Raw genomic sequence first — 72,089 nt, 5'->3', positions numbered from 1 at the left:
ATGACATGTGAAAAGCAAATCTTGAGAGCCGTAAAGACAGAGCTTCATACAAAGAAAACAAGAAACATATATTACAAACCTGTCCACACATCCAAAATACATAGATAGGGTTACATTACACAGCCATATGAAAGCCAAAAGCGAGGTACAAAACACTAATACATATTTAGTTCTCGTTAACTTTTTGCCTACGAATTTTAAGAGCGGATGAAAATGACTGGGAGCTACACAGCTAAAACGATGGGTTGTGACCGTCTGGAATTTCAAGCCGCTTCTTTTTGTTGGTCAGTAAACCATTTAACTTGTGTTTCATTGTCTTCGAAGAGTGAACATTCATATTTATCTTCCCTTGTGCAAAGTTTATATCCACCTTCCCTATACCATCACCTAACATATTAGGGCCAGAATGATGAGATGCACAAGTAAATACATTACCTTTCCCAAGAGAGCTTACTACGCTTTAATTTCCACCTCACACTCAGCCTCTTCATCGTCCGATGTAAGGTCTATGATTTTGTTATGATCCGATGTGAGGTCTATCACTTTTTTATTGGCCTCGCTATCAATTAGAACAACATAATACTTGCTTGTAACAGTAGCATCAGAAGAACTATCCAGGTTCTTAGACATTTTTGAACCATATACAGCTGAGTACTTCTTTGGTCTTTGTGGAGGGGTATGATATGTATGGTATCAGTAAATAGAATGCAAAGTAGTCTTTAAATAGAGCAATTTTCTAACAGAAAACAATTGTATCATTGTGAGCATTAATGTCTAATACACCAACCACGTATATGCACAACAAAAAATTTATTATCAACAAATATGTCAAAGTGCAATAATTGTTCATGATAGAGGTCACCCATCTACAGTGGGAGTCATGTCGACATAAACTGCAATAAGAGATTTTAATGTAGACTCTTACCTTTTCAGAATAATAAAAATGAAGGGTATACATATTAAAAAATTAAACAAATTGAATCATATATCATTCGGGAGTAGTAAAAAGTATATAGCAACAAAAGTAGATAGCAAACCAAATTTATATTAAAATTATGTCTCATACAAGCAACACAAAACAAAACACTTACATAATATCCAAATTATACAACATACCATGTATACTACAACAAAAAATATCATACCAATTGATGATCATATGACACAGAAACACCTGATATGCATGTTTTTATTTTGACACAACAAGGCACAAAATTAAAAATAGTAATACGCAGAGAAAGAAACATATACAACCAAAGCAGCAACAAATTTTTTCAGTGGAAAGCCTTTGGGAATTGGTGTCATTCAAGGGTAGTTTGATGATGATAGTGATGTGTGTTTGTTGTTAGATGTATAAGTGTCGACCGTGGATGACGAGTACTGCGTGGGCCGTTCGGGACTAAATCCAGCTCTATTCATGCATGTTTTCGTGGTATGACCGCTTGTTTGACTCATGTTTTGCTCATGTGTCTGCATGTTATCATTGTCACAGGTTGTATTATATTCATCGTACCAAATAAATTTGTTAGGGTGCTTCATAGAGGCCGGGTCAATGTAGTAATGCTTCCCTGGACGAGTGGCAAATTCACCTGCCTAGCGCAAAAGCATGACACCATTACCACATTGGCATTGTGGTGGCCTTCTGAATTCCATGACAACTACAATACCAAACATGTCGAAGGTGTCATTCATCATGGGCAATAACCTCATACACAATAATTAATTCTTACCAACACAACATAATATTTTATTATGCTAACATCATTTCACATAATCCACATTACAGAGAAATTGAAATAAAACTAAAATCAGATTTTAATTTTATATATTTACATGTAATCTCTACTTCAATACAATTATTAGGTGAAAAGATAATCAAACAAAAGAAAAATAACAATCATTTCTTTTTAGTTACAAGATATTATTTCTAATAAACAAGATTTATGACTTTGCACTAACCTTATTTGGTAAATGACACAGGAACGGTGAAAATTTTGTGGAAATCGGTATCCAACAAAAAATAACAAACCTATTGCAAATGAGGAAATAAATTAATAAATCGAAAATCAAGGACTTGCAGATCTGTTAAAAAATAAGGCAAAAATATGTCAAAAGTTGACCTGTGAAATCGGACGAAGTTGGTGAAGTCGGCTACCGTCTCCGAATGAGTAGATGTTTTGCAGAATCTCAATACCGTTAAATTGGACGAAGTTAGTGAAGTCGATTACCGTCTCCGAATGAGTAGATGTTTTGCAGAAACTCAATTTTTTTATGCGAAGGTTTTTGAAGAGACAGTGAAGTTTTCTTCTGGCCTTGGAGACACGTGAAGGGTTGGGTAGTTTCTTGTGGGTAGGTATGGGAAGAAGGTTTAAATGAGAGCAATTTTGGAAATTAAGGTATATTTGTAAATTTTTTACTTTTATAATCAATCACAACAAACAATAAATTATTTATCCCAATTTTCTAATTATTCATACCAAACACCGTATATTTAATCACATTATATTAACTATCTTTATATTTTTATAAATAATCATTTAAATAGTTTTTTACTCGGTTATCTCATCACACAAACCTAACGAAGCCTAAGAGTAACTTTAGTCCCCGTAACTTTTTGAAAGCTCTTCCAAAAATGAGATGCAAACCTAGAATCTCTATCTGATAGTATGCTAGCTGGAACTCCATGTAATCGTACAATATTATTCATGTATAAGGTGGCCAGTTTATCCATATTATAGTTTATGCGGACAGGTAAAAAGTGCACATATTTCGCGAGTCTGTCGACAATTACCCATATTCCATCATGACCTTGTCTCGACTTTGGTAAACCGACTAAAAAATCCATAGAAATATGTTCTCATTTCCATTTCAAGAGTTCTAATGGTTGAAGAAGTCCTACAGGTCTCTGGTGCTATACTTTGATTTGTTGGCACACATGACACTTAGTGACAAACATTGCAACGTCCTTCTTCATTCCACTTCACCAGAAGCTTTTCTTCAAATCTCTGTACATTTTGGTACTGCCCGGTTGGACTGAGAATTTTGACTTGTGTGCCTCAGACATCACTTCTTGTCGAAGATTTTCAATGTCAGGTACACACAATCGTCCTTTAATCCACACAACTCCTTTGTCATTTGTTTGGAGATCCGATTATTTTCCTTCTTCAGCTTGTTGTTTTAGTTTCACCAAAGTAGTGTCTTGATCTTGACTTATCTTTATCGTTTCTCGGAGCAGTTGAAGTATTTGAACATCCATAAACTTATCTTGTATATTAACTGCTTAACTGTGTTTTAAACTGACTTGATCAGTTTAGCTGATATCAATTCAGCTTTGTCTATAGCTAAACTGATAGAAGCCAGAATTGATTCCTCGTATTTCAGTACGATCAGTTTACACAAGTCATTAGATTTTAAAATCTTTCATTTTTTCTTAACGAATGATTACTTCGAGTGTTTTTCACTTGGTTTGAAACCAAACTCTATCTAATTCATCGGTTTATACATTCTTAGAACACGAGCTATTATAGCTCAGTGAGATTATTGTGTTTGAAGCACCCTCGCAAGTGCCCGAACCGATCCACCAAAACTGATTATTATATCCCACCGCGTTTGGGTAAAAAAATATCAAATATCGGAATTTCCTTTCCATTTCTAATTCGAATCATTACATTACATTTCAAATATTTCAAACATGCTTTCAAATAATTAATATCCAACAACAAATTGTTCAAGAATGTTCATAACAAATATGAACTAATATATCATGACGATCTAATTTCAAAAAACATACATAACATATTTGTAAGAAAATGTGGACACACTTATGAAGAACAAGTATGTCATTATATATATATCACGTAGTACACTTATGAAATGCAAGCGTACATAAGAGTATAGCCTAAAACTCACTTTTCTATTCTTTGGATTAAACCGTGAGAAACTTGTGGGATGAATTCCGCTCGAACTCGTATAAGACTTGGTTGTGCAAGCCCAAAGCAAGTTGCTGGAATTTAGAATAGTGGTAGCACTTGAGCAACAACTTTAGCTCGAAATTTGGGATAGAATGTGGGTAGGACGGAGGTAAATCGAGACTCAAAAATAGCAGCTAGGGAGTTTGAAAAATTGGCTAACTTTGTGCCTTGTTTTTGTGTGGTTTCCTTCAAATCTTGGGGGGTATTTATAGGTTAAAAAAGAAGGAGATTACACACAATTTCCAGCCATGTTTATGGCCTTAAACATCATTAAAAGGCTGTTATAGGTTGGTTATGGGCTGTTCAAATTTAGCTTTGAATTCATGGCTTGAATGAGATTTAAAGACTTGGTAGAATCTGCATTTCATGGCTTTGTGTGGCTACTTTTGGGTCTTCACATCCTTGCCTCCTTGTTTAAAGTTTCGTCCTCGAAACTTGAATTAACTTGGTCTTTGAAAAGGCAGGGGTGATGTTTGCGCATTCTTTCTTCAAGTTCCCAAGTAGCTTCCCTTTCGGTATGATTAGATCATTGTACTTTGATATATGGAATGGTTCGACGTCTTAGTACTTGATCTTTGGTATTTACTATTCAAATTGGAATTTGTTTGTACTTCAGTTCTTCATTTAGATTGCTCTCAACCAGAAGTAGTCCAGCCTCAAGAATATGACTTGGATCGAAAATATATTTTCTTAGCTGCGGAACGTGGAAAAAATTGTGGATCCATCACATATTGGGTAGAAGTGCTAATTTGTAAGCAAATGTTCCCACTTTATCTAGATTTCAAAAGGTCAAACATATCTGGGATTCGGTTTTCCAGCCTTATTGAATCGGATTACACCTTTCATGGGTGACACTTTCACATATGATTTTTCGCCCACTTCAAATTCCACGGGTCTTCTTTTCAGGTTAGCCCAGCTTTTCTGTCGATCTTGTGCAGTGTTTAGTCTCTCCTTGATAATAGCAACTTTATCCACTATTTCTTGGATCAGCTCGGGTCCAACGATGACTTTTTCTCCTAGCTTCTTCATCGTAATATAGTGGTGATCGACACTTTCGTCCATACAGAGCTTTGTACGGTGCCATTCCAATAATGTCGTGATAAAAATTATTGTATGTGAACTCGATTAATGGCAGATGTTCACTCTAGTTACCACTGAAGTCTGGAACACATGCTCTGAGCATGTCATTAAAAGTTTGTATTGTCCTATAAGTTTGGCCATCAGTTTGAGGGTGATTTTCGTACTAAGAGTAAGTTTAGTCCCCATACCTTGTTGAAACTCTTCCAAAAACGGGATGCAAACCTAGTATGCTAGCTGGAACTCCATGTAATCGTACAATATTATTCATGTATGAGGTGGCCAGTTTATCCATATTATAGTTTATGCGAACAGGTAAGAATTGCGCAGACTGTGTGAGTCTGTCTACAATTACCCATATTCCATCATGAATTTTTCTGGTAAACCGAATAAAAAATCCGTGCAAATATGTTCTCATTTCCATTCCGGGAGTTCTAATGGTTGAAGAAGTCCTTCAGGTCTCTGGTGCTCTACTTTGACTTGTTTCCACACGTGACACTTGGAGACAAATATTGCCACGTCCTTCTTCATTCCAGTACATCAGAAGCTTTTCTTCAAATCTCTGTATATTTTGGTACTGCCATGGTGGACTGAAAAACTTGTATGTCTCAGACATCACTTCTTGTCGAAGATTTTCAAAGTCAGGTACACACAATCGTCCCTTCATCCACACAACTCCTTTGTCATTTGTTTGGTGATCCGATGATTTTCTTCTGTAGCTTGTTGTTTCAGTTTCACCAAAGCGAGGTCTCGATCTTGACTTATCTTGATCATTTCTCGGAGGCATGGTTGTGCTGAAAGTGATGCTAGGATTACTTTGCCCATATTTTTCTGACTCAAAGCGTCAGCTACCTCGTTTGCCTTACCCGGATGATAGCTTATCGTCAAGTCGTAGTCTTTCAAGAGTTCAATCCACCGTCTTTGTCTCATATTTAGTTCTTTTTGAGTGAAAAAAAATATTTGAGGCTTTGATGATCAGTGAAAATTTCACACTTGGCTCCAGAAAGATAATGTCTCCAAATTTTCAGTTCGAACACCACTGCAGCTAGTTCGAGGTCATGAGTCGGATAATTTTGCTCATACGGTTTTAGTTGTCTTGAAGAGTAGGCAATTACTCCCATCTTTCATGAGCACATAACCTAAACCTCCTTTTGAAGCATCACTATAGATGGTGAAATCTTTTCCTTCAGTTGTCAATACCAATACCAGAGTAGAGGCAAGTTTCTTCTTCAAAGTTTCGAAGCTTTGCTCACATTATTCACTCCATTGAAATTTAGAGTTCTTTTAGGTGAGTTTAATGAGGGGTATGTCTATTGAAGAGAATCCTTCAACAAATTTTTGATAATAGGCCGTTAGTCCCAAGAAGTTTCGAATTTCTGTCACATTCTTTGGCCTCGACCAATCCATGATTACTTCTACCTTCTTAGGTCCATAGATACTCATGCTGTTGATATTATATGTCTCAAGAATGTGTCACTTTTTAGCTAGAATTCACATTTCTTGAATTTGGCGTATAGTTTCTTTTCTCTAAGCGCCTGGAGGGTGAGATGAAGACGTTTTTTGTGGTCTCATCACTTGATGAATATACAATAATATCGTCGATGAACAGCACAACAAACTTGTCAAGAAACAGTTTGAACACCCTGTTCATGAGATTTATGAACATTGCCGGAGCGTTTGTTACTCCGAATGGCATTACCATGAACTCATAGTGTCCATTCCTCGTTCTGAAGGCTGTCTTTGGAATATCATCTACCTTGACCTTCAGTTGATGGTAGTCTGATCTTAAATCGAGTTTGGAAAAGATCGTAGCTCATTTGATTTGGTCAAATAGATCATCTATCCTTTGAAGCGGGTACTTATTCTTGATTGTGATCTTATTCAATTCTTTGTAATCAATACATAACCTCATGCTTCCATCTTTTTTCTTTAAAAAGGCAAGGGCTCCCCACGGAGACGCGCTTGGTCGGATTTGCTTTTTATCCAACAATTCTTGAAGTTGTTTTTTGAGTTCTTTCAACTCTGCCGGATCCATTCGGTATGATTCTTTTGAGATTGGTGTAGTATTGAGTACTAAATTAATCTCAAATTCCAGTTCATGGTCGGGGAATGTGCCAGGGAGTTCTTCAGAAAAGACATCTGGAAACTCTTGTACTACCTGAATATCTTCTAATGCAAGTGCGGTTTCTTATTTTACCTCGCTGAACATATCTAGGTAAACTTCTTCTCCGTTCATGGCTTTCCACGTCTGGGAAACAGACAATAGGGATTTTTTTTATTGACTTTGCCATAGTAAATGACTTCTTCTTGGTTTGGAGCTCGTAGTTTGACGTTCTTCATGCGACAATCTACTAATGCATGTTTCTTCGCTAACAAATTCATCCCTAGGATGGCGTCGAACTCCACCATGTTTATTTGAATCAATTCAGCTTGAAATAGGTGTCCATGGATACAAATTTTACAATCTCGGTGCACCTTCATTAGTCTTACTAGTGGGAGTTGCTACTCTAAAGGGTTCAACAAGTATTTTAGGTATAAGCCTTAATTTCTTAGTGAACCTTTTAGATATGAACGAATGAGTGGTACCACAATCAAACAAAACATAATTTGACATTTCATTGATTAGAATAGTACCTGCCACGACATCGTTCGAGTCATCTGCCTCTTCTTGAGTTATTGCAAACACATGAGCGTTAGGCTTATTACCGTCGGCTTGTTGGGGGTCGTATCAGTATTTGACCATGTCTCTTTCTTAGGCTCGAGACAATCAGCAATTTGATGTACCAACTTCCCACAATTGAAGCATGCACCAGACTTCTTACAGAATTCCCCAGATGGCGGTTATTGCATATGAGACATATTTTGACCTCTTGGTAGGTTGGGCTAGACGAAGTGCTTTTGAATGATCCACTGGACTGGTTTGGTCTTTTGAATGGTTGTATCCCTTGAGATTATTGCCCAGTCAGAGATCGCTTATTCTTATTCTCGTTCTACCGACGCTTGATGTCTGTCTCGGCTCTTATTGTTGTGCCCATCAGATCAGCGAAGCTCGTGAGTTAGTAAACTGCTAAAGCCGATTGGATACGGCTACTCAGACCACGCTTAAACCGATGCATTTTCAAGGTATCATCAGCCATGATAGTGGGTGTATAGTTCCAAGGGAGTTGAACTTTGAAGTTGTAGTGACCCGTTCCAGAATCACCTACTAATCAAGAACTAAGCATGCAATTAACTTAATTAATACCAATCAGAGATAATAGCGGAAAAGGTCAACAACTGATAGTTATACAACCCAATCGAAAATCCGAATAACTCAATACTAAAATAAAAGTATGCGGTACAACCAAATCGAAACAAAGAGTACAGAAGAAATAACTCCACCGTCTACTCAACGTCCTCCTCCTCCTCCTCCTGAGCCATCCAACCTGAGGCCTGCCCCGTGGGAATGGGGTGTCCAAGATAAACAAAACCGAGGACGTGAGCGATAAGAACGCCCAGTACAAAAGCATGAGTATACAAGCCTATATGAAATGCACATGCTATGATATGATACCAGGGTAGTCAAGAAAACAGGAGTCACAAAAAGATCTCAATATGCTCAGTCTAGAGGCGCCAAGTGGATAGTGCCGCGCGGTACTCCTCTGGGTCACTGCATCCACTATAAGATCAGACGTGGACCTAAAATGTCCCGGATCACCGAAGCCCTCCGGACCCGTCGGCCACTGTGTACTCTCGATGTCCATGCGTCCACAAGACAGGGCTGAGCGGCCCCACAAGATATAGCTTATCTCGAAAGAGATACAGCTCAACAATAAAGGCTATCTCGAAAGAGATACGGCTCAACATGAAATGCAACATGCATCATAAAGCGTGACATAATAGCATGCATTATATAACATATAACAATGCAGCAAATAATCATGCAACACATATAAGAATGTATACTCAACCAGGATATCTCGGATAGTACTTTCGTACCTCAAACCAGCAGATCCCAACAATCAGCCCTAGACTCACGCCTGCGTCCGTAGTCCGCCCACTGATGCCACTAGCTCCCAACTAGAGCACAGCTCCGCTACAACACCAGTAGCTCCCCGCTAGTGCCTGAACCTCGGGAAAGACTAGAAACCTCTCAGAAACGACTAAAACGCTCTGGACTCCTCTGAAATGGCGAGTAAATGTGAAGCCTCGCACCTCTATTTATAGCCAATGTTCGGACGCTCCGATCCGGTACACTTCGGACGATCCGAACCTTGCATGTGTTCTACGTGTCCAGCCACCTGTCTCGGACGATCCGAACCCTTGCTCGGACGATCCGAATTCTGCATGTCTGCCACGGGTCCAGCCACCTGGCTCGGACGATCCGACACTTGGCTCGGACGATCCGAACCATGATCGGACGATCCGAACCCTGTTCGGTCCTTCCGATCCCACCGAAAATATAATTAATCCAATAATTAACTCAAATTAGGAATCGGGATACTACATTCTCCCCCACTTAAAAAGATTTCGTCCTCGAAATCAGGTTTATAGTATGAACAAAACGGAATAACAACATTGTTATTACATCTCAATTGTTGTTGAACACAACTGATATTTGGATTACAACGGAAAAACACACACACATCCATATTACAACCACAGTACAACTCAAAAGAGCCCTGGATGCTCTGAACGCATACGACTTTCTAACTCCCAAGTGGCTTCTTCAGTACCTCGGCGCTGCCACTGCACTAAGACAAGAGGAATGATCTTATTCCGCAACACCTTGTCTTTGCGATCTAGAATCCGAACTGGTCGTTCCACGTAAGACAAATCCGAATCAAGTTGAACTTCAGAGGGATGCAAGATGTGAGACTCATCTGCTACATATCGTCTCAACAAAGATACGTGGAATACATCATGAATATTTGATAGGTACGGCGGCAATGCAAGTCTGTAAGCCAAATCTCCCACGCTTTCCAATATTTCAAATGGACCAATAAATCTCGGAGACAGCTTACCTTTGAGACCAAATCTCAAAACCCTGCGAAAAGGCGAAACTCGGAGAAACACTTTCTCACCTGGCTGAAAATGAAGAGGTCGACGCTTGGTGTTCGCATAACTAGCCTGTCGGTCCTGAGCAATCTTAATCCGCTTCTTGATTACTGCAACCTTATCAATAGCCTGCTGGACTAACTCCGGTCCCTCAACATGTCGTTCCCCAACTTCGTCCCAGAATAATGGAGTACGACAACGTCGCCCATACAACGCCTCAAATGGTGCCATACCAATACTACGATGATAGCTGTTGTTGTACGCGAACTCAATCAAAGGCAAATGATCCTGCCAAGCGGTTCCGAAATCCATAACACAAGCTCGCATCATATCCTCAAGTGTACGGATAGTCCTCTCTGTCTGACCGTCGGTCTCTGGGTGATAAGCCGTACTCAAACTTAGTGAAGTACCCAATGCTGACTGGAAACTACCCCAAAATCGTGAGGTAAAACGAGGATCTCTGTCACTAACAATACTGACTGGCACTCCATGCAGACGTAAAATCTCTTGAATATACAAGCGAGCCATACGATCGAAAGTGAAATCACGGTTATATGGCAGAAAATGAGCAGACTTGGTGAGTCGATCCACCACTACCCAAATAGCATCACTGTTCCTCGAAGACAATGGCAAGTGCGTAATGAAATCCATCGCGATATGCTCCCACTTCCATTCGGGAATAGGTAAGTTCAGCAATAATCCTCCCGGTCGACGGTGCTCTGCCTTAACCTGCTGACAAACTAGACACTTGGAAACAAACTGATAAATGCTGCGCTTCATCCCTTTCCACCAAAATCGTGTCCTCAAGTCTTTATACATCTTGTTGCTTCCCGGATGGACACTCAACTTGCTTCGATGAGCCTGAGACAAGATCTCTTCCCTCAAAGTATCATCCTCTGGTACTACAACCCGATTAGACAAACACAGAAGACCATTAGACTGATAATGGAAATTACTATCTCCCCCAACCAACCGAGCTAATCTCTGAGTCTTAAGATCAGACATCTGAGCATCTCGAATCCGAGCGAACAAAGTTGGCTCAGATAAAATGGTAGCAACACGAATGCTCTCCATACCTTTCCGATGTTTGAAATTAAACCCCAACGAGCAACAATCCTGGATAGTACTAGACATAGCACTGGTCTGAAGTGCAGAGGCTCTCACCTTGCGACTAAGAGCATCGGCTGTGAGATTCGCAGAACCTGGATGGTACTTGATCTCGCAGTCATAATCTTTAAGTAGATCCATCCAACGACGTTGTCTCATGTTCAACTCAGCCTGAGTGAACAGATACTTCAGACTCTTATGATCAGTAAAAATTTCAAACTTAACCCCATACAAATAGTGACGCCAGATCTTTAGCGCAAACACAATAGCAGCTAATTCTAGATCATGAATAGGGTACTTCTCCTCGTGAGATTTTAATTGCCTGGAAGCGTAAGCGATCACATGACCATTCTGCGTCAACACACACCCTAAGCCTTGAAAAGAGGCATCGGTGTAAACACTGAAACCATCAGACCCTGTCGGTAACGCCAAAACAGGTGCAGAAGTCAGAAGTCGACGAAGCTCTCTGAAACTATCTTCGCACTCAGATGACCACTCAAATGGAACATCCTTCCGAGTAAGTTGCGTCAATGGTCTAGCTACCTGAGAGAAATTCACGATGAAGCGACGATAATACCCTGCCAGACCTAAAAAACTACGAATCTCGGCCACCGTCGTCGGACGTGACCAATTCAGCACTGCTTCAATCTTGCTAGGATCCACAGAAACTCCTTCCTTGGAAATCACATGACCAAGGAATACTACACGATCAATCCAGAACTCGCACTTACTCAGCTTAGCATACAATTGCTTTTCGCGAAGAATCTGCAACACAATCCTCAAGTGATGGATATGCTCTTCCACACTGTGAGAATAAATCAAGATATCGTCGATGAAAACCACAACAAACTGATCTAGAAAATCCCGAAAGACTCGGTTCATCAGATCCATGAACACCGCTGGCGCATTTGTCAATCCGAATGTCATAACTAGAAACTCGTAATGCCCATATCGAGTACGAAATGCAGTCTTGGGAATATCATCATCTCTAACTCTCATCTGATGATAACCCGATCGCAAGTCAATCTTGGAGTAAACAGAGGTACCCTGAAGCTGATCGAACAAGTCATCAATACGAGGTAATGGATACTTGTTCTTGATCGTCACACGATTCAGCTGGCGATAATCAATACACAGTCGCATTGATCCATCCTTTTTCTTGACAAACAAGACTGGAGCTCCCCAAGGTGAAACACTCGGGCGAATATAACCTTTATCAAGAAGATCCTGCAATTGCTGCTTCAATTCTCTCATCTCTGACAGAGCCAGACGATAGGGGGCACGAGAAATCGGTGCAGTCCCTGGCATTAACTCGATGCCAAATTCCACCTCTCTAATCGGAGGAAAACCAGGAATCTCATCTGGGAAAACATCAGGAAATTCACAAACCACTGGAATATCCTCTATACCAACACTACCTGTGGATGAATCAATCGCATAGATGAGGTAACCTTCCCCGCCCGACTCTAAAGCACGACAGGCTTTCAGAGCAGATACCACTGGCATCGGAGGTCGCGCTCCCTCACCATAGAAAAACCAACTAGAGTTCTCAGTCGTACGAAACTGAACAAGCTTCTGGTAACAATCCACAGTAGCTCGGTAGGTAGTCAATAGGTCTATACCCAAAATACAATCAAAATCTTCCATCTCTAGGATCATAAGATTCGCAGTCAATTCGTTACCCTCAAAATCTAAGGGACAACCCATCACTAGACGCTTTGCTAACACCGAATGACCCATCGGAGTAGAAACGGAAAGAATGACGTCTAGAGAATTATACGGTAACCTATGACGCTTAACAAATCGTGCAGAAATGAAGGAATGTGATGCTCCGGTATCAATAAGAACAAAAGCAGGAATACCGCATAAACGAAAAGTACCTGCTATAACTCTCTCTGTCTCATCTGCAGCCTGATCCTGGTTCAGCGCAAATACCTGACCCTGGGCACGAGGTCGAAGATTTGAACTACCCATTGCCTGACCCTGCCTCCTCTGCTGAACAGTCGTCTGAGATCCGGAACCAGATCCTGCTCCACCTCGCAACTGAGGACAATTCTTCTTAAGATGACCCATCTCTCCGCACTGAAAACAAGCTCCCACGGCTGATCGGCACTGCTCCGATGGATGGTTCTTCCCGCAATGCACACAAGAAACCTTCTTCTTACCAAAGCGAAAAACACCGCTAGACCGAGATCCAGATCCAGAAGAAGAAGAACCAGATTTCTTGAAAGACTGAGATCGAGGGCTCAAAGTACTCGGAGGTCTAGAAGAAAGAATAGCCCTACCACGCTGGAGACTGATCTCTGCCTGGCGACACCGGTTCACTAACCCATCATAAGAAGTAGGATTATCGCAGACAGTGACTCGATCAAAGATCTCCTGGTTAAGACCCTGAAGAAAATGGTCATACTTGGCCTCAGAACTGCCACTAATATGAGGAGCAAAGGGTAACAACTCGAAGAACTTCTGTTGATATTCATCAACAGACATACTACCCTGCTTAAGATTCAGGAGCTCAATCGTCTTTGCCTGACGAAGGGCTGGAGGAAAAAACAGCTGCGTGAAAGCTGCACGGAAATCGGCCCAAGTCACCCTACCCTGAGACTGGACTATCGGCGCAGAAGTCGATCGCCACCACTTGCGCGCACGGCCCTCGAGGAGAAAACTAAGGGTCTCCATCTGCTGCTCCTCGGTGCACTGGAATGCACGGAAACAACTCTCCATGCGCTCTAACCAATCCTCAGCATCATCAGGAGTCTCACCACCGACTAGAGGCTTAGGCCCCATCTGAATGAAACGATGCAACTCAAAACGCCTAGGACCATCCCGACGATGACGATGTTCACGATGACGCCTACGATCGTCCTGGTCACCCCAACGACCTACACTTCCCTGACTACTCTCATCACCAAAGTGGTCAGCCATCGCTATAAGAATGAGGAAAATGGTAAAATGGTCAACGAAAATCCCAAAACAGAAATCTATATCCCAAAATCATAAGCATGCTCTGATACCATAAATGTAGTGACCCGTTCCAGAATCACCTAATAATCAAGAACTAAGCATGCAATTAACTTAATTAATACCAATCAGAGATAATAGCGGAAAAGGTCAACAACTGATAGTTATACAACCCAATCGAAAATCCGAATAACTCAATACTAAAATAAAAGTATGCGGTACAACCAAATCGAAACAAAGAGTACAGAAGAAATAACTCCACCGTCTACTCAACGTCCTCCTCCTCCTCCTCCTGAGCCATCCAACCTGAGGCCTGCCTCGTGGGAATGGGGTGTCCAAGATAAACAAAACCGAGGACGTGAGCGATAAGAACGCCCAGTACAAAAGCATGAGTATACAAGCCTATATGAAATGCACATGCTATGATATGATACCAGGGTAGTCAAGAAAACAGGAGTCACAAAAAGATCTCAATATGCTCAGTCTAGAGGCGCCAAGTGGATAGTGCCGCGCGGTACTCCTCTGGGTCACTGCATCCACTATAAGATCAGACGTGGACCTAAAATGTCCCGGATCACCGAAGCCCTCCGGATCCGTCGGCCACTGTGTACTCTCGATGTCCATGCGTCCACAAGACAGGGCTGAGCGGCCCCACAAGATATAGCTTATCTCGAAAGAGATACAGCTCAACTAAGCCTTACTAAGCCTTTGTTTGAAGGACCGGTCTGAAAGTGCAAGACTAGCTGGAATAAAGGCTATCTCGAAAGAGATACGGCTCAACATGAAATGCAACATGCATCATAAAGCGTGACATAATAGCATGCATTATATAACATATAACAATGCAGCAAATAATCATGCAACACATATAAGAATGTATACTCAACCAGGATATCTCGGATAGTACTTTCGTACCTCAAACCAGCATATCCCAACAATCAGCCCTAGACTCACGCCTGCGTCCGCAGTCCGCCCACTGATGCCACTAGCTCCCAACTAGAGCACATCTCCGCTACAACACCAGTAGCTCCCCGCTAGTGCCTGAACCTCGGGAAAGACTAGAAACCTCTCAGAAACGACTAAAACGCTCTGGACTCCTCTGAAATGGCGAGTCAAATGTGAAGCCTCGCACCTCTATTTATAGCCAATGTTCGGACGCTCCGATCCGGTACACTTCGGACGATCCGAACCTTGCATGTGTTCTACGTGTCCAGCCACCTGTCTCGGACGATCCGAACCCTTGCTCGGACGATCCGAATTCTGCATGTCTGCCACGGGTCCAGCCACCTGGCTCGGACGATCCGACACTTGGCTCGGACGATCCGAACCATGATCGGACGATCCGAACCCTGTTCGGTCCTTCCGATCCCACCGAAAATATAATTAATCCAATAATTAACTCAAATTAGGAATCGGGATACTACAGAAGTATACCCCACCACAAAAATATCCAAAGTTTGAGCGAAATTTTCGAATTCACTCAACTTTGTAATCTCACTTCAGGTAGGTAGTACTATTTCAAGAATACCTCTCGAAACTGTTGCCATGTGATTGGTCCGGCTGTTGTCATAGCTGGTGAGACTGTCTCCCACCATTTGGCCGATTTTTCTTCTAAAAATGGTGGCACCACATCCACCTTTAACTCATTGGAAATCTCGAGTAGACGGAGTTGGGTCTCGATATTTTTGATCCAGTTTTGGGCAACTTCGGGGTCTGGGTCTCCTTTGAATCTTTGAGTTCTATTCTTCCGGAGAGACTCGTAGTGGTACTTGACCCCCTGTGCTGGAGGTCCCGGTGGTGGTGGTGGATTGCCATTGGCGTTTATGTTTCTCAACCCTTGGATTGTGGTGGCCACGATAGTTGCTATGGCCATTAAGTCAGCTTGACTTAGGCCCAATCCTGGCGGTGGTGACGGAGGTGGATTCCCTTCATTGTCGTTGTTATTCTGGTTGTTGTTGCGATTTCCATAGCGCGGGTTGCGGTTGTTTCGTATTGGTCTTCCGTCCACGTCCTACAAGTGTACAAGTTTCTAAGATATTTGTTTGCTAATATATATAATTGAGTTAATAATGATCACGAAATCCTAATGGTTCAAACATGAAATGGAATCAGCCAATAACGAAAACGGAAATCAATACAAATCAAAGTTTTAGGAAGCACAAAAGGAAACAAAATGCATAAGAAAGCTAACGGATTATAAATCCTTATCACAAGAGTTCGATGTCAGAATCTAGTCTAATCGTCTAAAATTTCTTTATCTCTCACCGCTTCATCTTCTATAAGCTCTACTTCAGGCTCTTCCTCAGGATCCTCAACCAAGTTGGCCAACGCATCCTGAATATGATTAACATGGTTTTCCAATTGCTTGTTTTGAGTATTCAAGTCCTGCACTGAATTCCGCAGCCCTTGGATGGTTGCCTCATCCTGCTGACGGCGTTGATTTTCTGTCAGCATAATCTGTTGAATTTTGGCCTGGAGTTCCTGGGCTTCCTTTAGCATTTGTTGGTGTAAGCCATGCAGTTCATGGATTATTGTCCGGGAAGCCTCTAGTTTGTTCTTGGTCATCTCGTGTTGTATTTCTTCTGAGTTGAGATAGTATGCAAACTTCTGTACGTCAGCCTGAAGATGGTCCTCGAGTTCTTCTAACTCTTGTTTCTCCTTCTTCAAGTCTTCATATGCCAAGTTTTTGGCCATTAATTGTTCTTGGTGCTCTTGTTTCTCTTCATAGAGTTGAGCCCTAAGGTTTGCCATCGCAATCTCATGTTCGTTGAGGCAAGATCATGCATACATTGGGGTATTCTAGCACGAGTACGGGGAGCCATTTCCTGAAATAAAAACATATGGAAAGGCATAGAACAATAGAATAAGATGGATAGCAACATTAACGGACAGTTTAAAGTATTTCGACACCCGGTAGGATTTCTCGAGAAAATTTCCAAGAAAAGAAAGTTCGGAATTTTTTTGGTATGAATTTGGTCGGGCACGCCAGACAATTGCGTTGTCAAGATCGTACAAGCAGGATTCAAATCAGCATGCATAGCACTAAAGTTGGAAGATGTTATTCATGTGCTAGATTATGAAGAGGAGGCCAAAACAAGACTGAAATTGAGAACCCCACGCTAGGGAGGCAAAATAATACCGCCCCAGCGCCACAAATGCTGTCCAAGGTCACAGATTTCCAGAACCCTCCGCGCTAAGGCGGTCAAACTATACCGCCCCTGTAATGCCCGAGATTTTGTTTCTATTAATCTGATATTATTGATTTTGAATTGATATGATTATAGACAGATCATTTCGAGACCAGATTGGGCAAAGTATATGAATTACACAATTTTGGACAGAACTATTGGTGCCCGAGCGGTAGTTTTTGAGCGTCCGAGCGCCAATGTTCAACAAGGATATGTTTCGGACAGAAGCTCTCGCGCCCGAGCGGTACATTACAACTGCCCGAGCGCCGACCGAAGTTCAAGAAAAGTAGACATGTTTCTTTGACATGCAAGTAGGATATATATACATAAATATTTCATTCCTCAGAAAAGAAACTAAGGAAAGGAAATCGAGAATCCTTCAGAAAAATCCTTACGCCTTTATATTTCGATCCGTCCGCCTGATTTTCAATCCGACTGCGGTACCGTATTTCTATCGATGAGAGCTTCAACTGGACGTAATTTTTATTGATTTCTACTATGATTTGAAATTATGATGTTGAAAGAATCGGATATGATTCATATATGTTGTTCTTGCGATATCAGACATCGTATAATTGAAATCGGATTGAAGAACGTATACCGTATGAATTGTTATGAATTTTCAGAGTTGATTTGATTGTGATTGTACCTATTTGATATCAGAATTGTGTTGTTATCGATTATGATATGTTGGGATTGATATCTGATTGATATGGTATCATTGGGTACATTGATATTATTCAGATTTGGATTAGATGAGTTGTTGAATTGTATATACTGATATTGTATTGCCGGTATTCGAGGTTGTACACTTATACCGTTGAAACAGAATTTGATTGAGTTCTGATTATATCCAGTACTTATTTGGATGATGTATATTGATATCGTGTCAATTCGATATTGTCATTATCAGATTGAATATGGACAGATTTGAATTCGAGACTTCGACTTTGTCAGACCGAGAAGAGATATGTATAAGTCAATGTCGAACCGGGAGAACGACTCGAGTATGATATACTTGAGTTTCCCTAAATCACATACTTATTGTTATTGTGTGCATTGATTTGAATTGATATGCTTGTTCTATTGATTTATAGTAAGCATGTATTAGACGAGTATTAGACGAGTGATCTTGTGACATAGGTGCCAGATAGTGATGGAATCGTCACTGGCACATTGCACTTTGTCACAGGATAGTGATTTGGCGAAAGTGCCAAAGTCTGTGACGGATAGGTCAAGACACCGGATGTTTGGTTATATCGATGTTGAATAGAATTGGAGTTTCTTCTATTACTGATATTCGATATGGAATGCCAACGTCTGGAAGCCGGGATCCCTAGACTAGGATTGAGTCTAGTACGAGACATGGAGTCACGAGTCGGATTGACGATTTTATATTGATTATGTTTCAGATTTTGATACATGTTACTGATATCTGTTACATGCTTTTACATTGTTTATATGATTGTATGTTTCGTTGATTTATACTGGGATGTATTTCTCACCGGAGTAATCAGTCTGTTGTCGTGTTTGTATGTGTGCATGGCAACAGGTGGGACAGGATCGGGGTCGAGGAGATGAAGAGAGATCGTGATTAGAGTGGAGACTACGGACCTTGATTAGAGATAGGGTTTGAACACTTGATATTTAGTTGTTAAACCTTAGTTTGAATAATTGTATACAGTACCAGATTTGTACGTTTATGTTTAACATGTATATCAGATTGATTTACATTACATTTCCGCAATTTGTATTTTAAAAAAAAATTTATGTCTCACATTACTTAATTGTTTCATTTGATATTAATAACGATTAAGGAAATGAATTAGCATCCGGGTCTCCACAGCCCCAACGCCCCTTGCACTGTCTAAAGTTGTAGATTCCAGAACCCTTCGCGCTAGGTCGGTCAAACTATATCGGGGCTGGAAAGTCTAATTAAGAGTTCTAAGTTACTTGGTAACTAGATTTTTCTTTTGATATCCTTTTTATTTGTAATATATGCACGTCGGGAAAATCCCAGCCGGATTTTGGATCTGGCGGCTCTGATACCACTAAAATGTCACGTCCCGAAACTGAAACATGTCATCAGCGTTGTTTAAAAATTTAAAATTGTGTAACAACAAGTCATGTAGTACATCAAATAGCCAAAAGCCAGTCTATTATATAAATCAATAATGCGGAAGCGTAATACACGATAATACAACTAAAAACAGAATGACAAGACTGGTCTTGAATTGGATTAGCTTATTCATCATCCTCAAAAATATTCTTGTTCTTTATCTTCGATTTGTTCCTCATTCTTATCTAGGGTGGGAATGTAAAGGGTGACTATTTGAGGAAATAGTCAGTAAATGGGGGTCGATCGTGCACAACAAGTACAAAGGTTATAATTATACGAATACATTATCATAATTTCGATCATAACCATATTGAAGTGAATACGAACAAAATACAAACATAGCACTGGAAATCATTTCGTTTTCATGGTTTACTGATCAATCCCCTATATATTACTCCTCTAAGGGATGAGGTCAAATGAACGGTTATTATATCCCACCGCATCAGGATGAAAAAATATCAAATATTGGAATTTTTTTGCCATTTCTAATTCGAATCATAACAACACATTTCAAATATTTCAACCATACTTATGTACGCTTGCATTTCATAAGTGTACTACGTCATAGAAAGTTGCTGGAATTTCGAATAGTGGCATCACTTGAGCAGCAAATTTGGCTTGAATTTTGGGACAGAATGTGGGTAGGACGGAGGTAAACTGAGGACCGAAAATAGCAGCTAGAGAGTTCGAAAAATTTGCTAACTTTGTGCCTTGTTTTGGTGTGGTTTCCTTCAACTCTTGGGGGGTATTTGTGGGGACCCGGGCTCTAACTCTATTCTTTTGGGATTTAATTGGATCTTTTTTCGAAAATGTGGGTCAAAATTTTGCTTTTAACTTTAATTCAAATGTATTAACTAAAGCATAACATATCTCGATAGAAATTAAACAACGTAATGTACATACAAGTCTGTTCGTACAAACATACACTAGTGTTCAAATGACAACTACAAACATAAGTAGTACAAGTTTCATAAGAAAACACTAGTAATCTGCAATGCCCGAGATCTCCACGCTATCATCATCTCTCATCTAGCTCGTGACCCCGATCCTGCCCCACATGTTGCCATGCACACATACAGACACGACAACAGCCGGATAACTCCGGTGAGAACATATCCCAGTATAAAACATGTATGCATGCAATGTCATAATCATGTACAAAAGCATAGAATATATCAAGTAACATGAATAAAATCTAAACATGTAGAAGAATACAAATCTGTATTCAACATTTAAATCTTGACTCGACTCATTTCTAATCTAGGGATCCCGGTGTGAATAAGACGGTCTGTCACCTACCCAACCACTCGGGGCAACGGTACGTCTTATTCCTAGACTTCGGTCAACTCTGTATCGAGGGTCTACACATATAGCAAATCTGCTCCTATGCGTCGATACACCGAAACGTCTAGTTTTGGCAAGTCTGCCAATCTCTCCTATCTCAGGACTCGAATATAAATCAATAAACAAGGCATTACATAATCAAATTTAATAACAATCTAGTATGTGATTTAGGGAAACTCGTATCAAATCTGAATCGAGTTGTGCAATCCCGTGACCACATGAATTATACCTTTCTTGCCGAATCGTCGGTGTCGTCGTCGAAGTCTCGAGTTCACAATAGCCAATACAAATCTGAAATGGCATAGTCCAGGTGCACTCTATCAATATACATCTCAAACAACTCAATAAACATAGCTGAAATCGGTTTCAATACAATTTGACGGCGTAACGGTGTAATTCTCGGTACCGGTCAACTCAATCTCAACAAAACAATATATACAATAGCCACAACTCATAATCTTCATAATATACTCATCAAAACACAATATAACATGCTCAATTCTTCCAATCAATATCGATAAACATGCTGGAAATTCTCAAGGCTCGTATACGGTGTCCGAAAATCGTTCTGATAACAAATATACGATGCTCGGTATACCAAGAACACATATTTCTAACAAAATCATAATTTCCCCAACATATGAATTTCGAATCATGCTGAAATTATATCAAACTTACATCCTTTCGTAGCCAACGATGCAAGGATCAATAATCCGGACTCGGACTTAAAATCAGATGAACAAATCTTGCACAATCTCGAATCTAAAATGGAAAATCTTGAAGGAACAAGGCTTGCTCTCGGTTCTCTCTTCCAGTCTGAATAAAATGAAGACTCAGCAGCTTAGGTATTTATATAGCATGCCATGTGTCAACATAAAAATCGAAGGTGGCACTTCGCATGCAGCACCGCGGGTGCGGTAGCTCAGGAGCGCGGGTGCGCTGTGCTCACGGCGAGTTCATCCAAAAATGTAGCACCTAGACCGCGGGTGCGGTCCTTACATGACCGCGGGTGCGGTCTCACACTGCGGGGGCGGTCTTGCTAACACCGCGGGTGCGGTGTCTGTTCGCACACTTTCACTAATTTCCTCTCAATGCACCGCGGGTGCTGTATCTCTAACACCGCGGGTGCGGTGTGGCTTCGGCCCTGGTGCTCAAAATCTCATAATTCATGCATTCTTATCTATACAAGTCTAACATCAATGCCAATTGGCAATTCTCGAGCCTTACATTTCTCCCCCTCTTAGACAAGAGTTCGTCCTCGAACTCATACACAATAAATCATGCAAGTATATACAAAATTGTAAAGTCAAAATGGGAAGAAAGACTCACATCATAAAAATAATTCGGGATGCCTCTGTCTCATCTCAAACTCCGTCTCCCAAGTTGCTTCCTCGATGCCATGACGACTCCATTGAATCTTCACTAACGGAATAGTCTTGGTTCTAAGCTGTTTCTCCTTCTGATCAAGAATCTGTATCGGTCGCTCAACATAGCTCAGAGTATGATCTAACTCGGCTTCGTCAGGGTGAATGACATGAGAATCATCCGGTATATATTTGCGCAACATCGATACATGAAAAACATCATGTATACCGGACAATGAAGGAGGAAGAGCAAGTCTGTAAGCTCGATCGCCAATCTTCTCAAGGATTTCATACGGACCAACGTATCTAGGAGACAACTTTCCTCGCTTGCCAAATCTGACAACGCCTCTGAAAGGTGAAATCTTCAGAAATACTCTGTCTCCCTGTTCGAATACTAACGGTCTGCGTCTAATATTGGCGTACTTCGCTTGCCTATCCTGTGCCGTCTTCATTCGCTTCTGAATGATCTTCACTTTCTCTGTCATCTCACGAATCATATCAGGCCCCAACACTGGTACCTCAGAAATATCATCCCAGTACAACGGAGATCTGCACTTCTTTCCGTATAAAGCTTCGAACGGTGCCATCTCTATGCTCGTCTGATAGCTGTTGTTGTATGAAAACTCACACAACGACAATGAATCCTGCCAACTAGTATCAAAGTCTAGTACTACAGCTCTCAGCATGTCCTCTAAAGTCTGGATAGTCTGCTCTGACTGTCCGTCTGTCTGGGGATGATAAGCAGTGCTCAGGTGTAAAGTCGTACCCAAAGCCTGCTGCAAACTGTGCCAAAATTGAGAAGTGAATCGTGGATCACGATCTGATACGATCGACTTCGGCACACCATGCAATCTGACGACCTCTCTGACATACAACTCCGCCATCTGATCGTGTCGATATGTCATTCTGTACGGAATAAAACACGCTGATTTGGTCAGTCTGTCTATCACAACCCAAATCGCGTCACAGCCCCGCGAAGATCGAGGTAACTTCGTCACGAAATCCATGGAAATGTGGTCCCATTTCCATTCAGGAACAGACAAACTCTGAAGTAACCCTCCGGGCTTCTTTCTTTCTGCCTTCACCTGCTGGCAACTCAGGCATCTAGACACAAATTCTGCAATGTCTGTCTTCATCTGTTTCCACCAGAATTGTGTCTTCAAGTCGTTATACATCTTCCTGCCACCAGGATGAATGCTGAACCGACTACAGTGTGCCTCCGACATGATCTGTCGTCTCAAATTTGAAATCTCTGGCACTACTAAGCGGTTATTCACATACAGAACAGAATCTCTGACCTGATACTCTGAGATATGTCCAGCTCTGACCATATCAATCGATCTCTGCACACTCGGATCAGTCCTCTGCGCTTCTTTGATCCTCAAGATCAGATCTGGTTCAATCTGAATCGCAGCAAGTCGCAACGGTCTACTATCTGTATCAAATATCAATCCAGACAAGCAACAATCCTCTACTAAACTTGATACACCTACAGTCGATAAGGAAAGAGCACATACCTTTCGACTCAAGGCGTCTGCCGCTGCATTCGACTTTCCTGGATGGTACTTGATCTCACAATCAAAATCTTTCAGCAGATCAAGCCATCGTCGCTGCCTCATGTTCAACTCTGACTGAGAAAAGAGATACTTCAGGCTCTTATGATCGGAATAGATCTCAAATTTCTCGCCATACAGATAATGACGCCAGATCTTAAGTGCAAACACAATCGCCGCCAATTCAAGATCATGAATCGGGTAACGAGTCTCGTGCGACTTCAGCTGTCTAGAGGCGTATGCTATCACGTGCCCTCGCTGCATAAGAACACATCCTAACCCTCTGTGAGATGCGTCACAGTATACAACGAACTCACCTGTACCTGCAGGAATCGTCAAGACAGGCGCACTAGTCAGCCTCTTCTTCAGCTCTACAAAACTGGCTTCACAATCTTCGGACCACACAAATGGCATATTCTTCTGTGTCAACTGGGTGATAGGCTTCGCTATACTGGAGAAATCTCGGATAAAACGACGATAATACCCGGCTAGACCCATGAAACTGCGTATCTCAGGCACAGAAGTCGGTCTCGGCCAACTGATCACAGCCTCAACTTTACTCGGATCTACCGCAATACCATCTCCAGATATAATATGCCCAAGAAGACAACCTGTCTCAGCTAGAATTCACACTTGGACAGTTTGGCATACAACCGCTCATTTCTCAAAGTCTTCAATACAATTCTCAGGTGATCTGCATGCTCAGTCAAATTCTTCGAATACACCAAAATGTCGTCAATAAACACAATTACAAACTCATCTAAATATCTCTGAAAAATGCGGTTCATCAAACTCATAAACACCGCTGGTGCATTCGTCAAACCGAAAGGCATAACAACAAACTCGTAATGTCCATACCTGGTTCGGAATGCAGTCTTCGGAATATCAACATCTCGAACTCTGAGCTGATGATAACCTGATCTCAAATCAATCTTCGAATATACCGAAGATCCCTGTAACTGGTCAAATAAATCGTCGATGCGCGGCAACGGATATTTGTTCTTCACTGTTGTCTTGTTCAACTGCCTATAATCAATACACAGTCGCATCGAACCATCTTTCTTTCTAACGAAAAGCACCGGAGCACCCCAAGGTGATACACTGGGTCTGATATATCCCTTGGACAGAAGATCCTCCAACTGTGCTTTCAACTCTTTCAGCTCTATCGGTGCCATCCTATATGGAGCTCTCGAGATAGGAACACTGCCTGGCACAAGATCAATGCTGAAATCAACCTCTCGAACTGGAGGCAACCCTGGAATCTCATCAGGAAAAATATCTGCAAACTCGCAAACCACTGGCAGATCTGCCAATGCTGGGCTCGACTTCAGTAGATCTACTGAATATACAAGAAAGCCCTCTGCTCCTCTCTGAAGCAATCTACTCATAGTCAGAGCAGATACTAAGGGAATCCGAGATCTGGAACCCTTGCCGTAGAATTTCCACTCCTCTGTCATTTCAGGTCTGAATCTGACAATTTTGTGGAAACAATCTACCGTGGCCCTGTACTTGGTCAACATGTCTATACCAACTATACAGTCAAAATCAGCTAAACCAAGTACTACACAATCAAGATCAATCTCATGCCCCTCAAACTGAAGCATACAGTGTCTAACAGTAGTCACAGATATCAAACCACTTCCCAACGGAGAAGCTATAGACACTACTGTCGACAACGACTCAACAGGCAATGAATGTCTCAATGCAAAATGTTCAGATATAAATGTATGAGATGCCCCTGTGTCTATCAACACATATGCAGGATAACCGCAAAGAAAACAGTTACCTGCAATGACGTCATTTGGCGCCTCCTGCGCCTGTTCCTCTGTCAGGGCGAAAACACGTGCCTGCTGTCTGGGAGGCTGACTCACCGTCTGACTACCTCCTGGTCTCTGCTGGGTCTGTGTAGAGGGTGGCTGAAAGGAGTGCACAGAGGATGCATGTCTCTCCATCTGTGGCGCTGGTGCTGATGATCCGGTGCTCTGGAATCGTTGTGCACCTCTCTGGGACAAACTCTGGCGAAATGTCCCTGTTGCCTACAGATGTTGCAGCGTCCCAGAACTCCTTGACACTGCTCCGTCGCATGTCGCCCTCCGCACGAACCACAGTATGCGCCACTATACTCTGACCCCTGACCTCTCTGTCGAGATCCACTCGAACTCGATGAACTACTCCCAGATTTCTTAAACTGTTTGCCTTTAGCCTTCAGAAATTCCTTCTTACCACTACCACTAGCTCCGCTGTCAAAACGAGGAGGAGGTGGTGGAAATTGAACGGTGGTAGGCTGTGGCGGTCTCTGCCCCTGAACACCGTAGGAAGCCCCTCGCTGCCTGATCAAGCCAGCCTCTGCTCCCTTTGCTCGGTTCAGTGCCTCTGAAAAAGTACTAGGCCGTCCCGTGTTCACCAAAGTAAAAACATCCGGATTCAATCCGTTGATGAACTGATCGGCCACTGCCTCGTCGTTCCCGGCCACATGCGGTGCAAATCGTAGCAATGCAGAAAATTTCGCAACATACTCCTCGATGTTCCACTGTCCCTGCTTCAGATTCGCAAATTCAGCTCCCTTATCTTTCCGGTAGGAGACGGGGAAGAAGCGCTGATAGAACTCATCTTTGAAGACTTTCCACGTGATATCAATGCCTCGGTGCTCCAAGGCTCTCTTCGTCGTCAACCACCAGCTCTTTGCAACCTCTTGCATCTGATGCCCTATCAGTTTCACACGTCGCTCATCAGAATATGCCAAAGACTCAAACAACATCTCGATATCATCAAGCCAGCTCTCGCACTCTACTGCACTCTCTGTGCCCTTCAGGGTAGGCGGATGGAAAGACTGGAATCTCTTCAATAAAGTCTCCATCGGCGTAGCAGTGACATCCATCTGTGCACCGGATGTGCTACCCTGCTCTGGCTGTGGCACTCATCTAGGCGGCATAAATCTGATTACCAAACTGATTAGTACACAAATTATGCAATCTGTCTCAGCCCTCCTCTGATCATATACCTCTGATCAAGAATCGGTTCTGATTCAGGCTTGAAATGCTGTAAATCAATTCAGATAATACAACACCACATATAATAAGGAAAGCAATAAAGCATGCTAGCATCTCAAAAGCAAGGAAGATGACTCGATCTACCCCGCTCATTCTATTCTATCTCAGTCTACAAAACCTACTGCTCTGATACCACCTGTTGTGGGGACCCGGGCTCTAACTCTATTCTTTTGGGATTTAATTGGATCTTTTTTCGAAAATGTGGGTCAAAATTTTGCTTTTAACTTTAATTCAAATGTATTAACTAAAGCATAACATATCTCGATAGAAATTAAACAACGTAATGTACATACAAGTCTGTTCGTACAAACATACACTAGTGTTCAAATGACAACTACAAACATAAGTAGTACAAGTTTCATAAGAAAACACTAGTAATCTGCAATGCCCGAGATCTCCACGCTATCATCATCTCTCATCTAGCTCGTGACCCCGATCCTGCCCCACATGTTGCCATGCACACATACAGACACGACAACAGCCGGATAACTCCGGTGAGAACATATCCCAGTATAAAACATGTATGCATGCAATGTCATAATCATGTACAAAAGCATAGAATATATCAAGTAACATGAATAAAATCTAAACATGTAGAAGAATACAAATCTGTATTCAACATTTAAATCTTGACTCGACTCATTTCTAATCTAGGGATCCCGGTGTGAATAAGACGGTCTGTCACCTACCCAACCACTCGGGGCAACGGTACGTCTTATTCCTAGACTTCGGTCAACTCTGTATCGAGGGTCTACACATATAGCAAATCTGCTCCTATGCGTCGATACACCGAAACGTCTAGTTTTGGCAAGTCTGCCAATCTCTCCTATCTCAGGACTCGAATATAAATCAATAAACAAGGCATTACATAATCAAATTTAATAACAATCTAGTATGTGATTTAGGGAAACTCGTATCAAATCTGAATCGAGTTGTGCAATCCCGTGACCACATGAATTATACCTTTCTTGCCGAATCGTCGGTGTCGTCGTCGAAGTCTCGAGTTCACAATAGCCAATACAAATCTGAAATGGCATAGTCCAGGTGCACTCTATCAATATACATCTCAAACAACTCAATAAACATAGCTGAAATCGGTTTCAATACAATTTGACGGCGTAACGGTGTAATTCTCGGTACCGGTCAACTCAATCTCAACATAACAATATATACAATAGCCACAACTCATAATCTTCATAATATACTCATCAAAACACAATATAACATGCTCAATTCTTCCAATCAATATCGATATACATGCTGGAAATTCGCAAGGCTCGTATACGGTGTTCGAAAATCGTTCTGATAACAAATATACGATGCTCGGTATACCAAGAACACATATTTCTAACAAAATCATAATTTCCCCAACATATGAATTTCGAATCATGTTGAAATTATATCAAACTTACATCCTTTCGTAGCCAACGATGCAAGGATCAATAATCCGGACTCGGACTTAAAATCAGATGAACAAATCTTGCACAATCTCGAATCTAAAATGGAAAATCTTGAAGGAACAAGGCTTGCTCTCGGTTCTCTCTTCCAGTCTGAATAAAATGAAGACTCAGCAGCTTAGGTATTTATATAGCATGCCATGCGTCAACATAAAAATCGAAGGTGGCACTTCGCATGCAGCACCGCGGGTGCGGTAGCTCAGGAGCGCGGGTGCGCTGTGCTCACGGCGAGTTCATCCAAAAATGTAGCACCTAGACCGCGGGTGCGGTCCTTACATGACCGCGGGTGCGGTCTCACACTGCGGGGGCGGTCTTGCTAACACCGCGGGTGCGGTGTCTGTTCGCACAATTTCACTAATTTCCTCTCAATGCACCGCGGGTGCTGTATCTCTAACACCGCGGGTGCGGTGTGGCTTCGGCCCTGGTGCTCAAAATCTCATAATTCATGTATTATTATCTATACAAGTCTAACATCAATGCCAATTGGCAATTCTCGAGCCTTACAGTATTTATAGGTTAGAAAAAGAGGGAATTACACACAATTTCCAGCCATTTTTATGACCTCCTTAATGGCCTTAAACACCATTAAAAGGGCTATTATAGGTTGGCTATGGACTGTTCAAATTCTGCTTTGAATTCATGGCTTGATTGAGACTTAATTCTTGGCTTGAATGGGATTTAAAGACTTAGTTGAATCTGCATTTCATGGCTTTGTGTGGGTAATTTTGATCTTCGCAGAGGGGCTTAAATTTACGATTAAGAAATGATTCGAAGTTGAATCTGCATTTCATGGCTTTGTGTTTTAAGGTGTTATGGTAAGTTTAGAAGGATTCGACTCGAAGTTTCAAAGTCCAAGGGTAAAATGGGAAAACTAGGCTTTCAGGGACAAAACGGTTATTTTACATATGAAAATGGTTGGGAGTTCTGGCAGTGTCCTGAATTCTATAATGAATGTTAAAATATTTATTTTGAAAGGATATGAAATTTTATGATGGAAAAATGTTAAATGCTAAAAGACGTGTTTCATGCTTGGTTTAAAAGGAAAAAGATATTTATGTATGTATTTTATAAAGTGGTGAAAATGCTAGAAGTGTTTTGAATGAAGTGACTTAATTGTGACGGTAAGAAAATAGGGATTCGTGAGGTACTAAGCCCCAGTAGAACCCGTTTACGGGCTAAGCTCCATGAGAACCCAATACCGAATTTCAATAGGCCAATGCCAGTAATGGAAAAGTGGTTGCTGGTGTCCCCGCCAACTATAAGCCAAGGCACAGAACAGAAAATTGGTTACTGTTGCCCCGCCATTTGGTACCATGGTTACAGTTGATATTGATCAATCGACCAGAAAATGAAAAGATGCTCACAATTAACAAACTGATTTCACCCAAAAGGAAATGTATATATGTATATGATGAAAGAAAAAGTTTAAGTTATGCATGTTAATGAAAAAGCTATTTTTATCAAAAGTATTTTCGATATAGCATGCAGATGTATATGTATTATTTGTTACTATGGTTAAGGTTTGCTGAGTCAATAGACTCACTAGGTGTGAATGATGCAGGTGAGGATTTTACTGTTGAGGCAGGAGAGTTGGATGACTGAATTGGCTGGACTGATGGTGCACTAACACGAAGACCTTTGCTAGTTTTTCTACACAATTATGATTTTACAGTGCTTCAAAGATTTTCATGACTTTTGGAAGTAAGAATGGTTTTTGAGAGGATTGATGACTTTATGCAATTTTTTAAAAATGTTAGTTTTAGATTTGATTTGATGTTTATGATTTTACGAATTTTACTGCAGTCATGAGTTTTGAGTAAAATAAATGTTGAGTTTATTTTAGTGGTGCAAAAAGTATATACATAGGTACGGACGAGAGTTGTTTAAGAAAAAAAAAATTCTAGTATATTTTAAAAGAAAATGAGTTAGAGAATTTCAATATAAGTTACTTAAGAAACATTTTCTTAGCGTTAAAAGCTTTTACAGCTCATGAAATGTTTAAGATCATTTTAGCCAAAACGGGCTCTTAGACGTTGTGGGAGCAAATTCATTATCCATTTGTTTCTGTGATTAGTCTCTGAAAACTGGCTTGAGTGCTTGTTTGATTTCCTCTCTCTGGCACTAATTAAGTGGACTGTTTCTTTACTGTCTGCAGATTCATGTGAGAATCTGTTGATAGAAGATAGTTACACAAGTGTGGGCGACAATGGAATCGCAATCAAGAGCGGGTGGGATCAGTAAGGAATTGCCTACGCTCGACCTTCTCTACCAACATTCTCATAGTAATGTTGTTGTCCAGTCGATGATAAGGTGAAAACATCGTATGATGTCATTTGGCTTATGTACACTGGCATGGTTGTAAAAGTCATGCAATGCAGTGCATCAGCGACCGCTAAATATGATGCAAGACTTCGTGAATCCACTGTTGTTACTTTTCCTTTTGTTGACACCTTTCTTAATTAACAGCGCAGGAGTGTCGATTTGCAGTGAAATGTCTGGTGGAGTCTCCAAAATAAATGTGGAGAATCTCCTTGTTTGGAACTCGAGAAGGGGTATTAGAATCAAGACAAGTCCAGGCCGGGGTGGATATGTTCGATAGATAACATACAAAAACATCACTTTTGAAAACGTCAGAGTGGGCATTGCTCGACTGATTACGACGAGCATCCGGACGAAGGATATAATGCAGACGCCCTTCCCATCATCGAGGACATAAATTTTTATGGAATACATGGACATGGAGTTCGGATTCCAGTCAGGATGTATGGCAGTGAGCAAACACCAGTTCGGAATGTGACCTTCCACGACATGTCTGTGGGTGAAACGTACAAGAAGAAGCACATTTTTCAGTGTTCTTTCGTGCAAGGACGTGTAATAGGGAAGATCTTTCCGACCCATGCATGAATCTTGATGTGTATGATGTGGGACGTCTCGTTAGGAAGGCGACGTTTGAAAACAATTCAGACACTGATTATGATTCACAGAGGTGGAATCGTCACAATTTAAAGACACTTCTGTTGTGATGAGCGGGCTTCCTGTGAAAGATCACCTTCTTCCACAACCTGGATCTTGAATTTCGGGCACGTTCACTTCGATTCAATTGACCTAATGAAGGGAATGCTTACTGCTTGTCTAACTGGGAGTGAAAGTGGTTGATGTTCATGTTCGAATGGGTGCTGATTCATCCTTGTGACCTGGAGCTCAAACCAGGAAAGACCTTGTGCTCGAATGACACGAGCTTCTGGTCTTTTTCGCTGCGACTTCACGAGACAATCATTCAACGTACAAAAAGTGACTGAAATTTGAAATGGTGAAGTTGTGAAATAAATATGGCAAAATGGGGAGAATGTTGTGTTGGACTATACGGAGCAGTCTTTGCTTACATTTCTCTTTATGGCATCTCTATGTAAATAAGTGGAATTTTAAGCAAAATATAGAATTACCAAACAGAGTATACATACTTCATATGTAATCGTCATGACCAGATCAAAATGACTTCTTCTACTACCAGACATGGATTTGCCACTACTATTTTTCTTTTTCAAGATTTCTAAAACATCGATACATACAAAAAGAATAACAATCAAAAGGAGAGGAGGGGAAAAAAGTATTACACCCCATCATCCGGTTCGTCCTGAACGATGGCATCGTTATCCTGCAACATGTCCATTAGCAATGTAATCTGGTTCTGCAACATGGTGTTCTGTCTTTCGACTTCAGCACGCTTGCTCCGTTCATCCAGCAGCTGAAGTTGAAGGTGCTCCAGGCATCGAGAATCCTCTTCTAATTGCTCGTTAAGTCCATCGATCTCTCTATCCTGCATTGCAATAATTAAATAAATACACAATTTTATCCACGCCACTGATGTGATTCGAACCCAATACATGTAATGATACACCAACGGTTCTACCACTCTATATTTGGTCTTAGTCTTTGATCTAATTCCTGTGAATCATACAACATCAGATCACATATACACAGTTAAATGCGTAACGCTTTGATACCCAATGTGGTAGATACATGGGGAGTAATCTTCCCAATTCCGAATAAAATATACCAAAAACACGTGGCTTTTGATTTATTGGTTGTTTTTGTCCAAATCTCCCGAGTTCTAAAACCCACGCTGAGTAAATACTAATACTAAGTCGAGTCGAATCAAACCTATTACCGGAGAAGTGGTGAGTACATACTAAAACTAAGTCGAGTCAGGTCAGATCTATAAAGGGATAAAGCTCTTCCAAACCTATCTTCACCAATATCCTTAAGACTCGACTCCGAGACTTCGCCAATTCACTTCTCTTGAAACTGACAATTATCGTAATTACGTCTTTTACTACTATCTTGGGACTTTAGAACTGGTATTTTGCCCTTTAATTGTTTTAACTAATTCAGATGTTGCTCAAAACAAAGAGAAAAATATCACCTTACGGTTCATTTCCTGCACCGCAATCCTCCGCATACTTTCGACAACATCCACATTTACAAGCTTCCGTTTTTTCCCGATCAGCCAACCCTTTGGATAAATAGCAGATTCGAAATCCGGGGGTGGGAGTAATGATTCTGCCGAAGGACGCTTGCCATTGGTGTTCAACATCGGATCCAAAGGTTCGAACAAGGCCTTCCGTTTCTCAGAAAGGGTAGATAAATCAATCGGCTCCTCGTGCTCCTTGTCCAATGGAGACGATTCTTGTGGTTTGTCGATGGATTTATCCACGTTCGAAGCATCCGCCTTGTCGTCTGAGCTCTTTCCGCCCATTGCTGGAGGAGTTAAATTCAACAACTAAGTATGAAGCTTTCAGAGTGAATCAAGAACAAAAGGAGATTTAAATTTTTATGTAAAATATTTTTATCATACATCCATGGTAATAGTAGATCCAACTACTGTGAAATTTTAGCAATAGCATCTGTGTATGTGTGTCTGCATATATACACACACACACAGACACATATTTGGCAATAGTATAACAAAGCCAATTTTTAAAATATTTCAGGAGGGAACTAAGTCACTAACAGCTTAAATTAAAGATAAAGCATGCATGCAACTTCACAAAAGTAGTTCAAAGTCGTTTTTGTTTTTTAAAAATGGACATTCAAAAATATTAGATATTTTCGAATCCACTTCTCTTGTTGTGTTTTTTACTGAATTTTTAAATATATGTTTTTGATTATTATATATTTTATTTTATTTTATAAATTAGTTATTTGATATAAATATTATGTCATGCAATATTATATAAGATCTAATTGGATGGTTTAGTATTTTTAATTAGTATTTAAGGATATTTCATATTTGATTAAAATATAATGTGTTAGTGAAAGAAAAAATTGGTTTGAACATGTCTAATTTTGAGTTTTTAATGTCATAGTTTGAAATGGATAATTTTGGTTATTTTTGTCTAATATTTGACCTGATATCACATGACAGTAAAACAAAAATAACTCAAAATTAAAATTTAATATATCAAAATCAAATCTCGAAAACTTAGTAGACCGAAACTCAAAATTAACAAGTAAATATATATAAAAAAAATGATTTTCCCAAATAATAAAATGTTTTTAGCTAGCCATGAAAAGGCAAAAAAAAAAAAGATTATGCTGAGAGGTATGACAAATGAAAAAACATATTTTTTTTGAATAACAAAGTAAAAACAATACGATTGCTCATAGCAATGCTTACTTTGGACGCAAAGTCGCACACCAAGCAATGCCTTAGAAGACACTTGCAAGTTTCAACTGATTTCCTCTAAACTATTCTAATAAAAAAAATTGGTCTATACTATATTATATTAAATAAAAAATATTCCATATCTTATATAAAATAAATAAATAAATAAAAATATTCTCGAGATATTTCGGATGAAGTATATATTCCAAGTATATTCTCCTCATAAGGAGGACGGGAGGAGTAAAGAATTGAAGTTCTATAACTTCAAAACAATGGTCTGAAGGAAACAAAAAAATTCAAAATGTAAATTTATATATATAAAAAAAATTTAATTTGTTTTTTCACTTATTTCCAGACCATTTATTATTTGGATAGAAATTGACCCAAATTTTTAAAGAAAACAAAGTAAAAAAAAATGATTAATAAATAAAGCAAGCTGGCCCATAAATTGACGTGTCAGCAAAGCGAAACCATAATTCAACCACGCTTCCCAATCATCTATCTACCCACCGTTTGATTTGTTTGAAGATTTAAACTAATCGAATCAATTAAAATCTAATCCATCGTAGCAAATATAGAAACTGATGAATCCTTTGGAAAGATCTGATTCATACGGTCTGCATGCAGATGGAGCAGACCAAGAAATAAAAACATGGGAAAACATCGAAATCATGGGAAACAGAGTATTTACCGGATGATCTTTTCCTGGATTTCCAGTAAACGGGAGTGGAAGAAACAGGAGAGAATCCACTCAAGCTGGTCATATTCTTCTGCCCGTTTTCCATTAAAATCTCAGCATCAAAAATCAAACTCTTGATATTATTATATATATCGTTTGATTTGATGAAGAAAAAGAGATTTGGTTTGGTGTATATATAAGAAAAAGAAGAAGAAGAGAGAAATGGATAATAATAATAACGTGGGCGAAATGATCGAAGAGGGTTTTGTCTGGAGGGGCAAAGTTTTTGTCGTTTTGGTGGTTGTGCCTTGGTTTGTGTTCCTCGTCTCTTCGTGTTGGTCCCATGAATATATTGGGACGTTTTTTTCCATGTTTTACTTTTTTTTTTTCTAATTTATTTATTTATTTTAAAAATAAAAATTTACGATAAAAATCTCAAACTCACAAATATATTAAACTATATATTTTATAAAATTTTGTCTAATCAATTGTGTTTTTCTTCACAAATTGAGAGACCTATTTATAGAATTTCTTTGGAAAATCCAAAAATAAATACATCATCACACACTAATTTTAAATATTTACGACTCTTATTTTCAACATTCAATAGTTTCAACTCTTATTTTCAACACTATCCTTTGTGATGATAATCATGATACAATGATTGTCATCATTACGTGTTTTTATAATGCCTCGTTACAAATCTTACTGGGAAAAACTCATGGGATAAACCATTGTAAGGAAAAAAGAGTGCGGTCATGTAAACTCCCCCTCATGTTAACACGAACGATTCATTACAGATTTCATAGATTGCACATCCCAATATTATATATATATGTTTTCTGAATATTGTCGTAGGAAGTGCCTTTGTGAAAAGATCTGATGAGTTTTCACTTGATTGAATGTAACGAATATCAATATCTTTATTTTTCTCAAGCTCTTGGGTGAATGCGAATAACTTATGGGGAATATGTTTTGTTCTGTCGGTTTTTATGTATCCTTCTTTCATTCGAGCAACACATGCAACATTATCTTCATATAGCGTCACAGGATTTTTGTCGAATGATAATCCGCATGAGATTTGGATATGTTGGGTCATTGATTTTAGCCAACACACATTCACGGCTTGCTTCATGTAGTGGAATAATCTCTGGGTGATTTGATGAAGTTGTTACGAGTGTTTGTTTATGTGAACACCAATAAATTACAGTGCCTCTACGAGTAAATACATATCCGGTTTGGGAACGTGCCTTGTGTGGATCAGATAAGTACTAAGCATCAGCATAACCAATTATACTTTGATTGTATCATTTAAGTCAAATGTCACATTGTAAAAAAATATCTCATCAAATTTTTTTTATATCTTTTCGGTTTTTTTTTTTTGTATTAATATAATTGATAGAGATTTCATGATTCTCATCAGTTTTTGGTTCTAACATAACATTTTCATTATCATGTGTTTCTGTTGGAATATCATTCTCTATTTTGTGATCAACATTTCTTTATGAATTTTTTTCGAGGATTTTTATCCTTGAAACCAATTGACCTTCCCCACTTCAATCGTTTTATGACATCATGAGTGTCTTCAAAATTTTTCTTTGGAATTTCAATTCGAGTAAGGGCATTTACATCATATATATATATATATATATATATATATATATATATATATATATGATTTAGTGACCCTTTTTTTTTGCATGAAAATGCATCTGATATTTGATTTTATATTCTCTGCAAGTACACAATTTGTTGTACATATTTTTCATATCGTTTAGTTCTTGGATCAAGGTGAAAAAATGATGATGTATACCATGTAATTATATTTTCGATATTTTTCTTTCCTCTCCCTAACATTGGGAAGATTTCCTCATTAAAATGACAATCAGCAAAACGTGTTGTAAACACATCGTCTGTTTGAGGCTCAAGATATCGAATAATTGATGGGTTATCATAACTGATATAAATTACGATCTTTCTTTGAGGTCCCATTTTTGTTCGTTGAGGCGATGCAATAGGCACATATATCATATATCCAAAAATTCTCCGATGATAAATGTCTGGTTCTTTACCAAAGGCAAGCTGCAATGGAGAGTATTTATGATATGCACCTGGTCTGATGCGAATTAATGCAGCAGCATGTAAATTGCATATCCCCATATAGAAACAGAGAGTTTTGTTTTCATAAGAATTGATCTAGCAATCAGTTGTGGACGTTTAATCAATGATTCAGATAATCCATTTTGTGTATGTCAATGAGCAACATGATGCTCAACAGCGATTCCCATTGACATACAATAAGCATTGAAAGTTTGGAAAATAAATTCACCAGCATTATCGAGTATAATTTTCTTGATTATATAATCGGGAAATTGATTCCACCATTTTATTATTTGAGCATTTAATCTGGAAAATGTCACATTCCGAGTTGATAATAAACATACATGTGACCATCTGCTGGAGGCATCGATCAATACCATAAAATGGTCAACATGGTGGATGAATTGGCCCGCAAATATCACCCTACATATGTTCAAAAAACATGGGTGATTTAGTTTGGATTTTAGGTAGTGATGGTCTTATAATAAATTTTTCAAGAGAACATGTTTTACATTGAAACTTATTATTGTGAAAGATCTTTTGGTCTTTCAGCAGATGGCCATGTGTGTTTTCTATAATTCTTCGCATAATTGTTGAACCAGGATGTCCTAATCGTTTATGCCATTAATATTGAAGAATTATCAACTACAGTGTTTGATACAATTGGACTTACATGTGTATAATGCAATTCTGAATGGAGCATTAATAGTTTTTCAACTATGTATTTTTTTCTGATTTATATGTGGTAAGACACGTATATTTGTCATTTCCTTCATTTATTGTCTGTGTATCATACCCATGGGAATATATATCGTTAAAACTCAACAAATTCTTTTCCGATTGTGGTGAATACTAAGCTTCATTTTTCAGAAATTTTGTACCATTAGATAATAAAAAAGTGTTTTACCCCACCCTTTAATCAAGTCTACTTGACCTGATATTGTATTCATCATTGCTTTTGTTGGTTTTAGTTTCAAGAAATATCTTTTATCTCGGAGAATAGTGTGCTTAAAGAACTACTCTCGTAAAAAGCCTTCAGTATCCATAAATCTTAATGCAATATCCATCTACTCCTTGTTATATGCATCTCTCGCTTTGTAACTCCCCAGATTCGACGAATGTCCTCACTGTATCAAGACGGGTATTTCCAGCGTGCTTATGTCCTCACTCACATGCACCCCGAGAAACTTCCCAAGAGGTCACCCATCCCAAAATTGCCTCAAAGCAAGCACGCTTAACTTTGGAGTTCTTACGTGATGAGCTACCGAAAAGAAGATGCACCTTCTTGATGTGAGTAGTACATATCAAATCTATTAAGCCCTCCTCAACTGCAGTGTCCCATACCTGAACAATTTCAGAATCCCTCTCCTTCCAGTGTAAGATCAGTTCATTCATGTTCCCTCCGCCTAGAAGCCTGCCAGGAGCCGCTCATTGTCCGTGCAATCTCATGGCACCGGCGATCACCCCCCGCCCTCTTCGGCCCCGGGCCTCACATGTCCACTAGCTTCCGCTTGGTTCGTCCCCGAACAACACCGTACTCGGAGAGGTCGGCTCTGATACCAATTGTAACGCCCCAGATTCGATGATTGTCCTCACTGTATCAAAACGGGTCTTTCCAGCGTGCTTATATCCTCACCACACACACCCTAGGAAACTTTCAGGTGGTCACTCATCCAAAAATTGCCCCAAATCAAGCACACTTAACTTTGAAGTTCTTATGTGATGAGCTACCGAAAAGAAGATGCACCTTCTTGATGTGAGTAGTACATATCAAATCTATTAAGCCCTCCTCAACTGCACAGTCTCATACCTGAATAGTTTCAAAATCCCTCTCCTTCCAATGTAAGATCAGTTCATTCATGTTCCCTCCGCCTAGAAGCCTGCCAGGAGGCACTCATTGTCTGTGCAACCTCATGGCACCGACGAGCACCGCCGCCCTCTTCGGCCACGGGCCCCACACGCTTCATCAACTAAAATGCAGAATTTTGCATCCCCAATTTCTTTACGAATCTTGGCTCTCAATTGTTTGGAAATGATATTGAAGACATATTTCTGAATATCAGGTGAAGCATACCTTATATTCTTTGGAACTTTCTTTAAGACGATGTCCTCAATACTCTTATTCATTTTTTCTATAAAACTTATCATCTCAAGAATTTCCACGATTATTAGAAGATGGAGATTCATCATGCCCTCTAAATACGCATGCTTGCAAAGAGAGCCATCGAATGCTTTCAATAGTTGTTGTAAGCCACAATCTGTTCTTCAGTTTTTCTTCTGAAGAATGTGCATTTATCACTTTGTCAATATGACGAGGTATATTCATCAAATTATAAAGATATTCCACAACATTGTTATGTGGTGAATTATTGCATCTTATATGCATAAAAATGCGTATCTATCGCCATAATTAAATCGCTTCCAATATTTGAATCCATCCATTGTAAATGCAGGATTACGATGATGTTTATGTTCAAACAAGAAACACGGAGAACAAAATGCAACATCTTTTGAAGGAGGGTACTATAACCAAGTAAAAATTTTAAATCAGTGACTGGAATCATCGATTTTCACTTCCAAATTTGGTCGGTGGATACTCATTCTTAATTGGTAAATATGGCCCCATCTTGATATAAGCTCGTCTAATTTCATATGTTTGATTAACATGATATTTTTATATCGGAGTACGTAATGTCGGATCAGGTTCAAGAGAACTCACATCAGCATCAATTCTAGGAGATTTGTTAAGCTGTTGATCTCTGAGATTTGAGACATCCGTATTGGATGGAGAATACTCCTGACTTGCCAATGTGTGATGTTTTTGTTAAAAAAATAAGTCATGGTTTTCCTTTTCTTCATTCTTGAGTTTATTTTCTCCTTGGTGCCATCTACACCATAAAATATCACTTTAGTTTAACTTATAATGGCTAACTGAATAAAATCAACATTACCGACTCTAAATAATTGTTACTTTAATCCAATAAAACTTGAACAATTATAGTTATTCCAAAACAATTCCCGAAGTTAACATTTGACAATCCTAATGCATAATACATTTAACAATAAAATTTTTACGCATTTATATTTTCTATAATGATCGAGCAAAACTTGCACAGTAAAATCCCCAATAAAAATATGATTTTGTATGCTCAAAATAAATCGCAAGTGCACGATGTCAAGTTATAATATAGTGTACGTGAGTACGAGTATCGTTCCACTGAAGACTGTGTTTTACAATTATTATTTTCAGTTATTGAACATTTAGCAACGAAAAGTGATTTGATTGGTTTATTCCTACTAAAATCAAATAAAAATGCAAATAAAAATATTCAAAATCAAGTAATGAGATATAATGTCTAAAATGGTTGAGTAAAATTCAATGAGAAATGGATTTGTTGGAATCTCGGTTCACCTACCCCTCGTTAATCAATTAATTCGTTCGATCGTGATCTACGCTTCCGACAGGATTTCCTAATCTATTGAACACACTCTCTCGAGCTATGCCAAACTAATTCCACTCACTGAAGTAATTAAATCTCTTTAATTATTTATCACGAGCGAATCGCATTTCGTTCTATAAAATCCCCTAGTTTTCGACCCTGAGGACTATGACTATCGACACGTATCCAATTTCATATATCTATGTAAATTGTAGATCCGCGAATTCTATTACTCGATCCTATCACTCATTATTCTCTCGAACTCACTCGTGATATGAAAACGTCGTTAAAGTTAGCTATTCTTTAATGACACGATAAAACAGTAGTAAAATCAAGAGTAACGTACAACCGAAATATAAATTAATTCAACCAACATTCGGGGTAGGATCGCCTTTAATCCCAACAAATATGTAGTTAGCTACTAGAATTCATAATTAAACTAAGCAAAACAATGTTTAGAAGATAACAACTAAGTTAGAAATACTAGAATTGACGAAAATCGTGAAGAACGGTGCCCGGAAAGCTTCGAATCTTCAATCCAAGCGTGAATTCCTCTCCAAGGCTTGCGGCGGCTGAAGAATGATCTCTCAATAATCACTGAATTTCTGCCTTCCCCTACCATATCTTCCCTCTTCAGAATTAAGGGAAGAAATCGTCCATTATTTTTTCCAAAAATACGAATGCGCCCGGGCGGATGTAAGTTTCCGCCCAGGCGGATAACTCTCGCAGATCTTGACTTTTAATTTTTCTTTGGCGCGCCCGGGCGGATGTAAGTTTCCGCCCGGGCGGAGGTCTCTCGACTTTCTTCCTCTTTTTTTCAGTTTCTTCGCAAATCTCCTACATTTTCGCCACTAAACACATGAGCGACACAAAGACATAAATTATGCTAAAACAACACAAAATGCACGAAATCTAAGTGATAACTGCAACACAATGCAACAAGACACGATATGAAAAACAAGTAAAATCCACCTCTATCAACCCCCCAATACTAACCTTTTGCTCGCCCTCGAGCAAAACTGGTGACAAGACAAAACTGGAACGTGACACAAAGTAACCTGACAGTGAACTCATAATCATCAACTAGCCTCAGCGAAACTCAACATCTTCCCTTGTCGATCAATACAAACATAAAATCTTCGCACTTCCTTAGGTCTAGACATGGTTTCAAATAAAGCATGAACGTGTGTGTGTGTTTTGTTAGTCCTAGCAGCGCGCATGATAGAGAGATCCATTTCCAACCATTGTAAGAGAATTAAATCAGCCTGTTGGTGTAAATCTTACTCTCCTTTATTCCTCTGCACTCGGTATCCATCAGCATGCAACTATCTTCCTAATTTTTTTTTCTTTTTTTTTTTCTGAATAAGAATGCAGCAATGAAAGGACTATATTAGAACTTTTCATTTCAGATTTAAATCCATGTGTTTTGCATTTTTAGCCGAGAATAGGATTTCATTCCCTTATTCGGCTCCTCAACACCTTACATCTCCATCTTTAGCCAGGAATAGGATTCATTCCTTTATTCGGCTCCCCACACCTTACATCTCCATCTTTTTCTCTTTTTTGTTTTTTTTTTCCTTTTTTTTTATACCTTGATTCAAGAGAATATAGTCAAGCTCAATTCACACCGTCAAACATCTTTGTTCCCCACTTTAGTTTAAAATTTTCACCATCTTATCATGCATGCTTTTAGTTCTAACATTCGTGTAAAGAGAGTTCAATACTCGAAATAAAACTTCATGTCTCTACCAAAGTAAGTGCTAAAGAAATGCGAGTAGACGATCAACAGGGCATGTCTCATCACTTCTTAATCATCCTTGGCTAACAAGTACTATACCGAATACTGTCGGCTGACACACAAACATATGCAAAACAACTAAAACTACATGCCAACGAACAATACGAACACAGCACAAAACGACAAAAACGACACAACACCCATCCACCCCCCAATACTAAAGTCGAGCATTGTCCCCAATGCAACAGACGATAGACTAACGACAGATGGGCACAACAAAATGAATGACTATGACCAAAACATGCAACAGAAATAGCAATAAACGAAAATAAATAAACTGAACGAAACGAAATGCGATAGAGAAAAAAAAAGAAAAAAAAAGATAGAAGTGACTCCCCTCTCACTGATCCTCCTCCTCGGGCTCCTCCGGGGGGGCGACACCAGCGTCGGGCTCTGGTGCATCAGCGTAGGGAAAATGGAACGGCGGCGGGAACGCTGGCATGGGTGGTGGGAGAAGAGCTGGGTCGACACCACTGTGACTCAGCGATAGGCGAAGCATGGCATCAATAGCCGTCTGGTACGTCTGACTCACGGCCTGCCACTGTAGCTGATGGTCTGCAAAGGCAGCGAATTCGTCCATCTGGTCCTGCAGTAGGCGACGGCGAGGTCGCGGGGCCGGTGGTGGGGGTTGCTGTGGCACGGGATCAAAAGTGTAGCCGTCCCAGATGGGGCCAAACTGCGGTAAAGCCTTCTTCCGCACTGCTAATTTCTGTAACCAGCTGGCGTCATCGAGGGCCTTGGTCGGTGGTAGCCACTCGTCGTCATCCTGAAAAATGACTTCGGCGCTCGCACAAAGCTCGGTGATATGTGGGGGAAGAACAATGCCACATTCGGATTATGAATGCTCAGCTGGATCTGCGAATGAATTATCCTGCCCACATTGAGTGGCAATTGAGTGATCAAAGCATAAAGCAGTAGCCCTCGCTCCCTCTGGACTTCGCTCGTGTGCCCGACTGGCATCAAACGTGTGGCCAGGAATGCATACCACAACGAAGCCGGGATCAGCAGATATTTTTCGGCAAAACAGGTGTGTGAGCCTGGTGTTTTCCACGGAGACCCCTGGATAACATATTCGCTGCATCATCAAGTCCAAATCGGGTTCGGCCGCCCATGCCACATAAACTGAGTCGTCTACCGCCGGTGTCTCAAGCACCCTATTAAGCGCCGCTGAACTAAAATCAACCAACATCCCTCTCACAACAGCCTTACCGTCACTCCTCTTAGCAGCATTAGCATAGAATTCCCTCACCACTGGCACCACCGCGGCTTGCGGTTGCCGGCAAAATTTACCCCAACTTCTTGTCTCAATTTGATTGTTGATATCTATATATTGATCAAATTGGAAACCTCGTTCACGAAGCGGAGCTCTATGTATTTTTGCATGCTCATATCGTTCCCTAGCCGCCGAAGTCACAAATATTTGGGAATTATGAGATGACGAAGAAGAAGCACCGTGACTTACCCGAGCCTTTTTAGGTGCCATTGTTGTTGATTATTTGAGAAGAGCAATGGTAGCCCGGAGTAGCAACCTGCCGCCGGAGAAGAATATCATCAGCATTCGACCTTCTCAGGTATCGATCACCAAATATTTCAACCACATTTTGGCAGAATTTGAAAAGACACTTGATGGCAGTTGATTCCCCCTAGGTACTCATCAAGATGGTCGGCAGGGACTCCATAAGCCAATTGACGTATAGCAGCTGTGCATTTTTGTAGTGGTGACAATCCTTTCCTTCTAGCAGCATCGTTCCTCAATTGAAAATACATTGAATTGGCCTCAAGTGCATTCACAATGTGAAGGAATAACTCTCTTCGCATACGAAATCTTCTTCGAAATATATGATCTTGATACACTGGGCTGGCGGCAAAATAATCATTGACGAGCCGCAAGTGACCGGCTTCACGATTTCTTTGGATGAACCTTCTTCTTCGTCAAATCTCGTTACTACTTTCAGAAGATTCATGTATTTTTCTGCTTAGTTCAAGCATCCATAACATCATTTCTTATCCCGGATCATAAATTTCGTCATTAACTTCAACTTGTACTTCGTCTTCGGTTGTTGGGCTAGAGCTGGAGCTGGAGCTCGAGCTCGAGCTGCTCGAAGAATGAGACATTGTATACAAATAAGGATTAAAGAAATAAATATTGAACCTACAAATAGAAGTTTGAGAATGGCAGAGAATATATATTGAGTGTGGTTGATGAGTAGAAATGTGTTGGATGAATGAATAAATTTGTAGAAATTGATTTGTATTTACAGTGATTTTTTTTTATTATTTTATTTAACTAGCCGTTGGTGAATAATTTTGCCGTTTGAAAAGAGTCGTTGGTGATTCCGTTCGGGAGATTTTCTTCAGAACATGCCTTAATTAGCGACGGTTTTTGAAAAACCGTCGCAAATAGCGACTTTCATTAAAAAACAGTCGCAAGTAACGACGCTTTTCAAGTTGCGACGTTTACGAAAAACCGTCGCTATTTGCGAAATAATGCCGTTCATTCTGATGAATTTCTTGACTGCCATGTCACCCAAAATTAATAACTTCTACACCCACATTGGTGCATGAATATTAATGGGCGTTAATAATCACCCATTAATGCACCAATGTGGGTGCCCTAAGAGAGAAATATTGCAGTGAGTCATTGTTCTATTAGGATAAATTCTTGATCTTTTGATATTCTCGAAAACTATCCATGATTGGTCATTAAGTCTATGAGATGTCTGGTTGGTAGAGAGGATATACCTTGGAATACAAGAACCCCATCTAGAGACCAATATGCAGCTAGAGATAATAAGAGAAGTCTAGCTTGAGTCTTCGTGCGGCTTGAAGTAATCTAGCCTGACTTATGGAAGGTCTGGCTGGTCCTGTAAGTATAGCATAAGGAGACTCATATGTAGCTCAAGCATCATATCTGAATCTTGAACTTTAGAACGATTGTCGGGCTTGAATTTGAGTATGTAACTGGTCTTACACTCAATCCAGTTAGAAATCTGAGAAATAAGTGATCCAGCCTGGGTTAAGATAATCCATATCGAAACCTGTAAATACAATTAAAAAAACAAGTTGGACCCTTAGACAATCATATGTTGTTTGTTATCACCAAAATTTAAGGGTTACAAATTTATCTAACAATTGTTTCCTTCTTGATTATGAAAAAACTAAGCTGCTTAGACTCAAGATCATATAAATTTCTTAATTCAAATACAAAGAAACAGGATATTTCATTGAGTAAATAAAATCACTCTTTTAAAAAGACTAAAAGCAATCAAAAATGAAAACCTATTATACCTACAGTCCTATTATATCGGTGCTTGAAAGCACCAACACTTCAACTTGTAGTGTTCTTGAATCCTTAGATCTTCGAACTTCTTTATGTTTTCTCGTCCTCTGCTCATTTTGCTTCTTCCAATCTTCTCCTATTTTGGCATCACCACACTACATATAGTCCAGAATTTCTTGTAGCCGGTTATAAAAGGTAGACCGAAGATTATCAATCTTAGCTCAAAATAGTTTTGAACACGAGTAGTCTGCACAGAGAGCTCAGAGGGCCGTGTTGGAGTTATGAGAATTGACAGACTCAATTTTGTTGAAACTGAGAGTGACACGCTTATGCAGTGAAGAAATTTTTGGGAGCAACTATTTTTTGAATAAAGCAGTGGAAGTGTCTTAAGCAAAGTGTTTGCCTTCCAAATTGCAACTATTTTTTTTAATTGTATTTACATGTTTCGATATGGATTATCTTAACCCAGGCTGGATCACTTATTTCTCAGATTTCTAACTGGATTGAGTGTAAGACCAGTTACATACTCAAAGTCAAGCCCGACAATCGTTCTAAAGTTCAAGATTCAGATATGATGCTCGAGCTACATATGAGTCTCCTTATGCTATACTTACAAGACCAGCCACGAATGTTTGTCTCAAGCTTTGCTATACACTCTAATTTGTGTTCCTTCAAGATAGTTGAAAAATGGATTACTGACCTGTAAGCAACCCGATTATCAAAGCAATTAACCTTCGCTTCACCATCTCATATATTTGCTGGATGGGTAGGTTGATAGCAATTTGAACATTAGACAGCTGGAATGTTTTGCACCCAGCTTCCCTTTGCTTTTGTCCATAGGATCAATGTTGGAAAGTCCAAAATGTGTAGAACTGACTGAAGAATCAACAATTTTCACTCAACTCATCAAGCTGGAGATGGGAATAGATGGAATTGGTGTTGGCTGGATAAGCTCGGAAACATGCTTAATCAACCTGATCTTCTTAGAATTGGCTATTATGAACTCCTCTGGCTGCTTCTTCTCTTCAACTTTCTTCTTTGGAGCTGATAAAAACTTGAGTCAAAGGGACCTTTTCCCTATCCTCATTGGAGGACAAGACCAGGTTGATAGTGGTTTGAACATTGGGGATATGGTGTTTTAGCTTGTATGGCCTGTCTTCGAGCAGCCCGTTCTTATCATTTTTCCTCCTTAACTGCCAACAACTCAACCCATGTTGGCATGTTTTTCTTCTTAAACTCCTCCACAAATAATGCATTGATCAACTTGATCGTGTGTTGCTCGAGCATATAGAAAATTTGGATAGGAGAGCCTATGGATTAGTTGTTGTCTTTGACCATAGCCACCAAAATTCAAAACAGAATATATGACCAATTAATTTGAATTTAGAAGCAATAAAGGCCATTACCTGAAACTTATCGATGGTGATAGTGTCAAAAGATCCCTCTTTTTCCAAAAGAGTTTAGGCGATGATGTCTGCCAATAATAAAAAATCCACTTTGAGTTCCCTCTCTTCTTGCAAGTGGAGGTAAGAGGACCTCCAGAGAAAGAGAGTTGACTTCTCCGAATTGCAGCATTTCCATTACAAATGTTGGCACAAGTGAATAAACATGTAGTTGGTAGGTCAAAAGGTCTCTGTTAATCCCTTTTGAGAAAATGAGAAATACATTCGACCCATTGTGCACGAAATAGCTCCATGCTCCATGGTACAGTAGCAAATAATTAATCGAACACTTGATCTAACAGATGAGTGCTACAACCCAAGAATATTCGAAGGCTGGATGCCTCGAGCATTTGAAAAATGTCAACCATGGACTCATTTTCCATCGCCAATATGAGTCGAAGTATATGGTGAGTAGGTTGGATTTATCTTGGAATACGAGAACCCAGACTAGAGACCAACATGCAACTAGAGATCAAAATAGAAGTTTAGTTTGAGTTTGCGTGCGACTTGAAGTAATCTAGCCTGACTTATGGAAGGTCTGGCTGGTCCTCTAAGTATAAGCATTAGGAGACTCATATGCAGCTACAGCATCATATATGAATCTTGAGAACAAACTTGAACTTTAGAATGATTGTCAGGCTTGACTTTAGACTATGTAACTGGTCTTACTCTCAATCTAGTTAGAAATTTGAGAAAGAAGCCATCCAGCCTGAGTTCAGGGCATCCGAGTTGAAACTTGTAAATACAATAAAATAGTAGTTGAACCCTGAAATTAATCGATGTTGTGTATTATCACCAAAATTTGTGGATACAAATTTATCTATAACGATGATTGTAATTAATTATAACATTTTTCTTTACATTGAGACATAAGAGAAAGTCATTTAAAATTCATTTACGTTGCACTTGGATTTATGGATTTAATTTCAAAAGGTATATATAATTAAGGGAAAAATTTGATGAATTTTCAAAAAACATTTATTTTGGGTATATTTGAAATCCACAAAAATTACTATTGAAAGTGTTAAAATTTATATTGAGTAGATTTAAAATTAATTTGAATTTAGCTAATCCAAGTAAGTCAAAGAAATTCAAATCATAGATTTGAAATCTATCAATCCAAACACAACGATAGATATTTTTATTGTTTCATCATCCAACAAAACATATACATGATTTTTTTTAAAATATTTTATTGAACCTTTCTCCGTATCTAAATTTATATATAATAATAATAATAATAATAATAATAATAAATACTAAGGTTGTAGTATTGTAGATGTAATTCAGAGGTGTTTATAAATTCTTGTAGACTATGTACAACTCCCGCTGAGTCAGAAGTCAATGCCATATGATTGCCTTGTGGACTTAACAGAAGTTGGTTACAAAATGAAAAGGAATCAAGAAATGAAACCGAAAAAGGCAGCTAGAGATCACATATACAGGATCAACATATATATAGACATATTCAGAAGGAAGGCATTCTATATATATAGAAAAAGAGGGCTGAGATATCAATTCAAGAGTGTATCTACTTGTACGTGAAGAAGTGAGATACAAGAGTGCATTGTGGTTCTTTGTTATTGTAGCTAGAAACCGAAGTGATCATTGTGATTGTCTTGTTAACCATTGTAACTCGATCTTATTCAATATATTGTTCTTTCCTCCCCGTGGATGTAGATCGTATTGATCGAACCACGTAATTCTCGTGTTTTGCTGTGTGTGGTTTTTTGGCATCTTACGGTTCTCCTGTTGGTTCTTGATTCGAGGTTCTTGTCATACATCGTTAGTTCTGATTTTATTCACTACAATTGGTATCAGAGCACCAGGTTGTTTTTCTTGATCGATCGTGAATAAAGAACGATGGCAACAAGAGTTGATGTGGAGCGGTTCGACGGCAGAGGAGATTTTGGGATTTGGCGAAGAAGAATCCATGCCATCCTCATTCAACAGAAGGTGTCGAAAAGCATTGGGGGGTTTCAAGAACCTACCTGAATCTCTTTCAGAGGAACAGAAGAGTGAACAAATGGAATTACCTTTTCAGCACTCTAACTCTACATCTTGATGATAAAGTGTTCAGAGAAGTTTCATTAGAAACAACAGCAGCCGGCTTGTGGAAAAGATTGGAAGAATTATATCTCACCAAATCCCTACAAGATCGTATTTACTTAAAGAGCAAGTTTTTTGGATTCAAGATGAGTGAAACAAAAACTACAACAGAGAATGTTGATGATTTCAACAAGCTGCTACTTGATCTTGAAAATATTGGAATCAAGATCGATGATGAGGACAAAGCGATCATTCTATTGAACTCCCTTCCAAAGTCCTATGCAACCTTTGTTGAAACCCTAAAATATGCTAGAGATTCACTTTCTTTGAATGATGTACAGAAGGCCTTGAGATCCAAAGAATCTGATGCATTTACTGAAAACAGATCTCTACCAATTGCAGACAGTTTTTTGGTGCGAGGAAGGCCTGAGTTCAGATTTGACAGAAGAAAATCTCAGAGCAAATCTAGGAGCAAGTCAAGGAATAAGATTACTAAGGGCAAGTGATCCCATTGTCACAAGGAAGGGCATTATAGAAGAGAATGTCCAGAAAGAAAGAAAGGCCAAGAAAATTTCAAAAATCATTGTGACTTAGAAGTTGCTCAAGATGGTTATGACAGTGCGGAGGTGCTTTGCGTTTCAAATCAGAAAACTGATGAGTGTTGGGTAATGGATAGTGGCTGTTCTTTCCACATGTGCCCCAACAAGACCAGTTTTGAGTCATACCAAGAATTGGATGGAGGACATGTAATTCTTGTAAATAACAAGACCTGTAAGGTTGAAGGGATCAGCTCAATAAGACTCAAACTTCACAATGGCACTGAGATGGTTCCAAATGATGTGAGACATGTTCCTAAATTAAAAAGAAATTTAATCTCTCTTGGAGCACTAGACAAAAAAGGATGTATTTTCAAATCTGAAAATGCAAAGCTCAGAGTGTCAAAAGGATCTCTTGTGGTTATGAAAGGAAATCTGATCAATGCACTATATGTACTTTCAGGAAATACCATTGTCATGCCTACTGCTCTTGCTACAAAATCCACTGAAAGCACAAACCTGTGGAATTTGAGGCTAGGCCACATTAGTGATCGTGGCCTGCAAGAATTAAGTAGACAGGGACTAATAACTAAGTCATGTGTCACACCACCAGAATTCTGTGAAGTGTGCATAAAGGGTAAAGCAACAAGAGTCAAGTTTACCAAGGCTGTGCATAAAACCCTTGCACCCCTTGAGTATGTGCATTCAGATTTGTGGGGGCCTTCTAAGGAGCCTTCACTAGGTGGTGCAAATTACTTTATGTCCTTAGTTGATGACTATTCCAGGAGAGTTTGGGTGTACCCATTAAAGCATAAAAGTGATGCCCTTGACAGGTTCAAACAATGGACAACACTTCAAGAAAACCAAACTGGAAAGAAGGTGAAAATCTTAAGAACGGACAATGGATTGGAGTATTTCTCTAAAGAATTTCATAAAATCTGTCAAGACAAAGGGATTGCTAGACATCTAACAGTCCCTGACACACCACAGAAAAATGATTTGGCTGAAAGAATGAATAGAACACTCGTAGAACGTGTGAGATGCATGATGTTAACTTCGGGGTTACCAAATGTCTTTTGGGCCGAGGCTGTAGTTACTGCAAGCTATCTGATCAACAGATCCCCATCAGTTCCACTAGGGTTTCTTACACCAATGGAAAAGTGGACTGGAAAACCACCATCACTAGATTACCTTAAACCTTTTGGATGCACAACGTTTGCTCATGTTAAGCAAGGAAAACTGGAACCAAGAGCCATTAAGTGCATGTTCCTTGTCTATCCAGAAGGTGTTAAAGGATACAAACTAAGATGCATAAAAGCTAGAAAAGGAAGGACATTTGTTTGCAGGGATGTGGCATTTAAGGAAGAAGAATTTCCATTGAAAATGAACCATGAAACAACCACCTCAACTGTTAATGAAGTTCCTGAACCCACTGTCACACCAGTTGAGGTGGAGCTATCATTGTTCCCTCCTGAAGCTGATCATGAAGTAGAAGAGAATCAAGAACCCCCAAACATTCACGAGTATCAACTGATCAGGGACAGACAGAAGAGAGCTATCAAACCACCTCAGAGATATGGGTATGAAGATATGGTTTCTTTTGCCTTAACAGCAGTTTCTCTCATTGAAGAAAATGAATCAGCCTCATAAGAGAAGCCGTGAACTCTGTGGATAACAAACATTGGATGAGTGCTATGAAGGAAGAAGTTGAATCACTCGAAAAGAACAACACCTGGGAACTGGTACCCACCCCAAGCAAGCACAAGGTCATTGGATCAAAGTGGATATTCAAGAAAAAGGAAGGTATCTTAGGAGTAGCAATTCCTATATACAAGGCCAGACTTGTTGCTAAAGGTTATGCTCAAACTGAAGGTGTGGATTTTCACGAGATCTTCTCATTTGTTGTTAAACACAAATCAATAAGGAGTATCCTATCCATAGTTGCTAAGGAGGAATTAGAACTGGATCAGTTGGATGTCAAAACAGCCATCTTACATGGTGAATTAGATGAAGTAATCTACATGCAACAACCTGAAATGTTTGAAGTAAAGGCTGATATCCCAATGGTGTGCAAACTCAAGAAATCAATATATGGCTTAAAACAAGCCCCTAGGCAATGGTATAGGAAATTTGATGATTTCATGATGAGTAACAATTTCAGAAGAAGTGAGTATGACTGGTGCATGTATCATAAAAGTTTGTTAAGTGGTGAGAAACTTTATCTACTCCTATATGTTGATGGTATGTTGCTGGCCAGCCAAGACAGGGGGTGCAATCATAAGCTTGAACACAGAACTTAGCTCAAAGTTTGAAATGAAAGATCTTGGACCGGCAAGGAAGATTCTATGCATGGAAATAACAAGGAAAAGGTCTGAAAAACAACTCTTCCTCACTCAAACTGGATATGTACGAAAGGTCTTGCACAAGTTTAACATGTATAATGCTAAGCCTGTGCAAAGCCCATTAGCAAATCATTTTAAACTCTCAATTGATCAAAGTCCTTGCACTGAAGAAGATAGAAAATACATGAAAGACATACCATATGCTAATGTGGTGGGCAGCTTAATGTATGCCATGATCTGCACCAGACCTGATTTAGTTTATGCAATCAGCCTAGTAAGTAGATTCATGGCTAATCCAGGAAAGGAGCATTGGATGGCACTTAAGTGGATACTAAGGTATGTGAAGGGATCAGCAAATATGGGCCTGGCATTTACTGACAGAAAAGAATCAAATGAGTTAGTTACAAGATATGTGGACTCAGATTTTGCAGGCAGCATTGACACAAGAAAATCACTGACAGGCTATGTGTTTACCTTGTATGGAACAACAGTGAGTTGGAAGTCTATGCTTCAACCAGTGGTGGCCCTATCCACAACGGAAGCAGAGTACATTGCTGTCACAGAATGAGTGAAAGAAGGAATCTGGTTCCAAGGGTTCCTGAAAGATTTGGGCTTTAATCAGAAAGCAATACTCATTCATTGTGCAGTGCGTCTAACTAAACATCAAGTGTTTCATGAACGGTCAAAACACATAGATGTCAAGCTACACTCCGTGCTAGAAGTAATTGAAGTATGAAGGATACAAGTTGTGAAAATCAGTACACATGATAATCCAATTGACATGTTTACTAAGGTTCTTCCCATCAATAAGTTGCATTATTGTCTGGAACTGATTAATTTAAAAATAGAGATAGAGCCTTAAAAGTTAAGGCTCAGAAGGAGGAAGAGCAACTAATGTTGATACGAGAATTGACAACAAGGTGGAGAATTGTAATTCAGAAATGTTGATAAATTCTTGTAGACTATGTACAACTCCCGCTGAGTCAGAAGTCAATGCCATATGATTGCCTTGTGGACTTAACATAAATTGGTTACAAAATGAAAAGGAATCAAGAAATGAAACCGAAAAAGGCAGCTAGAGATCACATATACAGGATCAGCATATATATATATATAGATATATTCAGAAGGAAGGCATTCTATATATATAGAAAAAGAGGGCTGAGATATCAATTCAAGAGTGTATCTACTTGTGCGTGAAGAAGTGAGATACATGAGTGAATTGTGGTTCTTTGTGATTGTAGCGAGAAATCGAAGGGATCATTGAGATTGTCTTGTTAACTCCTTGTAACTTGATCTTATTCAATATATTGTTCTTTCCTACCGGTGGATGTAGATCGTATTGATCGAACCACGTAATTCTTGTGTTTTGCTGTATGTGGTTTTTTGGCATCTTACTGTTCTCGTGTTGGTGCTTGATTCGGGGTTCTTGTCATATAGCATTAGTTCTGATTTTATTCACTACAGTAGCATATAGAATCAAATGAGATGAGATGAGATGACACTCAAAAGACGCCAGTTTAAGCCCTAATTTTATGGCACCTAATAAAAAAAAAATATTTTAGAAAAACTAAAAAACCTGATATTGTTAGATTCAATTTGACTTTGAATCAATATATCATCATATGCCAAAAATTGTTCTTTAAAAAAAAAATCTTCTCCAAATTGAATTTGACCAAAACTTATATGCAATCAATTATATCATGAAAAAGTTTGTATAGATTCATTATGATATCATGTGAAGGATGGAAATTCATATATATCCGTGTAATTATAATTTGAGTAAAAAGTAGTGATGTTAATATTATATTTCAATTTATTACATCATCATTCTTCCTCTCATTCTCTGAATCAAATGAAGAATTTTATGTGTGTGTCTATATACTACACATATTTCATTCAGAAAATTCTCATTAACGAAAAGAATTAAAAGGGTTGACTTTTTAAATTCGAGTGAGTCTAAATAATCGACTATTATTAATAATCAAAAGGGTATGTGTACATGAAGTATAATATTCAAGATATATATATCGAATTTTGTTGAAATGACCAAATCGAGACTAAAGACATGAGTCCAATTATTTTAACCGATCACGCAAGATAACGATGACATGAATCAAAATTCATGTATGTTTAACATATAAAACTCAAAACTATGATTAAAATAAAAATGAAGGTTTCTTTGGATGTCATGAGTACAAATCTATGAGTTTCCAATATATTGTGTTTAAAAAAATTATAAACTAATTTATATAATATTTGACGTTAATTACAATGGATTTTATGCCTTTGAATTTCGTCATATTTTGTACAACTAATGTGGAAAAATAAGGTATACATTTAATATTTAACACATTGTTTAATTAGTAACTATAATCGAAATTCATAAATTTTAATTTCATGTCCCCAATACAGCCAAAGAAAATTAAATATGAAACTCAAATAAATTTTTTTATATCAAAGCAATAAGACTGTTATTACCATCTCCAGTTAAACCAGCTAATAGAAGGCCAGCACAGAATGGACACACTTCTATCTACGTACAGTTTACATGAAGTCTATTATCAATCAACTCCCAATTCAAGTTTTCTTTTCTATACTCCTACTTTAACAAAATCTTGATGAACTTTATATGTTGTCATCCCACGGTGTCAATAGATTCCAGGAAAATTTTATGTTTCACCGGTTGCACAAGGAATGCAAGTAGGATGTTTCGATTGGTCCTCTGGAGTAATTCTTTGCAGGCAACTGTCGTGAAACGTATGCCCACAAGGAAGAACAGCAACAGCTGGGGGAGCAGCAGGCTGATATACTGGGCCTTCTGCTGTGAACAAGAGATCTCTTTTGCACAAGAAGCAATTGTATCCACATGGCTTAGGAGGTACATCAAAACCTACAATGATGTGCACAAGCTTACTGGATTGTGACGATCATTATATCAGAGGAACAAATACAGCTATGATGTCTGTTCATGTGATGCAACCTCTCTAGTGGAAATTATAGGTGTATCTTGTCTAAGGTTCGAAATGGTCAACATGATGGCCACACTGTCTCCTCTACCTTCTATTCAAATGTATCTCGAAATTAAAAAAATTATTGGTCACATCTATTCCACCATGAGAGAGATGTAATTAAGATATTTGGACGGGACAAATAGTTTGATTTCGGCATTACCTAGAGGAGGTTCTCCTTAAAAATGAATGCATTCTCCTTTCTTTTTTCCGGACGCACTATTGCACCTTGCTCTGACTCATAATTCAGTATATAAATACAAAGAAACTTGGACTAATTAGTTGAACTTTTAGCACTTGAAGTTATAGTAATTTATGCACATCAGCTCTACTAGAGTAATGTGAACAAAATTACCCAATAAAAAATTCAAATCGAAGTGGTATATATTTTCTGCAGAAGATGAAAATTGGTGCTCATTTTGTTAGGTGTAAGCAAGAGGTGAATACTTACGCAAGAAAAGCTCTCGAGAACATGCAAGCAATTTAACCAGATATCATAACAATCAATTCTGAGGCACGACTCCCAAAAACAAAATGGGTAGTCACACACCACATAAGTTGGTCAAAATTCGATACCAATTACACAGTTGAAGTACATTAACAAACGCAGTCCGATGTTGGAAAAGAAGTAATGACAAGCTAAGAGCCAGAAGCGAGACATACCTTGAAATTTTATGTGAAAAGGGGCAGAGGGTATTTGAGCTGGAGTTGGAACAGGAGCAGGAGACCACTTCCTTTGCTGGGGTACTGATCCATGTATAATTGGTCCAGGAATTATCTTTCTGCGGTTATTTGGGAGTGTGGCAGTAGAATTTTCAATAGCACATCTTTTCAATGACCGATGATGAGGAATAGGAAGAGCCTGAGGCTGAGCTCCAAATTGTGCAGCTGGATCAAAATAACATGAAAAAGGGGAAAATTCCTCAGCCATAATCACAGGGGTTGCGGTTAGAATCAACCGAAGTCTATTAGGAACCAAAAATGTAACTACCTTTATGAAAATCCTTGGATAAATGTGATGGCATGACACGAACATGTTGGCCTAGATTGTGCAAACGACAAGGCAAATTAAATTAAAAAATCTCAAAGTTGAAAGCAAATGGCACAACAAATAGCCAATTCAAATATTTCAGAAATAATGACCTGAGGGTACCGTGTGGCCAAGGTAGTTAATGCGGGAATCCAAACCTGTTTGAGAAGGGCCTGGCACAAACAGCATGAATCACAAAATCATACCCATTCAGGTATATCCTTATTTCTAAAAGTAAAGAAAACCAAAAGGTATGGAACTGTATAGAAAATACTGACAGAAAATAGAGGTCTATTCACAAGAGTTCACATAACCTGAATTATTTAGAAAATTTCATGCCAAATAAAACTTGACAGAACCTAATGCAACCTATTCGTTTCTGGGCTCAGTTTGCTGTGTTTCTTTTTTACACCAAAAAGATACCAATGACAAATGATCATCACTTGCATAGAATATAATATTTACAGTAAAATGACTGAGTTGCATGGTATGTGCTTCTGTTTTTCCTGTCTTTCAGAGTGCCATCCAACGGTGCAGTTTAGAATTGAAAAAATGTATTGATGCAATTAGGTCACCATATGTTCTTACATGTCAAGAGACGTATTTGGAGTAGTGGTACTTGTAAATCATTGGAAATTAACCAATCAACTAATAATCAAACTCTCTCATTCTGCGTGCACTGATAGTAATTTTCACAAACAAGAGCATATAAACGAAGAACGAACACATGACCAACGCAGTCTCGCTAAGAACACACACGCTCACCAACTCTAGCAGCAGCAATGTTAATAGGTTGAACCCCGAGCCTCCTCGGGAATGGATTAGAGACAACGGACTGGACCGTGCTGCCTTTTGAAACTGGAAATCCTCTTCTCCCAGGGAACAAACGATACCCATGAGCTTCAGTAGCACTAACATTTTGAGGAGAAAATAGCTGCCCTGAGAAGAACAAGCACCCATTTAAATTTAATATTTTATAAGCATATGCATGCTAAAAAAGCATACTTAAACTCGATAACTACAATCAGATTTGTAAGTTTTAGTCAAATCATCACTGTGTATCTAGCCATCTAGGAAAGTAGCAATTGTTCACTGTCTGTACTGATGTTTATGTTATACAACAATAGAAACATGATACTTAGATTCCTATGCAATATAAATAAGTTAAGATGCCAGAATATTTGAAGATAAGTCGGAAGCAGTTGACGATGTCTGGGATAAAATTAAATTCAAAGTTGCAAGCTGGTCGACGACACTGAGTGAATATCGGCATCTTACTATCGGAGACTTGGCTAGGGACTGGAAATTTGTAATGTCATGATAGTGGTGTTGTCTGATATATTTTACTTTCATTAGAGCGGATTTCTTATCCGCTTATTGTACCACGTAACTTTTTTTCATAATCAATATAAACTGTTTCCTATCAAAAAAAAAATAGTTAAGATGCCTTTTTTATAGCTACAGCTTTTATTACAGCTGCAGGTGCTCGGCGAAAAGTTGTAAAACTAGACAGCTACTTTGTAAAGAAACATACGGGCCATGCAACTTCTCATAGTCACAACTTTCAAATTGGCTAGACCAAGACACATCTTTATTTCTAAGGGGATCTAAATGAAGATTAAGGCAACTCTTATGATATTTTTAACAGAGACACTAAATCTCTCCTTCAAAAAATTAAATCCCAGCTAACTGAAGAATTAATAAAATAAAGATTTGTGACACCTCAATTTTGGTTTTCTGAACACTTTAATTCTCAACGGAAATTTAATATTCCCAATCAATAAAAACAAACTCTACTAACAATTTAAATTTGCAGATGTTTCACCAGAATTTAAGAATAGCTTGACAAAAGTAACAGAATTTCATAAAAAAATCCTGAAATTTTATTTAAATTTCATTGATGATTTAAAATGAAAAGTATTGTCTATTCTACCATTCTTCCATGCAATATCGCTCTTTAGACTGCAAAAACTTTGTTACAAAAGAAGAAGTCAATAATTCTCAAATGCTAAATGCCTTCAAAATATTCACGTGTTACAAATATTAGGTAGCATCAATATTGTATGTAGTTTTAATAAATAGTTATGAAGTGGCTGCTAGTAAAACAAATTTGTCTAAGGTTTCACTTACATTGGCTCCATTCCATATACTTGGAGCATGACGTAACTATTTTCTTTTTATTAAAAACATGTATAAATATATAATTGCATTTTATTTTGAAATGTCTGACTTTGTATGTGACATTACATGGTCCTTTTCTGACACAAATTCGAAATAAAAACTTTGTACACCTCAAAATTCCCATAATTTAAAGTTTTGAAATATACAGGTACCAATATTTGATTACTTAATCTGAACCAGGTCTCTTCAATAGCCCACCTATTCAAAACATGTGTTTGATGCCAGTGGTACTGATTGACATGCTTACAGATTTATTACTTAAAAACACACAACAAATTGAGATGAAGTAAATAAGCTTACCAGATGGTTGAATACTTGTTTGAAAAGAACCAATGTTAGCAGCGTTTGTCGAGGAACCTTCTGTAATTGAAGCTGCATTTCCTAATAAAGGGCATAAAAAATAATGCAAAAATGAAACTACTGATTCACAGTTGTGAAACTCAAAACTGTATTGATCAAGCCAAAATTACAAAATCAAATCGATTATTAACAAAGTCCGTCAAAAAATGACATAGATGGCTTACCATGTGGTTCAACACTCACTGGGAAAGGAACACCATTAGAAATTTGAGTTTGTCTACCACCTGTCAATGGATTCAATTTTCCTGCATGAAGTACAAAGTTAAAGAATTTCAGAGACAAGCTATAAATTCTAGGATAGACTGTCATACTAGTGATATATGTTGAGAAGACAAATTTTCCCCACATCCCTTTCCGAGATCAGGTTTTCGTTAAATTGATAACATGCAAACACAGATAACTCGGGTATGATGGTTCATTGAGCAAATTTGGCGGTATTTGTCAACTTTGGAGCCTATAACAGCACTTTTCGTATTTAAAGAAAATGCAGAAACGGTGTTTCTTTCAATGTATCTAAGTCTATCTGGTGTACTACTATTCCCTTCAATAAATATAGAAAAACATATGCATAATAGGCTTTGCTTATTACATCCTAAATTTCAGATAAGACTTTCCTTCATAACAATAAAAAGATGACATAAAAGGCAAATTGCGTCCTTGAACTTGAATACAGCAAAATTAAAGTGACAGTTATGACTCACGCAATTGTGAATGGCTCACAGAGTTTCCTCTTTGCCAGTCAATAGGGAATCTTGAAAACGATTCTGGTGAGACATTAATGGAACTTTTTCCAGAATAATTCTGATGCTGAACAGACACTGATTGACTTGTGAAATAAGTGGGCTTGGTTAGTTGTGACTCCAAGAGTGATGGCACAGCATATCCAGGATGAGACATAAAAGTTCTACTATAAGGCAATGGCAAAGGATTCTGATCATGTCGCAAACCTGAACTATGATCAGCACAGAAAGAAAAATCCCTCTGTACATTAACTTGTGGAATCTGTGAACTGGAACATGGGTTAGATCCTATCAAGCCATTGGCACCAGTAAAAAGCCCACCACCTTCACAAGTGGATGTCCTGCTGACCATGTTTGACAACCCACCAGCATTAAACTGTACTCTTGCAGCTCTATCCGTGGATTGAGCATGATTCAAGGGGTACCCTGCAGTTTTCTGAGAATGATAATTGTGATGTGGGGAGGAACCCACTTCCTCTAATTTACTGGAAATTTCCCGAATACTAAAATTACTATTGGATCTGGTTTCTGGACCACCTCCAATAGCAAGTCTCAGAAAACTCCCATCACCTATTCCAAATCCAAGAGCAGTGGCATTCACGTCATTCTCATTTCCTTTTTCACTAGCAGTCTCAACAGGTGATAGCATAGATGTCCTGCATCCTGAATTAGAAAAGTTTCCACGCATCTCTGACTTGCTAGCTTTAGCTTCTGGTCTACATGACCCAGCCAGATGATATGAGGCAGTCTCCTCTCTAATTTGAGTGAAATCCATGCCCAATTGTGATTTGTGATAATCTGCATTCCCTGCAGGATGAGACCATTCTGATACTCTAAGGAACTTATATGCATCATTTCTGACATCAATCAAATTTGCATCGGTTTTGGATACTGAGCCATTAAAATGTGTACTACCAACAATCACATTGCTTTCATTATCATACTTATTTTGGTGGGACTGGCAAGTTACTTCTATGCCTTGCCGAGGAAACTGAACATAATCCAGATGCGTCCGACCAACATCAGCACCTCCACTGGGCTTAATGGTTAGGTCAAGCTCGCAATGTCCTTCCATTGGACCAGTCAAAGTAGTTTGGTGGTCCCCAAATCTCATTTTGTACAATCTAAACACAATAATGGAAGAGAATCTTTGTCATTATCTCATTTCATGGGAATTAAATGTATAAATGCACGGGTGATGGCTCGGGAATGCATATAAAATTAAACAGTATCTTTTAAAGCACGAGTATGACATTTTTCTACTGTCAACAATTTTAAGCAACATGTAGGTGATATTAACTTAGAGAGATGAGTCACATGACAGGAAATAGAAGTCAAACTAGTAACTTTTAGAAAGATTAGGTCAAATAAATCTTAAGAGTGTTCTAGAACGCAACAAATAATACTCGAAATCGAAATTACTTCAAGCCCACCAACAGCAAGGAATTTTCAACGCAAGTACAAAAATTGGGTGTTCGCCCTTCTTCACATTTCCAGTATTTATTAAAGGATCATTTGGATTTCCTCTCACTATGTAACGATCTATTCTGTACATAGCTAAAAAGTCCACAATCATTTGGATGCACGAGTAAATTGATTCCAAGAGATTCATGTATTTGATTATTTTCACTTCAAAAATATGATGCAGCATTTGCAAATGCACGTATATCTTGCCGACCTAGTTTCAGCATTGAAACAAACAAAAGAACCCACACCAGGTCCTTGGAAACAGTTCGTGTCGATTCCACAATCCCGGTTTATGTACATAAATATTACGAGCAAAAAAGATTCATATTACATCAAAAGAATGCAAACGAAAATGATCAGAAAATAATGAAAATCTTCAATAAACACCAATACTATCCCACCACCCCACAAAAGAACAGAGAGCAAAGCGCTTTTACACATAACATGCATATTCGCACAAGAAAAAACACTGAGAGAATAAGGCTTTTATGTGCAACCAAGAAATAGTGACATTTTACCCAAAATGTTCAATTCCAAATAACGTTTGACACCCAATGAGGATAAATCAAAATAAAACATCAACTAACCAGCTAATTACGACCTTAACAATTAAAATTTTATCCAAACCCAAGGAGTTCAGAAAATCAGAAAACTCTCAATCAAAAGAAATCTTGAACCCCTCTCATTTTTCCTTCAAAAAGAAAAATAACAATCACAATCAGAATGGAATCCCACAACACACACACAAAAAAAAACACCAATCGCATGAAATCACCGTAACAACAAATTAACTCATCGATTGACCAATCATACAAACCCCTTACAAAATCGTGCAAAATAGTTTCTAATAGGCGGTTGAATTCACATACGGGAGATAGGAATTTCGATACTACTTGGCCCGATTTTTGATCGGTGGAATTAATCCCAAAAAGATGATTTAAGAAAGAGAGAACGTGAGTGAGTCAGTGAGCAAGCGAGTGAGATAGGAGCAGGCTCATTTTCGTGCGACTTTTAAAGGGTTCGGTCGCTTGTTGGGGTCCACGTTGGCATACCTGTGACACGTGTCACTCTCACGGTGAAAATGGCTGCTGACGTGTAACTATGTGCGTGTGTGTGCGAATTTTTGTATTGATTTCTTATTGTACGAAGAAAATATTTGGTAAAGATTGATATTTTATTTCCTAAATAAATATATAACCCTTGATTAATATACTATAAATATAAAATTTTCCATTGAAATTATCTTTATTTGATTCAAAAATCAAACAAATATTTCAAATAATTAATACAAATAATCACAACATCAATTTTTTAAACTAAAATTTATTGTTGTATTGATGTTTTTTTTACCTATCGCATTAAATTAAATCGGTGAATATATATAATTTAAAGAAGATAGATTTTGACCAAAATGGGTTCAACTAAATTTTCCAGTAACTTTCCTTCTTTTTTTGGGGGGAGTTTAAATACGTACAACTTACCAAGTGATTAACATGTGAATATTGTGATGATAAATCCAAAATTATGTAGTGATTGAAAATATATGGTCGAATTATTAGCCATGTAATATCCCAAGGATGAACCCATCAAGATCAGACCTAAACTCCCGATCCATCTCTAGGGCCCACAGGTTAAGGACCCATGAGAAGCCCAGGTATTCTCCTATAAATATCAGGTTTGAGTGTTCAGTTGATTCATTCACTATATTGTTTTCAGCAGCGTCCTTAGCTGCTTCCCCTCATATATCCTCAGTAACTGACTTGAGCGTCGGAGGTGCTACGCCAAGACACCCTTCTGGCCCCCTCTTAACGGTCTTTTTCGTGATTTCAGGCTCGAGACAATTTCAAAACCCTGCATCTGTACTAGTGACACTTGCTGGAGCGGACCCTAAATTTCCCGTGAGTATTGCTTGGAGCCGTCTGTGGGAATCTTTGAGTTGAGACGTAGAGATGGTAGGGAGGAGAGGGAGTGGAAGAGCCACCTCAGCATCATCGCGTCCTCGGAGGAGACCCGACCCATCTCATGCTGAGGCAAGACAGGAACAACCTCGTCAAGAGACAAGAACTGAGCAGCCCATTCACGAGACGAGGGTCGAGCAAACCCGTCCCAATGAGAATGTGGGGAACTTGACCCCGGAACAGCTGGGCCAATTTATCACCCGAACTGTGGATGAGGCCATGAAAAAGAATCAAGAATCTATCTTTGTAGAGGAACAGGCCGCCCCGCAGGAGCGTGAGGAAAATGTTGAAGTCCACCAGAGCAGGGTTGAAGATAAGCAACCCCCTCAAAGTGGAGAGATTAGTGAGATGGGGGAGATGTGGAAGGAGATACGGAGATTGAGGGAGCAGGTAGGAAGCAGGGCGCCGGTACCCAAGAAAAGAAGCCCTTTTTCACTATCCATCTTTGAAGAAGGGCTTCCCCCAAATTTCCAACAATCGAACGTTAGAGAATATGACGGACATACGGACCCCGAAGAGCACTTGGGGAGATTCGAGAATGCGGCTCTGTTGTACCAATATTCGGATGGAGTTAGATGCAGGGTGTTTCTGGGCACGTTGGTAAGATCAGCCCAACAATGGTTTAATACCCTGCAGCCCAACTCCATACAGTCTTTCGAAGATTTGTCTGCAGCTTTCTTGCACCGATTCGCCAGCAGCAAGAGGCACCAGAAAAACTACTTGAGTTTGTTTGTAATGAAACAGCAAGAGGCTGAAACTTTACGGGAGTTTGTCCAGCGCTTCAACAGCGTAGCATTGGAAATACCAGCTGCTACCCCCAACATCATGATAAATGCCTTTAACCAAGGGCTGAGGGGGGGAGAATTCTTCAAATCGCTGGTCAAGAAGCCTCCGTCGAGCTATGATGACTTGTTAGTTCGGGCGGAAAAATATGTAAATTGGAAGATGTCCAACGATATAGAAGGATGGAAAACCGACTCGGAGGGAGTAGGGTGGAGGGAGCCAAGAGGGGCGGTAAGAAGAGAGGTGCATGTGAAAGGGAGGAGGACAGAACCAGAAGTAGAGGACAATTCTCATCACATGTTCCTCTGAATAGGAGCTGGGATAAGGTTATGGAGGTAAGGGAGTCAAGGGAGAAGGATGAGAAGTCGCAGAGAGTTGAGAGCAATGCCCGACCTCTGCCGCGGGGTAGACAAGAAGGATCCTCGTCCAGGAGTGAACTGAGATCTCGCCCATCTTCTAGGCAGGTTCGAGGCCCTCCGTGGATACATCAGAGGATCGAGAAGCCGAGGAGAGAAGTCGAGGTCAGGATGTCTCTCGGGAGCCCGCTGAACCGAGGAGGGGAACGAATGAGGATAACCACCCTACGAGAGGAATGATTCATATGATCTCGGGGGGTGCTACTGATGGGGATCCGGGCGAGCGTGAAAGGCGCATGGCAGGAGGTTGGAGAATTTTGAAATATCTAGGGATACAGACTTACCCCAGGATCCTGTCATCAGTTTTGGACCGGATGACCTCCGAGGCATTGTGGCTCCTCATAACGATGCCTTGGTGGTAACGGCCACTGTTGTCAATTACGATGTGGCACGAATCTTTATTGATAATGGAAGTTCTGTCAATATCATGTTCAATATGGATTTGCAAGACATGTCATCCCGCCGCTCGGTCAGATTGTCCTTCCTCTATCTTTGGGACATGAGCCTCGGCGGGTAACAAAGATGACAACATTTACTGTGGTGGACACCCCATCTGCTTACAATGGAATTTTGGGGCGACCAGCCCTAAAGGATTTCAGAGCTATAGCATCCAAGTATCATCATAATAGAGGGTGGAGGTGTTGAATTTTTTGTTTTCCTGCTAAAGTATCACCTAGCAGAGGAGTTAGAGAGTGGAGATGTTGAATTTTTATTTTCCTGCTAAGGTATCACCTACCAGAGGAGTTAGAGGGTGAGGATGTTGAATTTTTATTTTCCTGCTAAGGTGTCACCTAGCAGAGGAGTTAGAGAGTGGGGATGTTGAATTTTTATTTTCTTGCTAAGGTATCACCTAGCAGAGGAGTTAGAGGGTGGAGGTGTTGAATTTTTTATTTTCCTGCTAAGGTATCACCTAGCAGAGGAGTTAGAGGGTGGTGACGTTGAATTTTATCTTCCTGTTAGAACATCACCTAGTAGAAGAGAAGGAGAATTGGATATTTTATTAGCCCTTGTGGTTTAATAACATTAAAGATAAACTCGTGAGAAGTAGTAAATTCAAATGTAAAATACTCAAGGTTGCATAAAACGAGTTTCATACATGCCAAAAGTGCGCAAAAGGAAATAACCAAGCATAAATATCGCAAAAGTCGCATAATACTATGGAAAATAAAGCAGTGCAGAAAATAACATAAATAAAGGAGCTCGATCTAAGAATCGGGGGGGAGACTCGATATGAAGCCCTCAAGGTCGATGAAATCAGTAGGGGTACCTAGCGGAGGATAACCCTGAGCCTTGTAGAGGCCGACTGCACCCTCGAAACCCACCCCCAGGTAGTGAAAAGCTTTCGGGCCACAGATCTCGACAAATTCTTCGGATTTGAGAAATTTCTCTTTGAAGGAGGAGGCTTCGGCAGCATGTCGTGCCTTGGCGTCTTTAAGTTCAGCCTGTGAATTCTTTAATTCTTCCTTCAGCTTTTGGATCTCTTTAGCTTGGTTCTCTGTCAACCGCTGAGACTCCTGCTTCTGTTTCGAGAGCTCGCCGCATTGGATTTGAGACTTCGAAAATTGAGCTTGAGACTCCGAAAGCTCCTTAGCATGCGACACTTTCATCTCGTCAATAGTAGCCTGAAGCTGTTCGCGGAGAGCCTGGCCCTCGCGTAATTCTTTATAGGCGTCAGATCGAGTGGCGTTAGCATGCTCAGCCAACTCTCCGACGTACATCATGCCCTGCATAAGTATACAAGGGTGAAAAGACGACAAGAAGATCAAACGTATGTTGGACATCAATCTAAAGACTAGAAGGAGAAATATACCTCAGTGACAATGTTGCATGTCCGGCGAAGGAGTGCAGACCACCCCAAGTGAACCCATGAATGCTGCATCTGCGTTGGAAGGAAGCTGATACATAACCTTCTAAGCCAATTGAGTAGGACCCCGCCCCACGATGGCCGTATCTGAGGTGTATAGAGGATGTACCCCCTGACTCAGGAGGAGGCTCCTCCTCTGACTCAGACCCTTTGGGAGAAGAGACCTGATACGACTGAGATCTCAGAAATCTTGCGCTTATCATGGTGTGGGAATGACGGGCTAGGATCAATGGATGTCTTTTGCTTACCGGACGGGGGAGGGGACTTGGCGCGAGGAAGTGGAGAGGAGGCTCGCTTTGGGGCGGAGTAGGATGAGCATGCCTTCTTCTTCGCAACAGTAGGGGAGCTAGCAGGCCTCTTCACAGTAGTGGAGCAAGAACCTGTTTTCTTCTTCTCAGCAGCATTGTAATCTCCCTTTGTGCTCGTCGTGACTGCCGGAATAACTGATTTCTGGGGTGCTGATGAGGAACCCTCGGCCTTCTTCTTGGAAAGTTCACAGAGAAATAGGGAGTTCATGACTCTAGTACCTGCAAGCAGAAACAGTGAACAAGATAAGAATGTTATCGAGTAACATAATAAACAAAAAAAAAATGAGAAACATTGAAAAGTGAGAGTATCTACCAGCATTTCTCCTTCAGCTTAATGTTCGCGGGACTTAACCCGACGTGACACAGAAGATCTTCAGATAGAATTTTGGGAATGTTAAAGCATCGGTCTCCTAGTACACTCATTATCCGCAGGTACTCCTTATCTTTCTTGTAACCCTTGGAAAGGTCGGGCTTGGTGAAGGTAGGATACCAATCCATGAAGCAAGTTAATTCTTTAGGAGGCTGGATAAATAGGTAATATTTTTTCCAGTCCTTCACGTGACTGGGGGCCCTGTCAAAAATTTTGTGGCTGGACCGGGAGGTTACATAAAAAGGTCCATCTTTTGATCTGGAAAGAACTAAGAAGTAGGAGAAAGTGGTGCAATTCAAAGAGAGGTCTAGGGCCCTGAGTAACATAGCGAAACAACTTATTAAATGGAAAGCGTTGGACGTGAGTAAACCTAAATGCACCTGGTATTACTTGCTTGATTCTTGGAAGAAATCGCACAAAGGGAAACGTAGACCTGCATCAAAATGATGCTGAAAGAAGGTATAATAGCCCTTAGGGGCTAGATAGGGCCTGGTCCTCTGGGCTACAAATGATGATCTGGTGGGAGGAAGGAATGTACCACAAAGTCCTAAGTTTTGACTCACTACCAGGAGGGATTCGGGATGACAAATGACCGTACCATAAGTTATCTGCCTCAGATATGTTCATTTGTTGAATCACGTGACGAACTTCCTTACCCGGACGACTATGAGTGGTGATTTCCTCCTCAGGAGGATCAAGGGTAAAATCAGGATCAGCTAGGGAAGTCCTACCTGGCTAGACTCGCTGGACCTGCTAGACTCGCTGGACCAACCAGATCTCTCAAAATCGCTCGAGGAGCTAGACTCGGAATCGGAAGAAGACATAAAGGTTATGGATAATCAAACAGCAAAAGGAGAGAACTGACCCGGGTGAGACGTGAAAGAATACTCGAGAAGTAGGTCCGCAAGGACGAGCAAGTGAAGAGCAAGGAGACGTGACCTGAGTGCTAGAGGGCGAGCGTGAGGTGAAAGGGCGAGCGCGTGGGCGAGCGTTGGAAGGTGCTGGGGCGAGCACACGCGCAGAGGTGTGTGGTGCGCGGGCGAGCGTTGGCATGTGGTGGGGCGAGCGTGGCAGGCAGGCGCCGGGAAAGCGTGTGAGCTAGGCTGGGCGAGCTTGGCACTGGGCGCTGTTGAGGCGTGAGGGAGTCCGGCGAGCACTCGGCAGGGCGAGCGTGCGTCTGGGATATTTGCGATAGTGCGGCCCGGCGAGGGGCGAGCGTGCGGCAGTGGCGAGGTGATGGGCGAGCAGTGCACGCTAGGCTGGGCGAACGTGGTGCGGGGCGCTGTCGAGGCGTGAGAGCGTCTGGGCGAGCACTCGGCAAGGCGAGCGTGCGGCAGTGGCGAGGCGATGGGAGAGCGTGCACGCTTGGCGAGCATGGAATTGGGCGCTGTCGAGGCAATGGGCGAGCGTGCACGCTAGGCTGGGCGAGCGTGGCACTGGGCGCTGTCAAGGCGATAGGGCTAGGGTGAGGAGTATGGGCGAGTGTGGCTGGGGCGAGGTGATGGGCAAGGCGATGGGGATAGGGCGAGGGGATGGGAGAGGAGATGGGCGGGGCAAGGTGATGGGCGAGGAGATGGGTGAGCACATCTGGCGAGCGTGCGGGCAGTAGGGGTGCAGCGGACAGCGTCCGGCCGAGTGTGGTGGTGGGATATGTGTGAACAAATGAGAATTGTGTCGTAGATCGTAGATGAATTCTGTAGGGGTGAAGTGAGAATGAAGTGGGGAAGGAGCCTATATTTATAAGGGGAGTCCAAATCTTGCCAAGATTGCGATTTGATTTGATATCTTTCCCTTCGGAGCACGATTGCAATATGCTTGCTTCTTCTGTGTAGCACATGATTTTTAGAGAGTTTGATGGCTGAGTTGTTATCACAAAAAAATACAGTGGCTCCAACTTGCTTAAACTGTAACTTGCCAAGAATGTTTCTTAACCAGATTTCTTGACAAGCACAAACTGTTGCTGCTACATATTCAGCTTCCATCGTCAACGACGTAACGATTGGTTGCTTCTTGGACGACCAGGAGACAGCCCCGGTCCCAATGATGAAACATAACTAGAAGTACTCTTCCTATCATCTTGATCTCCTGCAAAATCACTGTCAGTAGAACCAAATAAATCGGATTTTTGGTTTTTCTTATAAAACAACCCGTAACCTTCGTTCCTTGCAAGTAACGAAGGATCCTTTTAGATGCTAGCTAGTGCATTTCGGTTGGATTCTCCATATATCTGATGATCAAACTCGCAGAATACATTATATCTGGCCTTGTGGTAGTTAGATACATCAAACTACCCACAATTGCTTGTAAATCTTGTCGTTCACCTTCTTCCCTTCATAATTCTTGTTTAGCTTTACACCAAACTCAGCAGGAGGGAAAACAGGATTGCAATATTTAATTTCAAACTTGTCCAGAATTTCTCGCATAAATTTCTTTTGAGAAATGAAAATTCCATCAGTAGACTGATTTATTTCTACACCTAAAAAATATCTCATCATGCCAAGGTCTGACATTTCAAACTCAATCATCAAGACCTTTCAAACTCTTCAAACATGTCACCATCATTTCCAGTATATATATGATCATCCACATATAAACAAATCATAAGCATTTTCCCTTGTTGTCCAGTTTTAACAAAAAGTGTGTGCTCATAAGGGAATTTTTGAAAACCTTATTTCAAAAAATAAGCTTCAATGCGACTATACCAAGCTCGAGGTGCTTGTTTTATTCAATAAAGAGCTTTTTTTAGTTATACACTTTATGATCATTTCCAACCTTAATATAGCCCGAAGGTTGATCGATGAATACACGTTCTTCCAAATCTCCATGTAAAAAAGTCGATTTAACATCCAATTGATGGATAGGCCATGAATTTTGCGTAGCCAGGGCAATAACTAATCTGATTGTGTCATGCCTCACTACAGGTGCAAAGACTTCCTTATAATCAACTCCATAATCTTGCTTGTAGCCCTTAGCCACTAGACGTGCCTTATACTTGTCAACTTTGCCATTTTCGTTTAATTTTTTGTATTAAAGATCCATTTCACACCAATTTTTTTGATCCCTTTTGGAAGATTGCACAATTCCCAAGTACCATTTTTGTTTATGGCTTTTATTTCTTCATCCATTGCCTTTTTCCATTATGGTTCTTTGATAGTACTTTCAAAAGTTGTAGGATCAAAATCTGCATAGAAAGCAAAGTGGGTGGCTAGATCTTCGATTTGATTAAAGTGACTTACCTCATAGTCTGCCATCCACGCAGGTCTCTTTCTAACAAGACTAGCATTAGTTGCTGCTACAGTAGTATCTTCACTGATTTGTGAAGTTTCGGCAGTAGAAGATGTTGCATATGAAGAAATTTCTACAAGTTCTTCTTCTTCAACTTCATCATCAACACTAATTGGAGTAAACTACTCCTCATTCTAATTCCAAGTGTTCTCCTCATAAAAAAATGACATATATGCTAGTAACAATTTTTTGTGTGGAAGGATTAAACAATTTATATGCTTTAGATTCTTCACTTATGCAAAGAAAGACACATTTCTCACCCTTCACATCCAGCTTATTTCTTTTCACATCTGGGACATGTGCATAACCGATACAACCAAAAACTTTGAAGTTATCTACAGCAGGTTTTCTCCCACTCCAAGCCTCTTCAGGTGTCATATTTTTCACAGCAAAAGTAGGACTCCTATTTAAGACATGGATGCTCCAATTTACTACTTCTGGCCAAAAAGTCTTTGGGATTCTCCTTCTTGCAAGAAGGCTTCTTACCATATTGAGAATGGTTGTGTTTTTCCTTTCTAATACACAATTTTTTTGTGGTGTATAAGCTGTTGCGAGATCCTTCCGAATCCCATGTGCATCACAAAAAACATTGAACCCTTTAGAGAAATATTCTCCTATGCGATATGTACGAAGAGTTTTAATAGTTTTTCCTGTCTCATTTTCAACATGTGCCTTGAATCTTTTTAATGCACTAAAAGCTTCTGATTTTTCCTGAAAGAAATAAACCCAACTCTTTCGTGTAAAGTCATCAATGAAAGTACGTACATATTTTTTACCTCCATTGGAAAATGGTTTTATCGGTCCACATATATTGGAATGAACCAGCTCCAAAACATTTTTCTCTCTCCATGACTTTCCTTGAGGAAATTGAGAACGATGTTGTTTGCCAACAACACAATCCTCACATACTTGGGCTGGAATTTTGATTGGCGGAAGGCCTATTACCATATTCTTTTGTTCAAGTGTTTTAGTCCACAAGTGACATCGATAATGCCAAAGTCATGACTGATCTTTCCCCTCAGCCAGCAAACAAGGTTGAGTACTTTCGATTTTCAAAGGGAACAACCTATTTGAACTCATTGGAACAACTGCAATAGTTCCTCTGGAAGAATCATAAATCTCACATGAACCTTTTTCAATAGTAATAACATAACCTTTTCCGAGCAATTCGCCCACACTTAGCAAATTGCTTTTCAGATCAGTAACATAAAAAAAATTGGTGATTTTTTTTACAGAAAACCATTCTTGGTTTTTATGTTGATATCACCCTTTCCCGTCACGTTTACAGTAGAGCAATCGCAAAAACTAACTACAAAACGAAAGTCTTCATTTAAGTATGAAAAAGAAGACTTACTTCCACTCATGTGATTACTACACCCCGTATCCAAGTACCATACATATGGCTGAGATTCTTGGTTGATTTGAACAGTCATCAACAAAGTTTCAGTCTCTTTTTCTTCAACAAAATTTGATTTTTCTCCCCTTTCTTTATCATTAGGCAATTTTTCATTGCATTTATAGCTAAAATGACCAAGATTGTTACATCGAAAGCACTCTACCTTAGATTTATCATATCGTTGGTCTCCTCCTCTGCCTCTGCCTTATGAATTGTCATATGCTTTATAATTCATGTTATTATCTTTGTTGCCTCCTCGATCTTCTCTTCCCCGACTTCTACCCCTACCTTTGCCCCTTCCTCTATGATTTGAGGAATGAATAAAGGTAGAAGCCATTAAAGCTTGTTCCTCTAAAGTTGAACTTCTATTCATTTTTTGTTCGTGAACTAATAATGAGCTTTGTAGTTCATCAAGAGACAGTGCATCTATATCTTTATATTCTTCTATTGAACAGACAACATAATCAAATTTATGTGTCAAAAAGCGTAATATCTTTTCAACTACAGCAACATCTTTCATCTTCTCACCATGACATCTCATGTTGTTAGCTATTCCCATAGTTTTTGCACAATAGCTTATTACTGATTCTCCTTCCTGCATCTGAAGAGTTTCAAAATCTCTTCTTAAAGCTTGAAGATGTGTTCACTTTACTCGAGAAGTGCCCTGATATTTTTTCTTCATGGAATCCCAGATATCCTTGGAAGTTTCTTTGCAAAGAATGGTTTCCAAGATCGATCGATCAATTGATTGAAACAAATAATTTTAGCCTTCAAGTCTTCGAGCTTCAGTGCTTCCAACTCTTTTTGATGTGCATTAGTGAGTACTTCAGCAGGTGGTATTGTCACACCACTTTCAATAACCTACCAGTACTCCTTAGATCTCAAAAAAATTTCCATTAGCATGCTACAATGGTCGTAATGACCATCAAAAAGTGGGATTGCTGGCTGAACAAAATTATCAGTAGCCATTTGTGGGTTTCTTTTTTCTGCTGAAAAAGAAAAAAACTTCTCTCGTTTTCTGGCTCTGATACCACTGATAATAAAGAAAAATCAGCTGATGAAAATGAAGTCTGTACACAATAAATTTATTATAAATTCATAACACCTTTTTATAGACATAGAAGAAATAACAAAACTAAAATTTCACCTAAAATAAAGGTAACAAAACATTTACTCAACTACAGCTATGGACTAGGACTTCTTGGCTAAGTAAATATCAGTAGACTTAAAACCAAACAATATTATTTTATTATCTCAACAATAGATGTGGGCAGCTTCGTGTTTGGCATCATGATGTGCAGCATGTGCCTGTGATGCATGCCGTACGGATGTGTCGGGGATCACTCGACGATCAGCTCGTA

The 72,089-nt window shown here is 39.6% G+C and overlaps 2 protein-coding genes across 3 annotated transcripts; both read right to left on the bottom strand.

Annotated features, from left to right (window-relative positions):
* Positions 1-31,524: 31,524 nt before the first annotated feature.
* Positions 31,525-34,866, bottom strand: LOC140822940 (protein HEADING DATE REPRESSOR 1-like). 2 transcript variants are annotated; one of them, XM_073183944.1, is made up of 3 exons: positions 34,585-34,866; positions 32,652-32,986; positions 31,525-32,045 (listed from the first exon to the last, which is right to left on the bottom strand). In XM_073183944.1, exons 1-3 carry the CDS (start codon positions 34,676-34,678, stop codon positions 31,839-31,841), a joined length of 636 nt encoding a protein of 211 aa, XP_073040045.1. In that variant the 5' UTR covers positions 34,679-34,866; the 3' UTR covers positions 31,525-31,838. The 2 variants fall into 2 exon arrangements, with proteins under 2 accessions (XP_073040045.1, XP_073040046.1); XM_073183945.1 differs by lacking the exon at positions 34,585-34,866 and adding an exon at positions 33,906-34,036.
* A 19,125-nt stretch (positions 34,867-53,991) lies between these two features.
* Positions 53,992-61,423, bottom strand: LOC140822939 (uncharacterized). The gene is made up of 9 exons (XM_073183943.1): positions 61,401-61,423; positions 58,843-60,005; positions 58,306-58,386; positions 58,082-58,162; positions 56,360-56,539; positions 55,714-55,773; positions 55,562-55,612; positions 55,234-55,458; positions 53,992-54,452 (listed from the first exon to the last, which is right to left on the bottom strand). Exons 2-9 carry the CDS (start codon positions 59,993-59,995, stop codon positions 54,232-54,234), a joined length of 2,052 nt encoding a protein of 683 aa, XP_073040044.1. The 5' UTR covers positions 59,996-60,005; positions 61,401-61,423; the 3' UTR covers positions 53,992-54,231.
* Between the last annotated feature and the right edge of the window lie 10,666 nt (positions 61,424-72,089).

This window comes from Primulina eburnea, chromosome 2, assembly GCF_022965805.1.
Source record: "Primulina eburnea isolate SZY01 chromosome 2, ASM2296580v1, whole genome shotgun sequence".
Taxonomy (NCBI): domain Eukaryota; kingdom Viridiplantae; phylum Streptophyta; class Magnoliopsida; order Lamiales; family Gesneriaceae; genus Primulina; species Primulina eburnea.
The sequence above is the reverse complement of the archived record's forward strand: the minus strand, read 5'-3'. Positions and strand labels throughout refer to the sequence as shown.

Coding starts and splice junctions, on each gene's coding strand:
- LOC140822939 (XM_073183943.1), bottom strand. CDS start 59,995: ATGAGATTTGGGGACCACCAAACTACTTTGACTGGTCCAATGGAAGGA. Junction 55,613..55,713: donor TGGCCACACGGTACCCTCAG/GTCATTATTTCT, acceptor TGCACAATCTAG/GCCAACATGTTCGTGTCATG. Junction 55,459..55,561: donor ATCCAAGGATTTTCATAAAG/GTAGTTACATTT, acceptor ATTTTGATCCAG/CTGCACAATTTGGAGCTCAG.
- LOC140822940 (XM_073183944.1), bottom strand. CDS start 34,678: ATGGAAAACGGGCAGAAGAATATGACCAGCTTGAGTGGATTCTCTCCT. Junction 32,987..34,584: donor ATCCAGGAAAAGATCATCCG/GTAAATACTCTG, acceptor TAACTCCTCCAG/CAATGGGCGGAAAGAGCTCA. Junction 32,046..32,651: donor TGCAGGAAATGAACCGTAAG/GTGATATTTTTC, acceptor ATTGCAATGCAG/GATAGAGAGATCGATGGACT.